Below are 72,089 nucleotides of genomic sequence, written 5' to 3' on the forward strand. Positions count from 1 at the left end.
TTCTATGAAGATGGGTCTTGTTGCATGTTTTTAGACTAGAATAGATATTTATTGAATGCGCTATTGGGATATTAAGTTATAACAAGAGCTTGTATAATTTGTTTTATCAGCCTTGATAAAGTCCTTCTCAGGGACGAAACACGTGTCGGCTGAATTTGCTTCGGAGTTTGCAATCAAGTTTTTGTATTGGATGACGGAACCTTCATTACCTCGAGTTAAACACATTGGAGAGTGCACACTCGTTCCATGGATCGATTGGACCTGTGTGCATGGACTCTGAGTTTCTGGAAATTAATTCTTTGTCATTTGATTTGATGATTTGTGTTGGATTTATGTTATTTATATATGTAATAATGTGTTAGTATTGTGATATACATGTTGTTTTGTTTGTAGTCACCTTATGTATACATTTATGTTATACTGTTATTTTTGGTTTTGCATTAAATTCGTGATTCCAATAATGTAATTAAAGCCATTACACACTCTTGACATTTAGTTGGATTATACTACATCCATTCTTAGAAGTTTTAGTAGCATCAAAGGATCCATGGACTTAGCTATCACATGTGATTAACTATTTTTCAGTGTGCTCCACTCTTATGTTTGCTATAGTTTGTTGACGCAAGTTTTCTTGCCCCATAATACATGTTTGACAACAGGCCTGTTTAGATTGTATTGAGCACCTTCATTACATTATATATTATAGGAAAGTGAGGCCTTTGTGGTAGGGTTTTCTGTTGTCACATATTTTGTATAATGAAATAGGTTTCATAAACCGGCCAGCACTTCCTAAATAGAGATTTAAGTACTAATTGATTGAGGTCTAACTTATATAAATAGCACTTTTTCTTGGACATGGATCAGTTCAATGATGATAGGGAACAGATTTTCTCTACAATGTTCTCAGGACAAATGGAACCAGTCTCGATTACAGAGATTAGGAACAAACAGTCAGAGGGAATGAAAAGGAAATATATGAGATTAGAAAAACTGTGCAAACAGGAATTATCCCGCTGGTGGGACGCCACAGTTTAAAAAAAATACATCAATGACAAAAAAGTCCCTTGAGGGCTTAGAATTGTAATCTTCCCTTCCTTCGATGATTTATCACCCCAACATCTACAGGAATGGGAACAATTGCTATTTGAAGCATCAAAGGGTATGGTGACCATACTGATTCAACATGCCGAACAGTAAAGAGAAAATTTACTGAAAGAAATACAGGATTTGGAAGTTGAGATATGCAATTTGAATCTTCCAGAAGTAAAGGAAAAAAATGATAAGATACTAAAAGAAGTTTTAGACAAACATCAAGCATACATCAAGGATAAAAAGATGACTAAAATAAGGAGAGATGAGAGAGACTATAAGGAAGGACGCATCTACACCTTTGCCAAAAGTTTCGATGGTATCTCGACTAAATCTATAGCGAATGAGACAAATGTGAACAGACAAATCTCAGAGAGTGAATCGGAGGTTTCAATAACATCTGTAGATCAGGAGAGGGAAATACAAAGTGATAGTTCCAGTCTAACCTCAGATACAAATTCTAGTGTCCCTTCTGGTTTTTTACGGGAGGCCAAGAGGTACAGACTAGGCAACAGGAGAAAATTTCCCCAAACTACACAATTAAATCTAAAAGAACACGGAGAGGCAAAAGAAAGAGGGGTGGTAGGGGCAAACAATTCAATGGGAGTTCAAACCAGAGCATCCAAGAGCAAATATCCGAAAACTTAGAATCAATACACTTGCATGATGAACGTGCTGAAGTTAACAATGCATATAATGATGATATTTAAATTGTTAATTTGTCTAACCATGTTCTATCTAGTGAGCAAATAAAAATATTGAGAAAAGGTTTGGGATTTTGTCCTGCAAGTCATTGCAACATGACCCAGGAACATATTGATTTGTACAAATTTTCAAGGCAATTAAAGTTGAAAAAATATTTTGCAGAAAAAGACAAGAATATATATCCAGGAGGATTAGAAATATCACCTAGTACATACACGATAAAAGACATTGAGGACATTCAGATTTTACTTTCACTTAACAATACGGATAATGAGATTGATGACACACAACAAGTTCTAAGTGATTTGAACATTACACAGAACTTGTCACTGAACAGTGGTTTTAAACCGAAATCCATCTTTACACCTGTGCTGTCCAGTGACAATGTTATAGATACCTTTCCAAGGTTAGTTGTAGAGGATCTGAATAAACTTGAAAAAAAGATTGATGAGGGTAAATCACATATCTCATTTAACATTAGCAAGAATGAAAGACAGGCCTTGAAAATTCTAAGTGACAATCGGGACATAGTGATAAAGGAAGCTGACAAGGGTAGAAATATAGTCATTCTCAACAGATTGGACTATATTAACGAAATCAACCGACAATTGACAGACAAAACCTCATATATAGAACTGAGGGAAAATCCCTTGTCTCGAATTGTGCATGACTTAGAGATATTACTACGCAATTGGTTAGAACAATGCTTAATTTCTGATGCGGAATACAAATATATTTTCAATGCCTATCCCAAGGCACCATGCATATATATACTTCCTAAAATCCATAAACATAAGACAGCACCACCTGGAAGACCGATCATATCAGGTCTAGACTCGCCTACTGAAACACTATCGAAATACATTGACAGCTTTTTACAACCGTTTGTCAAGAACCTTCCATCGTATCTACAAGATACACGTGATGTTCTGGCAAAATTAGAAGACATCACACAGTCGCCGAAAATGACCTGGGTAACTCTAGATGTTAGTTCCCTCTACACCTGTATACCGAAGAATAGGGGCCTGGAAGCCATCTGTCATTTTTTGGCAAATAGATAGGCCTCATAGTTGGAGCATACTAACATGATAGTAGACATGATTCGATTTATACTTGAGAACAACGTTTTTATCCATGAAGGAAAATGGTATAGACAGGCACAGGGAGTGGCGATGGGCTCGCGCTTCTCGCCCTCCTATGCAAATTTGTACATGGGACTATTCGAAAAAGAACATTTGTGGATGAATGGTCCTTCCGATTTGACGGAGCACATATTCTTTTGGGGAAGGTTTATCGATGATGTACTCATGATCTGGACTGGTGATGAATCACAGTTGGTTAGGTTCATTCATCATATCAACAACAATTACTTCAATATCAAAATGACATATGAACATAGTAAAGATCGGATCAACTTCCTAGATCTGGAAATATTTGTAGAGAATAATTGTGTACATTCTAATTTACATCGCAAATTGACTGCTTGCAATGCATTGTTACATGCCAACAGTTCTCATCCGACTGCACAAATCAATGCCATTCCCTTTGGGGAAACGGTTAGAATAAAGAGAAACTGCAGTGATGACAGGCTTTGTGAAGCAGAATTGGACAAACTAGAGAATAGGTTCATCCAGATAGACTATTCTAGACAAGTCTTGAAGAATGCAAGAAAAAAACTTAAAAAATTGTCAAGATCATCCCTTCTAATAAACAAGGGAAAAAAGAACATCACATCTAAAAGATCTATATCATTTCGCACTTCTTTTAGCCAAAACAGCCAGGATATTTATAAGATTTTGTTCAAACATTGAAATGTTTTACATACCGATAACACTTTAAAACACATATTATCCAATAAGCCACATATGGTACACAAGAAAGGTACCACCATCAGGGACTCAATATGTAAGAGCTTTTTACGACCTCTTAAGGAAAAATCATTAACCTGGTTACCTGAAAAACCAAAGGCTTTTTCAATTGTAGTAGATGCAACATATGCCATATGGCGTTACACAAGACTCTCACTTTCCATTTCAATGGCAGTAAAATATATAAGATCCAAGACATTATCAACTGCAATACAAAATATGTGGTTTATGTGTTGATATGTGAATGTACAAAGATCTATGTGGGTAGTACTATTCGACCTCTGAAGGAGAGGATCTAGGAACATGTACGAGCCTTGCGAAATAATGACACATTTTCTCCACTTGTACGGCATGTGATGAAGGAACACTCTACAATAGAGATCCCTTTGTTAAAATACATGGGCATCAGTCAGACAAAAGCACACCGAGAGGTGGTAATCGTGAATTAGAACTTAGAAGAAATGAGTCAAGATGGATACTTAGATTGAAGAGTATACAACTAGGCATGAATTTAGATCATGAAATGCATCATTTCTTATAATCACGTATGTTCATACAGAAAGTTATATTATTATGGAATGTTTATGCTCTTTAACAGTGCTTAATGATGTTATTATGACAATTATAAAGGGATAAGGAAGTAAATTACACAATCAAGCATGGCACAATTAAATCTTGCATGACACATGACCACATCTACAAATTAATATCTTTGCAATATGACCTGCTTGGAGACTAACATCACTTTATATTAATTTTTCTGGTGGGAATAGCCATATTCGCTAGATGGATAGAAGAAGTTTCTTGGGTTTTGGTGCTTCCCGTACTTTGGAGATAATTACACAATTTTTAAATGAATTACGAGTTTATTTAAGATGGCGCCCGTAATCGGACTGTGTCTGCGCGCATGCGTGGATGGGCGCAGGCGCTGTCTTTAGCATCAAACTATCTTTGCCAAAACAGCAGGCACCGAACGGCAGCATTGAGCGAGGTTTATGGTCCGCTGAGTGATGGTACAAATCAGTTACTGGGTCATGCTTAAATCTATCGCTCTTGTGTAATTGGCACTCGCATGAGGGTCAATACTCCATTCAAATATGGCGGGCATGTTAGTGCCATATTGAGTTAATGTTCAGGGTGAGACTATAAACTAGTGCTTTAACAACGAGTCCTACTTCTACTCTGACAAACTACATAAAGCTGTACTCGATGGGTAGTCGGTTTCGCGCTGTATACACGAGAGGACGTTTTTCCTGCGAGGAGGTCGCTACTTACTAGGTAGGAGTGGAAGTCCAAATAGTTGTAGGAATGGGGGTTTCCTTTTCTCTTTCATTATGGATGTGCACATTGCGTACTAGACACGCTGTATAATTGGCATTTTGGAGACATTGAACTCAGTGGGTTGTTTCATAATTTACTCAATTCTGTTGTATGGCAATGTTTTTACAACACTGCCGACAATGATTTTACACCTTTGCATTTTTGTATTTGTTTTAGATTATACAGTGTCTGAGTTGGGGGCAATTTCTGAGAGCTCTAGGACGCCTTGGTCATGCTTATTAAGCTCATTACAATCAGGATTTATCCTGTGGACTTAAACTAGCACAGGTTAGTTGAACCCTGGCAGACATTTTTATTTTTATTTTTATATTTATTTGTATTTCATATACTATGGGTGTTTTGGATATGGGACACTGTCTTTGCATTTTTACAGATGGATAATACCCCTGCACCCTAGTGGACGTACATAGTCTGAGCAGCACATATCAAATATATGAGGACAAGGTACAGAACTGTGGCACTGAAGTGCTAACTATGATAGTATCATAGACGACATTAGTCACTTAAAGATTATTCCTTTTCACTTTCTTCGGTGAGATGATCAGTACTAACCAGCATGGAAACAACATACCTGATGTTTAGCTGTAGGGTAACTAAAACGGCATAGTATATTTTTTAAATTCTAACATTAGTAATATAACTGGCAAAGATAAAGTGGACTGGTTCTTACACATTTGCAAGCTACATAGAATAAATTGTATGATTACGAGACTTTGATGTAATGGTCTTTTGTTCACAATGTCCATAGTTATAGGAACTTGACACGCATGCGGTGGTTTCTATGAAGATGGGTCTTGTTGCATGTTTTTAGACTGGAATAGATATTTATTGAATGAGCTATTGGGATATTAAGTTATAACAAGAGCTTGTATAATTTGTTTTAGCAGCCTTGATAAAGTCCTTCTCAGGGACGAAACACGTGTCGGCTGAATTTGCTTCGGAGTTTGCAATCAAGTTTTTGTATTGGATGACAGAACCTTCATTACCTCGAGTTAAACACATTGGAGAGAGCACACTCGTTCCATGGATCGATTGGACCTGTGTGCATGGACTCTGAGTTTCTGGAAATTAATTGTTTGTCATTTGATTTGATGATTTGTATTGGATTTATGTTATTTATATATGTAATGTGTTAGTATTGTGATATACATGTTGTTTTGTTTGTAGTCACCTTATGTATACATTTATGTTATACTGTTATTTTTGGTTTTGCCTTAAATTCGTGATTCCAATAATGTAATTAAAGCCATTACACACTATTGACATTTAGTTGGATTATACTACATCCGTTCTTAGAAGTTTTAGTAGCATCAAAGGATCCATGGACTTAGCTATCACATGTGATTAAGTATTTTTCAGTGTGCTCCAATCTTATGTTTGCTATAGTTTGTTGGCGCAAGTTTTCTTGCCCCATAATACATGCTTGACAACAGGCATGTTTAGATTGTATTGAGCACCTTCATTACATTATATATTATAGGAAAGTGAGGCCTTTGTGGTAGGGTTTTCTGTTGTCACATATTTTGTATAATGAAATAGGTTTCATAAACCGGCCAGCACTTCCTAAATAGAGATTTAAGTACTAATTGATTGAGGTCTAACTTATATAAATAGCACTTTTTCTTGGACATGGATCAGTTCAATGATGATAGGGAACAGATTTTCTCTACAATGTTCTCAGGACAAATGGAACCAGTCTCAAGTACAGAGATTAGGAACAAACAGTCAGAGGGAATGAAAAGGAAATATATGAGATTAGAAAAACTGCGCAAACAGGAATTATCCTGCTGGTGGGACGCCACAGTTTTAAAAAAATACATCAATGATAAAAAAGTCCCTCGAGGGCTTAGAATTGTAATCTTCCCTTCCTTCGATGATTTATCACCCCAACATCTACAGGAATGGGAAAAATTGCTGTTTGAAGCATCAAAGGGTATGATGACCATACTGATTCAACATGCCGAACAGAAAAGAGAAAATTTACTGAAAGAAATACAGGATTTGGAAGTTGAGATATGCAATTTGAATCTTCCAGAAGTAAAGGAAAAAAATGATAAGATACTAAAAGAAGTTTTAGACAAACATCAAGCATACATCAAGGATAAAAAGATGACTAAAATAAGGAGAGATGAGAGAGACTATAAGGAAGGACGCATCTACACCTTTGCCAAAAGGTTCGATGGTATCTCGACTAAATCTATAGCGAATGAGACAAATGTGAACAGACAAATCTCAGAGAGTGAATCAGAGGTTTCAATAACATCTGTAGATCAGGAGAGGGAAATACAAAGTGATAGTTCCAGTCTAACCTCAGATACAAATTCTAGTGTCCCTTCTGGTTTTTTACGGGAGGCCAAGAGGTACAGACTAGGCAACAGGAGAAAATTTCACCAAACTACACAATTAAATCTAAAAGAACACGGAGAGGCAAAAGAAAGAGGGGTGGTAGGGGCAAACAATTCAATGGGAGTGCAAACCAGAGCATCCAAGAGCAAATGTCTGAAAACTTAGAATCAATACACTTGCATGATGAACGTGCTGAAGTTAACAATGCATATAATGATGATATTTCTATTGTTAATTTGTCTAACCATGTTCTATCCAGTGAGCAAATAAAAATATTGAGAAAAGGTTTGGGATTTTGTCCTGCAAGTCATTGCAACATGACCCAGGTACATATTGATTTGTACAAATTTTCAAGGCAATTAAAGTTGAAAAAATATTTTGCAGAAAAAGACAAGAATATATATGCAGGAGGATTAGAAATATCACCTAGTACATACACGATAAAAGACATTGAGGACATTCAGATTTTACTTTCACTTAACAATATGGATAATGAGACTGATGACACACAACAAGTTCTAAGTGATTTGAACATTACACAGAACTTGTCACTGAACAGTGGTTTTAAACCGAAATCCATCTTTACACCTGTGCTGTCCCGTGACAATGTTATAGATACCTTTCAGAGGTTAGTTGTAGAGGATCTGAATAAACTTGAAAAAAAGATTGATGAGGGTAAATCACATATCTCATTTAACATTAGCAAGAATGAAAGACAGGCCTTGAAAATTCTAAGTGACAATCGGGACATAGTGATAAAGGAAGCTGACAAGGGTGGAAATATAGTCATTCTCAACAGATTGGACTATATTAACGAAATCAACCGACAATTGACAGACAAAACCTCATATATAGAACTGAGGGAAAATCCCTTGTCTCGAATTGTGCATGACTTAGAGATATTACTACGCAATTGGTTAGAACAATGCTTAATTTCTGATGCGGAATACAAATATATTTTCAATGCCTATCCCAAGGCACCATGCATATATATACTTCCTAAAATCTATAAACATAAGACAGGACCACCTGGAAGACCGATCATATCAGGTCTAGACTCGCCTACTGAAACACTATCGAAATACATTGACAGCTTTTTACAACCGTTTGTCAAGAACCTTCCATCGTATCTACAAGATACACGTGATGTTCTGGCAAAATTAGAAGACATCACACGGTCGCCGGAAATGACCTGGGTAACTCTAGATGTTAGTTCCCTCTACACCTGTATACCGAAGAATAGGGGCCTGGAAGCCATCTGTCATTTTTTGGCAAATAGATAGGCCTCATATTTGGAGCATACTAACATGATAGTAGACATGATTCGATTTATACTTGAGAACAACGTTTTCATCCATGAAGGAAAATGGTATAGACAGGCACAGGGAGTGGCGATGGGCTCGTGCTTCTCGCCCTCCTATGCAAATTTGTACATGAGACTATTCGAAAAAGTACATTTGTGAATGAATGGTCCTTCCGATTTGACGGAGCACATATTCTTTTGGGGAAGGTTTATCGATGATGTACTAATGATCTGGACTGGTGATGAATCACAGTTGGTTAGGTTCATTCATCACATCAACAACAATGACTTCAATATCAAAATGACATATGAACATAGTAAAGATCGGATCAACTTCCTAGATCTGGAAATATTTGTAGAGAATAATTGTGTACATTCTAATTTACATCGCAAATTGACTGCTTGCAATGCATTGTTACATGCCAACAGTTCTCATCCGACTGCACAAATCAATGCCGTTCCCTTTGGGGAAATGGTTAGAATAAAGAGAAATTGCAGTGATGACAGGCTTTGTGAAGCAGAATTGGACAAACTAGAGAATAGGTTCATCCAGAGAGACTATTCTAGACAAGTCTTGAAGAATGCAAGAAAAAAACTTAAAAAATTGTCAAGATCATCACTTCTAATAAACAAGGGAAAAAAGAACATCACATCTAAAAGATCTATATCATTTTGCACTTCTTTTAGCCAAAACAGCCAGGATATTTATAAGATTTTGTTAAAACATTGGAATGTTTTACATACCGATAACACTTTAAAACACATGTTATCCAATAAGCCACATATGGTACACAAGAAAGGTACCACCATCAGGGACTCAATATGTAAGAGCTTTTTACCACCTCTTAAGGAAAAATCATTAACCTGGTTACCTGAAAAACCAAAGGGTTTTTTCAATTGTAGTAGATGCAACATATGCCATATGGCGTTACACAAGACTCTCACTTTCCATTTCAATGGCAGTAAAATATATAAGATCCAAGACATTATCAACTGCAATACAAAATATGTGGTTTATGTGTTGATATGTGAATGTACAAAGATCTATGTGGGTAGCACTATTCGACCTCTGAAGGAGAGGATCCAGGAACATGTACGAGCCTTGCGAAATAATAACACATTTTCTCCACTTGTACGGCATGTGATGAAGGAACACTCTACAATAGAGATCCCTTTGTTAAAGTACATGGGCATCAGTCAGACAAAAGCACACCAAGAGGTGGTAATCGTGAATTAGAACTTAGAAGAAATGAGTCAAGATGGATACTTAGATTGAAGAGTATACAACTAGGCATGAATTTAGATCATTAAATGCATCATTTCTTATAACCACGTATGTTCATACAGAAAGTTATATTATTATGGAATGTTTATGCTCTTTAACAGTGCTTAATGATGTTATTATGACAATTATAAAGGGATAAGGAAGTAAATTACACAATCAAGCATGGCACAATTAAATCTTGCATGACACATGACCACATCTACAAATTAATATCTTTGCAATATGACCTGCTTGGAGACTAACATCACTTTATATTCATTTTTCTGGTGGGAATAGCCATATTCACTAGATGGATAGAAGTTTCTTGGGTTTTGGTGCTTCCCGTACTTTGGAGATAATTACACAATTTTTAAATGGATTACGAGTTTATTTAAGATGGCGCCCGTAATCGGACTGTGTCTGCGCGCATGTGTGGATGGGCGCAGGCGCTGTCTTTAGCCTAAAACTATCTTTGCCAAAACAGCAGGCACCGAATGGCAGCATTGAGCGAGGTTTATGGTCCGCTGAGTGATGGTACAAATCGGTGATTGGGTCATGCTTGAATCTATTGCTCTTGTGTAATTGGCACTCGCATGAGGGTCAATACTCCATTCAAAGATGGCGGGCATGTTAGTGCCATATTGAGTTAATGTTCAGGGTGAGACTATAAACTAGTGCTTTAACAACGAGTCCTACTTCTACTCCGACAAACTACATAAAGCTGTACTCGATGGGTAGTCGGTTTCGCGCTGTATACACGAGAGGACGTTTTTCCTGCGAGGAGATCGCTACTTACTAGGTAGGAGTGGAAGTCCAAATAGTTGTAGGAATGAGGGTTTCCTTTTCTCTTTCATTATGGATGTGCACATTGCGTACTAGACACGCTGTATAGTTGGCATTTTGGAGACATTGAACTCAGTGGGTTGTTTCATAATTTACTCAATTCTGTTGTATGGCAATGTTTTTACAACACTGCCGACAATGATTTTACACCTTTGCAGTTTTGTATTTGTTTTAGATTATACAGTGTCTGAGTTGGGGGCAATTTCTGAGAGCTCTAGGACGCCTTGGTCATGCTTATTAAGCTCATTACATTCGGGATTTATCCTGTGGACTTAAACTAGCACAGGTTAGTTGAACCCCTGGCAGACATTTTTATTTTTATTTTTATATTTATTTTTATTTCATATACTATGGGTGTTTTGGATATGGGACACTGTCTTTGCATTTTTACAGATGGATAATACCCCTGCACCCTAGTGGACGTACATAGTCTGAGCAGCACATATCAAATATATGAGGACAAGGTACAGAACTGTGGCACTGAAGTGCTAACTATGATAGTATCATAGACGACATTAGTCACTTAAAGATTATTCCTTTTCACTTTCTTCGGTGAGATGTTCAGTACAAACCAGCATGGAAACAACATACCTGATGTTTAACTGTAGGGTAACTAAAACGGCATAGTATATTTTTTAAATTCTAACATTAGCAATATAACTGGCCAAGATAAAGTGGACTGGTTCCTACACATTTGCAAGCTACATAGACTAAATTGTATGATTACGAGACTTTGATGTAATGGTCTTTTGTTCACAATGTCCATAGTTATAGGAACTTGACACGCATGCGGTGGTTTCTATGAAGATGGGTCTTGTTGCATGTTTTTAGACTGGAATAGATATTTATTGAATGAGCTATTGGGATATTAAGTTATAACAAGAGCTTGTATAATTTGTTTTAGCAGCCTTGATAAAGTCCTTCTCAGGGACGAAACACGTGTCGGCTGAATTCGCTTCAGAGTTTGCAATCAAGTTTTTGTATTGGATGACAGAACCTTCATTACCTCGAGTTAAACACATTGGAGAGTGCACACTCGTTCCATGGATCGATTGGACCTGTGTGCATGGACTCTGAGTTTCTGGAAATTAATTGTTTGTCATTTGATTTGATGATTTGTATTGGATTTATGTTATTTATATATGTAATGTGTTAGTATTGTGATATACATGTTGTTTTGTTTGTAGTCACCTTATGTATACATTTATGTTATACTGTTATTTTTGGTTTTGCATTAAATTCGTGATTCCAATAATGTAATTAAAGCCATTACACACTATTGACATTTAGTTGGATTATACTACATCCGTTCTTAGAAGTTTTAGTAGCATCAAAGGATCCATGGACTTAGCTATCACATGTGATTAACTATTTTTCAGTGTGCTCCACTCTTATGTTTGCTATCGATCATAACACCCCTGTTCTTATTCTTCCTTTTCCCCTGAGAATTTGTTCTTCTTGCTTAGAAGAAAAGGTTTTTGAAATGATGTAAGAATATATCAGGAATGGCCCATCATTTTAATTGGGTTGAACAAAAGAATGTTGTTTTTAAGTACATCTACATCTATACTGCCATTAAAGCCGAAAATTAGTTTGTGCATAATTTTTTTAACTTATATGTCCTTGGTGTGTCTTTTATAAAAGATTTGTTGGTATCATTTTTTCTTTTTCTTTTTTGTGTATGTACTTTCTGTTTTTTCACAATTGAAGTATTCCCTTATCTTTTCTTCATTCACAATAGGATATTGATTGAATTGTGTAGTGTTTTTTAGAAACATTTTTTTTTAAATATATGTAATCCTTGTATTTGTCTAACCGTATAGTGCTTTGTTGTTATGTATATTTGTATTTATATTTGTGGTTGTCCACACTATAAGGGAATTCTATTTATTGTATTACAGCCCTGAAGAAGTCCTCTTTTAAGGATGAAACGTGTCGGCTGTTTCTGCTATGAATGTGCACTGTTTTAAGAAAAAAGAATAAAGAGAAGATTTAAGTGGAATTATATTAAAGAATTAGAATTTTCAATGTTGTCGATTGTGGTGCACTGCCATTATTCAAATTGTATTTCATTTCCTATGCTGATGACAGTCAGTTACTGTTCTCCTGGGGAAGTGGTGCAGGGTTCCCTGGTGAAATGATGGGAGACTGCCTGACAGCCGTCTTCCAGTGGTTAACACACCATCAGTTCAAATGCAACATCGAAAAGACTGATTTGCTTTTCTTTGGCTTGAAGGCCCCTGGGACATGGCAGACTTTTTGCCCTACAGATGCCCTCCCCAGCCCCCAACGTATCCCCCCATACCCAGGTTATTAGCCTTATTCAGTAAAAAAATAGACGTCAAATTTGATTGCTGTCTCTCTTTTCAACCTCAGGTTAATATGGTGGTGGGGTCTTGCTTAATATGGTGGTGGGGTCTTGCTTTGGACTGTTGCGCATTTGAAGTCAGTTCCTACCCTTTCTTTCACAGCCAGGAAGCAGGTCACACAGGCCAAGGCTTGATTATGGTAATGCTTTGTATTTGGATCTCTGATTATCTTGCTGATAAATTGCAGGTGGTCCAAAACACAGCAGTTCATACACTTTTGGGCTTGCCTCTGTGAGCACGTGTCCCCGCATCAGCCGGCTTTGCACTGGCTCCCTACAAAAAAAAAACATTCTATTTAAGATCCTTGGACAAGATGTACAAAATTCCTAAATTGCGACTCGCAAGTATAGAAATCGCTATTTGTGAGTCACATTTACTGATGTACGTATTAAGCAATTTCTTATTTGCAATTTCTACAAGGAAGAAATCATAAATAAAAAATCGGTAAATAAGATATTGCAATTTAAGAAGTCTAGGTCCAAATGTACCTGGAAGCCCAGATGAAAGGGATTAACAGGGTGTAGTCACACCCTGAGGCCTGATTCAGCTACAGGAAGCAGGGAGAGGTCCAGACACACTGCTGCAGACACAGGGAAGGAGGAGAACACCACATCATGGTTGCAGAGGAGACCAGGGATGTTGGAGGCAGCAGGAAGCGGAAAATAACGTTTTTAGAGCGGGAGCTGGTGGTCCTCACTGAGGAATGTGTGGTCAACATCGACTGGCTTTTTGGAAAGTCCTTCTTTGCTGTTCCTGAGGCCCATAGGAGAGGCTGGCTAGCAGGTTGGCTAAGGGGCATGCGACAAGAGGGGCACCATACATCCCCTGCCCCCTCCGATTGCCATGGGGTGCCTCATTGAGGGCACACTAGAACCTGCCAGTGTTACTGGAGTTGGAGAGATTGACACCTCACTCCCAGCAGCCACCAGCCAGGGTAAGTGACATTCCTGTATGTTGTTTGTAGACTACACTGTTAAACAAACCACAGCAGAGAACACAAAGCTTGGACTACTCCAGTCAATTGTCTCAACCACTCATACATTGCATCTTGGGAGTTGTAGTGCACTCCATCCCCATGCTGTATTCTGTGCCAATGTCCACATGTAACAATCTGCCACAACTCCTGCAGCACAAACACACAAATCACAATGTTACAACATTGTTGTGTCCAAAACAGTATCATTTATTCATACTAAATGTGTGCTGTATGTGTGTCCAACATCTCCCAGCCTTGCTGTCACAGACACTGCAGCAGCTAGTGATGTACATCTGGAGCCGACAATAACACAGTCACCTGGCCCATCCATCCACCTCCACACCAACAGCATTGAGAAGCAGGACCACAGCACTGCCCAGCTTCCAGGACAGTGAGGGAGAGCACTCCTCCACAGCTGATCGTATGATAACTGACCCAAGTCCAGTCAGCAAGGCCACAGTGTCCACTCCTTCAGGTGATGCAAGTTCAGCCACATAAGGAGGTTTGGAGAGGGCAATCATTAGAACCCAGTGCCTGCAAAACAGAAAAATCAGTGGGGTGATCAGGGAGCTGATGTGCCCACAAAAGTAGCTGAGAAGGGGCATGAGCACTGGACAAGTGCCATGGAGAGGGAGCACAGGTAGCAGCGCCTGCATCATAGAAAATGAATGGCCTGATTTGATTCCCACACCCGTGCCATGAACCAGCTGGTCAATGCCACCTGCAACCTGGCCAGGTATACAATTAATATACAGACAGAAAAGTCAGGTTGTTGCCAGGGCCCTTGTGCAGGTGCCATCAGTTCTTGAGAGTATCCAGACTCACCTTTTTAGTCTGCCAGGCAACCCACCACCCCCTGGGAGCGAGGATGGGTCAAGCATGAGTGGGGTTGGAAATCTCTGCCACCAGACATGATCCCCATCAACCATCTGAAACTGATATATTCCGCAGGACCCGGGCACATTGTGCATGGAAAGAGGAGTCAGGAGGGGGATGCAAAAAATAGGCCGACATGGCACATTCGATGTGGAAAACGTTTTGCAGCCATGCAACATTTTTAGCTTCTACAGGTTCTTTTTGTTATGATGACAATGACCCCTGAATTAAAGTTGGTGATTACTTTGTGAACCAAGCACTAAACCAAGTGTGAGTTGTCTCATTGATCCCATGACATTTCATGCCTTACCTCAGTAGTAGTTGCTGTTGATACCTGTGTATCTAGCCCATCCCTCAGCTGCATGGCTGCCGCCCTTTTGTCCCTGTAGTGGCTATTGTTCATCATCAGAATCTTCGTCTGGTTTAGGTTCAATGGTGACATCCTGTTGTCCCCTCCACATTGCTATGTTGTGCAACATGGCACAGGTTGCTATGATCTTAGAACATGTTTGTGGCCTGTAGAGTAGTGCACCTCCTCTCTTCTGGATGATCCTGAAGTGGGATTTAAGTATGCCAAAACTCCTCTCAATGACTGTGCATGTTGTTTTGTGTACCTGGTTGTATTGTTGTTCTCTTGGTGTCCAGGCTGTTAGGCAAACCGTAAGGATCCATGGACGTAAGGCATAAGCACTGTCACCTTTGGGGCATGGTTGGGGAAACTGTTAGCCCAGTTGACATATACATTCCTGGCTAGTGTGTGCAATGAGTATGTGGTAAACTTACCGAAGTGGAATCCATCACCAAATTCCCCCTGTGCCGGTCAGTTGTAAAGTCCACTGTGGCTAGAACATACGCAACATGAGTGAATCATGTGCGCTGCCTGGGTACCTGGTCACAAGGTCTGTGATGACACACGAGGCATCACACACCACCTGCACATTCAGGGAGTGTATGCTCCTCCTCTTTCTATAAGTATATTCTGTTGCTGAAGGGGGGCCTATGGCAATATGTGATCCGTCCACGCACCCAATGACATTGGGGAACTGTGTCATTGTATAGAAATTCAATTTTGTCTGCTGCAATGTCTGTGGGGTATTTGGGAAGAAGGTGTATTGGCACAGCTTACCAACCATTACATTAAGGAATATGTGGAGGAACCTTGATAATGCGCTTTCTGACATCCCCCGCCACTGCTGTGACTGACTGTTTGCTCCCTGTTACAAGTAGATGTAGGCAACATAATACCTGCATGTGGGGTAATATGGGGTTGCTACACATTGTGGGGGCCTGTAACTGGGGCTGTGTACCAGCTGTCAGGTCAAGTATGACCTGGGTAGGCAGTTTACATCTGTCTATTTTCTCCTCCTCTGTCATATTAAAGAGGGTGACCCTCATCCTCAAAAATCCTCTCCCATCTCTTCCTCACTCGTCCCTCAGGGTCTGGATCCTCATCCACCTTGCTAGGATGTATAATGCCGCCATTCTGGATGAGCCGGATGCATTTTGGGGCACTTTTTCTAGTTTGCACATGGTCACCACCTGGTTCAGGTTGGCGGTAATTGCATTTCTTAAATGGCCTTTTTTTGCTCAGTCGCTAATTGCCATTTCTTTGTATATGTCTTAGCGATTCACAAATAGGAAATGGGTAATACCAATTTCCTATTTTAGTGATTTCTTAAATGCGATTCCTACGGTGTAGAAATCGCATTTAGCGACTGTTTTTTCAGCATTCGTACGTACCGAATGTGGATTTCGCATTTCCTAACGGCCCAAAATAGCAATTCAGTCTTGTCCTGGTGATTGGGCCCTCCATCACACTGGCACAGTGTACCTCAGGGCAAGGATTAGTTTCTATGCTCCTTCTAGGTGCCTTCGTTCAGCCACTGCTTTCTTGGCCAAAACTCCTAGGATCTGGCGTTCTAGGTCCAGAGGCAAGTCCTTCCTCTCCTTTTAACGGCCATAAGCATGGAACAAACAGCATCTTGATTTACAGGCCGTTACAGCCACCTCTCAGTTTAGAAAGAAACTGAAAACATGGTCATTTAATCAGGGTTAACTGTTTTGACTATATTGGGCAGTGACTGAAGCGGTGCAAAGTGCCACGGCACTCCTCGGAGTAACAGTGTGCTATATGAGTGCAGATTCATTCATTCATTCAAATGTTTCAGTTTTACTGCAAAAAAGGAATATGTCCCCCCACCCCACTTGGCTTGGGTAGTAAAGACGCCATTATTGTGGTGCAGTACCCCTCTCTCATTGCCTGGGGTTCGACTAACCTGCTACACAAATGATAGCCACGCCCCTGACCACTGTGATGAAGAGAGGAGCCTGAACTGGTGATGTCATGAGAAAAAACAAGGCCTAGACAGTGGTTGCCGGACCACCGACACTGCAGAGGTGGAAAATAAGGCAAAAACTCACATTGCACAAATATGAAAAACAAGTGAATCGGGACCAAAATAGACTTAATATGTTAATGTATAACATGTTATTTTTATTTCTAGTTAATATGTGCCCCTTTAATGCATGGAGCAGCTGTAGATTCTGCTGTCGAATCTTGAAGATGCAACTAGGGATCACATGCTATCCACAGTACTAAGAAGACAGTGAGGGGACAGTCAGATAGGCCCTGGGCTCTGTTTCTCTGCACTGAACAAGAAAGCCGCTGCAATGAATACAATTGCACAAGAGTAGGAGGGGACCCAAGAGGCCGTGATTGCCTTGGAGAGTGTTTAACCATAACTGTTTGCCATGTGCCACTCAACCACTGGGAATTTCACAAAGTGGTTATAGGGCTAAATTATTACATTCTGCTGATGTTTTAACTAGCACGATCGAAGATAAACCTTGGGCATCAGCAAAAGTTTCCTATCGACGGCCACTGTCTGTACCAACGGAGTACAGTGGAATTCCTCGATACAGGAATGTAGAAGAACTAGACGATATGCAGTTTATCAGGGAATATGCATTTCCAGGATATCATTTTAATCTCCTTTGATAACGAAATGGAAATATGATTTTAATAGATGTGCATATGTTTGTGTCTTATATGGCCCTTTCAGAACGCTTCCACTCAGTCTAATGTAAAAGCACATTTGGAACCCACGTACTAACTACGTATTAAAGTCGTCGTGCATTGTAGAGAGAAAAACAGCTCTCTTTACCCAGTCCTGCATGGCTAACAATCTCCAGTAATAGCCATCATAGAATTCACTTTGGCGATGTTTGTTTGGCATTTTCGATATATTGTGACGTCATACGAATGTCCAGATAGTACCTTTAAAGTATGTAACGCACCCTGGATCCCGGATCAAGTGCAGCAATGTTCCTTCGATCTAGAACTGCTCTCTTCAAAGAATCGCTTCTGTTCTAGATCTTCCTGGAAAGTGTACACAAACAGCGTTACTTCTTTTTGAAACGCTCAAAGATGTGTCGAAAAAATGCTGTAGAGTTTGAGAGTTTATGCACTGTCGATAAATATGTATTGTTTTGGATTGTGGACCATAGTTATAGTTTTATATCACGTTGCCTCGTATATAAAACGTCTATCCATGTTACTTTTGCCACCACCTTTGTGGGACACATATAAACCGATTCCCAAAAAGAAGTAAATAAACTGTATACATTAGAAATGTCTGCCGCAGACATGTTCCCTCATTGCCTATCATTTACCGGAAGCAGTACACTAGTACTTTCCTCCACTCTCTTCTGATAATGGAGACCAACCGTATCACGCAGCTGTGAAGCATTTGGTTGCCCAGAGCCAACACATGAGAGGGCTTTAAGTTGTTTTTCTTAGCTTAGTAAGAAATCCATAATTTGTGCTTGTCAAGGAACACTTTATTCACAAAACTACATCAGGGTCCTTCCCTAGACTGGTGAAAGGCGCTGCGATGCCATATTATGGCAGGTTGTGCGCTATACAAGTGCTAATTAACAATAACAAGTAATTTTTCTGCTTGCAGCAGATGTCTCTTTAACTGTTACAGCCCACACCTCCCCCCAAGCCTTTTTTATAAGCCCCATATCTGCCACATGCTCTTTCAACTATACACGTGCATTTTTTGATGTATGTATTTATTACGTGCCAATGTAATGTGTAGACTTTTTAATCACGCTTTTTAACCACAAAAAGTACGTTAAGATCGTTTTGTTAGCTAGGCAAATATGCACACACCAGATGTTCATGGAATACGTTCATTAACCTGTATTTTGCGTAGAGTGGATTAATTGAACTATTTTTATTGTATAAAGTTTTAAAGAATTTTGAATATAAATAATAGTCTGGTACCTGTGAAATGGTTCCCTGGGATGCAGATAGCACTTCACAAATCAGGAACCGTTTTTGTACATGGAAAAAATGCTCTTTAGATAATTAAGACAAGATATTGACATTACTATGTAGATATTATTTACAGGTGGTATAACATTGGGCCTTGACCTCTGGGATATACCATGGGTGCTGAGTCTCTAAAGAGCACTTACAATAACCATTTATTCTCGTTTATATACATGGAAGATCCTCTTCATGGTCTACAATGATATTTATACCCACTTCTTTCTTTTGAGTAGTGTGTTACATACGTATGTATGTGTGTATCTGTACAGCACAAATATAGATACAGAGCAATGGAGCTCTGAACAGAGGCTTGACCCTATGGGTACGTTTCGGGATAATTTACACTGAGGAATATTAAGCAATTTATTTATTTCGTTATTTTTAACGGGTAGCAAGTAATACTTATATCAAAAATGTACTTTAAGATACGTTTTCATTTCAGTACAAAGGACAGTAGATAGATTGAGAAGAAATACAAAACAAAGTGGTTTTGAATGGTATGTGTTAGAGAAGCCACTGTAAGATAGAAAAAATATCAAGGATAAGCAAAGCATCTGTAAACACCCATCCTGTTGGAACTCCATTGGCTCCCCTTGCCAGCCCACACCATCTTCAGAACCAGCTGCATCATTTACGAAGCCATGACAACCAGCATCCCTGCTTATCTTGCAGACAAGCTCACCATCTCTGGTGGTTCTCAGCGCACCCATAGCTAGGACACCATTAGACTGTGGACTAATTAGGGTAACAAAGAAAAAAACAAAAACATTTGCAATGTAATGGGTCTCGCATTTTCTTGAGTTAGAGCTATTGGCATTGTAAATTCATAACTGGACTTTACTTGCCAAAGTAATTGGTCAACCTTGCCTCAGAATTTCGTCTTTTCCTGCCATATAATTCCAGTGGCCCAGCATTTAACTAAAGCACTTCCATTTACCTTCTTCCTCTATCTTAAAATATAATCATATAAACCTTTATCAGAAATACATTTTTGGCACTAGAGTGTAATGCTCAAAACACCATAACAAAAATATCATTTGGGATGGATTGGAGGGTGAAAGGAAAGAGGGAGTCAGGAGTAAATATGGAGAGGACAAGTGGCGTAGTAACAGTCTCATGGGCCCTGGAGTAAGAAAGGAAAATGGTTGACTGCAATTTTGGTAGGAAAATGCAGTAGTAATTAGAGTTGAGTGAGGTCCATAGGTCTCTGGGCCCCAGTGCCACTGCACCTGTTGCTCCATCGATAACTAGGTCTCAGGAGAGAAAGCGGATGGGGCAGAAAAAAAGAAGCAAAAGGAATTCCACAGACAAAAGAAAGAAAGAGAAGGATTGAAAACAAATAAAAGAAGGGAAAGAAAGAACAAGAAAAAGAAAACACAACTAAGAGAAGAAATAGAGCAAACTTGTGAGACAAAAGAAAAAAGGGAAGGAAGCTAGCAAACGAAAGATAAAGAGGAAAAAATAATGAAAGAACCATGAAAAGAAAAAGAAAAATGAACATTAGAGAAAAGAAGGGAGATGGTGAGAGAAACAAGCAGTGAAAGGACCAGGGCATGTGTGTACTGATGCATTTCCCACAGACACAGAATGGGAAAATCACTTTGACCCTTCGGGTCCCGGCAAGTAACTTGTGGCTTCCACATACAGACGGGAAAAAGAGGGATTTATAGTAAAATGTGAATTGACAAATATAGATAAGAAAAACACCTGAGAAAGGAAGGAAGAAAGATCCAAAAAAAAGTGAAAGGACGCATACAGAGTCAAAGAAAAGAGCAAATAAAAAAGACAAAGAAAGAATGAAGGGAAGAGGAAAAATAGTGAAAGAATGAACGTCTGATGAAGAAAAAAGAGAGGAAAGAAACAATGAAAGAAATATCCAAGTTTTTGTGAGTTGGAAAGAGGAGGTAGCAAGAGGAAGAGGGAAATAAAAAAAAGGGAGACGAGTAGGAATAAACAGTTGAATGAAAGAGCAAAACTGTTAATGTGTGGATTTTAAGAGCTGGAAAAAGAAAAGTGGGGAGAAAGAAAACATTGAGAGCAAAAGGAGTAACGGAAAGAACGGAGTGAGATAGGTGAAACAGACCCTCCCAAATAAAGACGGCAGCTAGGAATAGATTTAATTGTCTCCACCACATACTGAAACAGAAGTCAGAATGTGGAACAGGAGAAGGCACTGCAGAACAGCAGGAGGTGCATTAGCAGAGTTGTATGTGAACCCCAATATAGTAATGTTGGGGCGTTTCACATCGTGATTGGGGGTATAGGCAGAGCTGTGTCCCGGCCCAGTGCTGGAGTAACAGAAAGGCAGTGGATGAGGAATGAGAAACGGAGTGCCGTGTAATTCCTGGTATTGGAATAATGGGGCGCTGCAGGTTAGGGTTGAGGTGCACTGACAGAGTTGTATGTGGGCTGCAGTACTGGAGTAGTAACCAGCACCCAAGGTCAGAACTGAGGTATGTTAATAGAGCTATGTGTGGAACCTAGTGTTGGTGTGACAGTGTTGGTGTACCAGTGTTGCCCAGTGTTAGCCTGGCAGTGCCTTGGTGAAGCTGCGAGTGGGGCCCAGTATGGGAGTAGCACTGCCTCTGAACCACAGAAGCGAGGAGTCCTGAAGGGCGTATGTGTGAGCCTTAGTACTGAGAAGAAATGTGCAGTGAATGTTAGAATTGATGGATCCTGGCGGAGCTCTGGTGGTTCCCATGAACAGTGGCGCTGGATGTTAGACTTGAGGTGCACTGGCTGAGCTGTATTTTACTCTTTTGGGTCCAGTATTGGCTTGGCAGTGGACTGGAAATTAGAACTGAACTTCTGTAATAGAATTGGATGTGAGCGGAGTCCCAGTATAGGAAAGGAAGTGATCTCGTAAGAGTAGAACTGAGGTGGCACTGAAGGAGCTGTGCCTGAGGTCCCAGTACTGGAACAGCAGAATGTACTGACTGTAAGAACTGAGGTGCTCTGGCAGACAGCGTGTGTGGGGTTCCTGGCGCTGGCACGGCTGAGGGCTTGGAGTGTGTGAACTGTGGTGCACTGCTAGAGCTCCACCCGAGGTCCCAGTACTTGGGCAGCAGAGTGTACTGACTTCAAGAACTGAGGTGCTCTGGCAAACAGCATGTGTGAGGTTCCTGCCACTGGCTTGGCTGAGGGCTTGGAATGTGTGAACTGCAGTGCATTGCTGGAGCTGCGCCAGAGGTCCCAGTACTGGAGCAGCAGAGTGTACTGAGTGCAAGAACTGAGGTGGTCCAGCAGACAGCATGTGTGGGATTCCTGGCATTGGCATGGCTGAGGCTTTGGGGTGTGTAAACTGCATTGCACCGATGGAGCTGTGCCCGAGGTCCCAGTACTGGAGCAACAGAGTGTTCTGCCTGCCAGAACTGAGGTGCTCTGGCAGACAGCGTGTGTGGGGTTCCTGGCACTGGCACGGCTGAGGGCTTAGAGTGTGTGAACTGCGGTGCACTAATGTAACTGCGCCTGAGGTCCCAGTACAGGAGCAGCAGAGTGCACTGACTGCCAGAACTGATCTGCTCTGGCAGACAGCATGTGTGGGGTTCCTGGCACTGGCACAGCTGAGGGCTTGGAGTGTATGAACTGCGGTGCATTGCTGGAGCTGCGCCCGAGGTCCCAGTACTGGAGCAGCAGAGCTTACTGACTGCAAGAACTGAGGTGGTCCGGCAGACAGCATGTGTGGGGTTCCTGGTACTGGTACGGCTGAGGGCATGGAGTATGTAAACTGAGGTGCACCGATGGAGCTACGCCCGAGGTCCCAGTACTGGAGCAGCAGAGTGTACTGACTGCAAGAACTGAGGTGGTCTGGCAGACAGCGTGTGTGGGTTCCTGGCACTGGAATGGTTGAGGGCTTGGAGTGTGTGAACTGGGGTGCACTGATGGAGCTGTGCCTGAGGTCCCAGTACTAGAGCAGCAGAATGCACTGACTGCCAGAACTGAGGTGCTCTGGCAGACAGCATGTGTGGTGTTCCTGGAACTGGCATGGGTGAGGGCTTGGAGTGTGTGAAATGAGGTGCACTGATGGAGCTACAAGTAGGGTCCCAGTATGGAGCAGAAGTGGGCACTCTCTCTAAGGATTGTGGCGCCCCAGTAGAACTGGGTGCCTAGGCAATAAGTAATTACAAGCAATTCTCTGCCCTTGCTCTCAGCACACAGGCAGACACACTTGGTAAAGAAAATCCAAGAGAGAGAAGGAGGAGAGCCAGGCAGCTGAGAGAGGGTGCAGAGAGCCCACAAAGACCAAATGTGACCAAGATAACAGCCTGATTTATAGCCTTGTTTACAACAAAGCTCAGAGGAAGAATGCTCAGCAAATGAAAAGGGAAGCTTCCCTGGACAGGAGCAGGAAACAAAGTAAAAGCAAAAGTCCCCTACAGAACAGATAAACAGGACTAAGCGTAATTATACAGTAGCTGACCTTTGCTCCCACACAGAAGAAGGAGGGACAAAGAGGCATGGCTGACCACTAGAAAGCAAGACTTTTTAAATGACACTGGAACTTACAAATGAAATAGCTGGAAGCCCACAGAAGAAGTATACTTAAAAGTATACAAGTGATTGTACGCTTACAAGCCCTCAGTTGTGCACCTTGGGTATGGAATAACATCTTGGTATTCATAAGGACCAGTGCAGCGCTGTTCCAATTTAGGAAAGAGTTGGCGACTGACTGTTAAGAATAGTGCATCACCAAACAATAACAATCCAATAACCAGCTATCTCTCCTATCATTCATTGGCTGTACAGAGGCATTTGACCTCCCCATTGTACCGCTGCCTTTCTCACTTTAAAATACCACATACATATGCACCACTTCAAGGTGTTCTCCCTAGATGGTTATGTGTCAGATAAAATCCTGCCTCACTCTGGCAAAAATGCATAAAGCATTAAAGAAAAATCTTTGTTTTCCCAGGTGACCCCTCTTCACATCTGAGCCTGCGTCACTCAACTCGCTCTACTGGGAAACACTCCCATATTTTTACTTGCTCCAAAGAGTAAGCTGGATCTTTAGGTCCCATTTCTCCTAGTGTTCCCTCATTCTGAAACCTTTTCCAATATTCTGGAACGAAAAATGTTCTAGCTTCTATGAAAGATGTCCTAAAGTCCCCTGCCCACATCAGACCAGGAGGTGAACAGTTAGATACATAACCCTCCTTTTAATCTTCTACATCATAAAGTATTAGACCTTTATCTACTTACTCATGTCCTCCGTGGATACCATGTACTGTTCTTTAAGCTCTTTTGTATGACTGAAACAAAGCTTAATTTACAGCTACTCTGCTTCAGTGAGAAATTCTCCCTCTTGACAATGTCTGCAACAAATGCAGCAAATTCCTAATCCACACAGAAATTACAAAATACCAATAGACTAGAATAAAAGTAAAGAGCTTTGCCTAGCTCCTAACCAGCTGACCTTAAATATTTCTCAGGATGTCTTATCAACAACAATAAAAACCCTCTTCAAGCTGCCACACTATCTACTTCACTTCTCTAGTGACCCTTCTCTTCTGCACCATTTGTGCCCCTTACGGCGCTTATCTAAACGCTGTTCATAAAAGGCCCTGGTCACTATACACTGGTGTCTGTATGTTTACACACTCTCTAGTTTGGCCCTGCCCGTTCCACCATTGTGTGCAGAACACTCTCAGAATGTGTGATTTTAGATACCTGTGTTGTTGTTCTGACAAAGCATGCGAGACAAAGTCCCCTGTTATTTAAGTGTCTGAATGTTGGGCCAGGGATTAGGAAGATAATTCTCACAAGGATGCTGAACCTGCACATAAACTTGTCAGTTTCAAACTCCCAAAATATTATTTGTTGGTGAAATTATAGATTGAGCTCGTCAGCAAACCTGAAGATGTTGATGTGCCTGAAGTTAAAAGGCGGGGATAGACTGGGAGGGAAAAGGCAATATTTTAGTGACTAGGCCTGCATTTAAGAAAAATACCACTGTGGAGCTAGGAAATCCGACCAATACATGCAAAAGCTATATAATCATTTATCAACACTGCGACGTGGCATTATCAATAGGACTTCTTAAAGGGATATATCAGAAAATTGTAGCAAGGCAAAGCATCCCAGGAGATAAGCAGATAATTTCTCATAGCCCTTATCAGACATTATTTGCGGATGTCCTGGGGTGCTTTGCCTTCTATAATTTTCTGTCTGTTGTCGGTCTCTTTCCCCATAGCAAAGAAACGTTTAATATATTGTGTTTCATGTAGAAGTCTTGTATGGGCCCAGTGCAGCGGCTCATACCGGCGTAACAGCATGCAAGCTCCCGCTGGCTGCGTGATCCCAGAAACATGTTTATCTAATAAGCATTCAATACACACAAGGTTGTTTCAAGGCAAAGGCTGCAAAGTCTCTTGTAGCTCCATTTGCTGGACAAGCCACTCAAGACCATACTGACCAGACTGTAGGTACATAACGGCCAAAGAAACAAGCATTGGCAAAGCCAATAGGTCTCGCCTATGCAAGAGTTATTGGCTTTGTCAATGTGTTTTAGCCATGTTGTACACCAGAGTGGCTGCTGTTCAACATGGCTAAAAGTTAGTGGCATAGAGGAGAGTCCAGTGAGGTATGAGGTTGTGGAGTGGAATGGTGAAAAGCAGAGTAGTGTTGTAGTGTGGAATGGCAGAGAGCGTTGTGTATTGGAGTGACATAGTGTTGAGTCGCGTAGAGTGGCCTACGCTGGAGTGGCATAGAGTAGAGTGGACTGGTGTAGAGTGCAGTGGCCTAAAGTACTGCAGAGTATAGTGTCACAGAGTGCACTGGCATTTAATTCAGCAGCATACAATTCAGTGTCATAGAATGCAGTGGCATAGATTACAGTGGTGCATAGTAGAGTGCAGTGGCGCAGAGTAGAGTGGTGCACAGTGAAGTGGCACAGAGTAGACTGGCGCAGAGTGGAGTGGCTCAGAGCAGAGTGGGGTAGAGCTGAGTGATGCAGAGGGCACTGGCACAGAGTAGAGTCAAGTGGCATAGAATGCAGGGTACTGTTGAGTGTCATAGAGTGCAGAGGCATAGAGTGGTGCAGAGTAGAGTGGCATAGAACAGTGCATAGTAGAGTATAGTGCCGCAGAGTGCAGTGGCATAGAATGGAGGAGCAGAGCAGTGCAGAGTAGAGTGGCATAGATTCCAGTGGTGGAGAATACAGTTTTGCAGAGTGAGTGTTAGAGTGCAGTGGAGTAGAGTCATCAATCAATCGGGATTTATAAAGCTCAGCAAATCACCCATGAAGGTCTCAAGGTGCTGCTATTGCTAGCTGCTTCATGGTGCTCTGTTCATTCGAACAGCCATGTCTTGAGTCCCTTTCTGAATTCCCAGAGTGATGAGGCATCCTGAGGTGCAGGGAAAGGTTGTTCCGGGCTTTGGCAACCAGGTGAGAGAAGGTGCAACCTCTGCTGTTGGATAAGCAGATCTCGGGCGGGGGCAGGGGTGGGGGGGAGGGTTGTCTGTGAGGAAGTGGGGGAAGATCGCAGGTGTCTGGATGGTTTGTGGAAGGTCATTAGTTTGTTGATGTATGCTGGTCCTTTGTTGTGCAGGACTTTGAATGCGTGGGTCAGCATCTTGAACTGGCATCTCTTCTGGTTCGAGAGCCAGTAGAGCTTCTTGAGATGCAGGGTGATGTGAGTCCGTCTGGGGAGGTTAAGGATGAGTCTTGCCACTGAGTTTTGTATTGTCTGTAGTCTCTTCAGAAGTCCTGCAGTGATTCCTTTGTAAAGAGTGTTAATGTAATCCAGCCTGCTGGTGATGATGGCTTTAGTGACGGTCCTTCTGGTGTCTATTGGAAGCCACCTAAAGATCTTACAGAACATGCAAAACTGCGTTTACCTGTTTCTGTATAGGTAATTTGCTGTCCAAGATGATGCCATGGTTGCAGACGTGGTCTGTTGGGGTGGGTGAAGGGCCGTGTTCAGCCACCAAGTGGCGTTCCATGACGAGGTGTTGTTCCCAAAGACGAGGACTTCCGTTTTGTCCATGTTGAGCTTGAGGCAGTTGTGCTTCATCCAGTCAGCAACATTCATTTTATATTTCTGGAAGTTGGTTCTGGTGATGGAGGGGTCATCTGACAGTGAGAGGATGAGCTGGGCGTAGGAGATGATGTTGAATCCATGTGATCTGACGGTGTTGACAGGGGGGTCATGTACATGGTAAAGATGGTGTGGCTGAGGGACGATCCTTGTGGGAGGCTGCAGATGATCTCCTTGAGTTCCGAGAAGAATGGTGGGAGACAGAGTCTCTGCGTTCTTCCAGTGAGGTATGAGGTAATCCATTTTAGGGCGTCTCCCTGAGTTCTGATTTGGTGGAGTCTGTTGCTCAAGATGTGGTGGGAGTGTGTCAAAGGCAGCTGACAGGTTCAGAAACATGAGGGCTGCTGTTTCGCCGTGGTCTAGGAGGGCCCTGGTGTCATCAGTGGCTGCAATCAGGGCTGTCTCAGTGCTGTGGTTGGCTTGGAATCCAGATTGAGAGGGGTCTAGGAGGTTGTAGTATTCCAAGTGTTTGGTGAGTTGCTCGCTGATTGCGTTTTTGAGAACCTTCGCTGGAAAGAGTTGCAGGGAGTTGGGCTGGTAGTTCTTCGGCTCTGCTGGATCAGTGCGCTCATCAGTGGATGGGCCTTCAGTAAGGGCCTCAATTCAGTGCATTTTCAGTCTTCAATAAAGGAGGCTCTGGGGATGAGGCATTCAGGCTTTTCTTGAGCTCGTCTTGTTACTGAGATTGAAGATGTGGTGAGACATGGATCTGTGGGTGCTCCTGAGTGTACAAGTTCATGATGGAGATTGTGGCTTGAGTTGTGAGAGGGTCTCAATGGGTGAGCAGGTGTTTGAGCTTTGTGTTTGTGGGTGTGAGTAGGCTGATGCTGATGGCAGGGGAGGGTTGTGGGGTTGAGGTTTGAAGTTCTCGTAAATGGCTGAGATCTTGTTAGGAAAGATGTCCGCCAAGGTGTCAAACAGTTCTTGGGAAGATGTGATGTTGTTCCCACTGGCTGTGGGTTGGAGAACTCCTTCACGATGGTGAAGAGCTCCTTGCTATGGTTTGTGCTGACTTCTATGCAGTCTACTAGAGTGGTCTTCTATGTTTTTCTCACTCCGGAGTTGGTGGTACTGGTTAATTGCTGTTTTAAGGAGGTGGTGTGGTCTTCTGTCTTTACGCTAGTGTGTTACTTCCTTTCTAGTTGCCGACAGTTGCGTTTGGAGGATTTCAGCTCTGCGGTGAACCAGCTGGCTCTCCTGGCTTAGTACTTTGGGTTTGGCTGGCTTGCCAAAGACAATTGTTTTGAAATACTCCATGATTCAGTGGGAGAAATAATTCACAGCCTGTTCTGGGTCGGGTGATGTGTCTGAGATGTGGGAGTTGAGAGCGTTGTTTCACTGGTCTTCTGATACCTTTTTCCAGTTTCTACGTGCTGGAGGCATGGTGCAACTGTTGGTAGATCCTGAGATGGTGAAGTTGGACGCTGTAGTGGTTGGTCCAGTTGAGCTATGAGATGTGGTTGTTCATGACTCTATTACTGGATGTAAAAATGAGGTTAAGCGGGTGTCCTGCGATGTGAGTGGGGTTGGTGATAAGTTGTTGGAGGGTGATGTTGCTCAGGCTTTCAGGAGGTCGGTTGTGTTTGTGTCATCGTGGTCATTGAGGTGGAGGTTGAGGTCTCCTAGCAAGATGTAGTGCTCGGAATCAATGGCAGTCAGGGCGGTGAGGTCAGGGTTGGTGTTGCAGAAACTAGGGCATGGTCCCGGTAGTCTGTATGCAAGGATGCCTCGGGTGGTGCTTTTTCCATCTGTGTGAAGTAGGAAATTGAGATTCTTCTGAGGATTTTGTGCAACAGATGGTGTCCTTGTAGATGATGGCAATTCCACCTCCGTGTTTGTTGATTCAGTCCCGTTGTGTTATCTTGTAGCCTTCGAATATGGCAATGGTGATGTCTGGTGCAGAGGCGGGGTTCAGCCACGTCTCTGTGAGGAAGATAATGTCCACTGTAAGGGATGAGATTGCATCCAAGATCTCCATGGTGTGTTTGCCGGGAGATCATGCATTGAGTAGAATGCACTGGAGTTTGATGTTGCGGTCTCAGTCAGCATGGTGGGTGAAGTTGTGTTTGTGCTGTCTCCGGCGTTGTTGGTTGCTTTGGTGATGCATGTGAAGTGGCAGTGCTGGCAGAAGAATGGTCCTTTGGTGGTGTGTAGGGATGCACTGCAGCAGTTGTTTTTGTCGATGGTCCCAGGGTCCAGGGCTCAGAGGTCTACTGAGTAGTAGCTGTGCGGGGTGGAACAACCAGGGTTCCTGGTGCTGGGTGGTGTCCAGGTGCAGAGTGGTGCAGATGGACTTGCCTTTGGCGGTGTGCCCGCTGAGCAAGTTTGCTGTGCAGCTGCAATGTGGCCTCAATTAAGTAGGGTCTGGGAGGAGGGAGGGGCATTGCGAGGCGGTGGGCAGGGCTAGATGGGAGGGGCGAAAACAGACAGTAGGCGTAAGTGGTAAATGAGGAAAAAACAAGAAGCACTAAAAAACAAGGGAAAAGCAGGAGAAAGCACTCGGAAAACGGGAAAAGGAAAGAGAAAGCAGTAAATAATGAGGGGAAAGCAGGAAATGTACTCAGAAAATGGGAGAAAGGAAAGGGACAGCCGTAAAAAAGAGGGAAAAGCAGGAGAAAGAACTCACAAAGCAGGGGAAGGAAAGAGAAAGCACTAAAGCAGCAAGGGAAAAGCAGGAGAAAGCACTTAGAAAATGGGGGAAGGAAAGCAAAGCAGTAAAAAAAATGAGGGAAGAGCAGGAGAAGGTACTCATAAAATGGGGGAAAAAGAAAGAGAAAGCATCAAAGAAAAAAGGGAACAGCAGGAGAAGGCACTCAGAAAACGGGGGAAGGAAAGAGAAAGCAGTGAAGAAACAAGGGAAAAGCAGGAGAAAGCACTCAGAAAATGAAGGAAAGAAAAGAGAAACCAGTACAAAAAACAAGGGACAAGCACGAAAAACCATTAAGAAGATGGGGAAGAAGCAAGAGCAATGCAGCAGCACGGGGAGAGCTAGCCTGGGACCTGAGTAACATGGGGAGCAGTGGCTCAAAGTGATGTAGAGTATAGTGGAGCAGAGTGCAGTGGTTAAAAGTAGAGTGGCACAGAGTGCAATGGCATTGAGTTGTGTGCCACAGAGTGGAGTTGAGGGGCATAGAGTGCAGTGGCGGAGGGTAGATTGTTTCAGAGTAGAGTGAAGTGGCATAGACTGGAGTGGTGCAAGGTAGGGTGCAGCTAAGTAGGGTGTCAAGGAGTGTAATGGTGTAGAGTAAAGTGGTGCAGAGTCCAATGGTGCAGAGTACATTGGAGTGGCACACAGTGGATTGGCGTAGAGTGCAGGGTCATAGCCATAGCAGGTGTAGTTTTGCAGAGTGGCGTAGAGTGGAGTTGTGCAGAGCAGATTGGTGTGGCCTACACTGGAGTGGTGTAGAGGGCAGTGGTGTAGAGTAGAGTGGCGAAGAATGAATTGGCATAGAGTGGTACAGGGTAGAGTAGAGAAGCATAGTGTGAAGTGCCATAGAGTGCAGTGGTGTAGAATGTAGTGGTGCAGAGTGCAGTGGTGTGCAGTGTTGTAAGGTGAAGTGGTGCAGAGTAGAGTGCAATGGTTTCAAGTGGAGTGCTGCAGAGTAGAGTGCAGTTGCATAAAGAGAAATATGCATGGTATGGTACCTTACTGTCCTTACAAACAACACATTTTCAATTGAAATCACATTACAATTGCATAGACATACAGTTCTACTAGTAAAACTACACAGTGCACAAACACAAAAGTTGTGTGGAAATTGCATCACCTAGTGTAATTATTTGTTTTGATCATATTAAAGTATTTGTACCAAAACACTTAAAAAATAACACAAATGTGCTTCATTTGTGTTATTAATTCTGATATATTCTGAAATACTTACGCAGTTGAGTTAAATGCTGTCATGTGCTACAGAAAACCTCTTTCCTACCCCTAGTATCGGGCAAGATTGTCACATAAATCCTTTCACTTAGAAGTCAGAGAAAGAAAAGTAAACAAGCGCCCTCAGAAGACAGCACCTGAGATTTGACCTCGGCCTTTGAATACAGAGCAAATGTGACAAAATAAGAAAAAGATTTGAAGTCCCGTTTTCTGAAAGGGAGTTCGTGGAAGGATACAGTAAGCATGGTTTAGGCAATCGGAGGGACGAACTGAACCTGGAGAGCCTAAATCAAATAAAGCCAGCAAACAGAAAGCCAGAACACCTGAGTTACAAAACACAAAGCCAATGGTAATCAACGGGTTTAGTGCAATCCTAGGTCAACTTTCTGAAAGTCCCCAAGATGTCTTTAGCAAACCAGACAGCTGTGCTATCTGGTAATCTGTGACCTAAAAAGCAGGTAAATGAGAGGGGCATATAAGTGCACTTCTACCTGAGCTCCATCATAACTAGACTCTGCTCTACACCTCTTAAAGAGTTTACGAGTAGATAGCTAAGGTTACTACCTTTCCAACTTTTTATTATTTTAAGAGTCTGAAAAGGCCTACGCATGATATTATATAGGACTTTAACCCCTTGTGTGCCATGGACGTAATGGCTATGTTAAGTGGTAGAGCACTGCTGTGCCATGGACGTAATCATTACGTCCTGGCACTGACCCACAGGGGGAGCACAAGCACTCCCCCATGGGCCACCCACCCCCCTGGGCAGGGATGGCAGCAGAAGTGTTTCCACTGCCACCACCAGCCTCCCCCCCCCACCAGCTGAGGTCATCTGAGGTTGCCCTGAAGCGCTGGAAGCAAAACTTCCAGCAGAAACTGATTAGTTTCTCCTCTGGAAGGGGGAAGGGAGAGGCCAGAAAGGCTTTTCCCTTCCTCCGATGCCTCTTTGAGCATTCAGAATGCCCACTAGACACCAGGGATTTTTTTTTATTGTTTGATTATTTGGGGACAGACCTCTTGGTGAAGGTTTTCCCACTTGGGGAGCATTACGGTGGCCGTTTCTGCCCACCCTTGAGGGCAGATTGGCCATTTTTTACACGGATCTGCCGGAAATCCACTAGACACCAGGGATGTAGTTGTAAAATTATTTTGGTGATTGGAGGGCGGCCCATTGGGCAAGGGTCACGCTCCCTTGGGGCCAATTGGTTAGGCTGTTTCTGCGCCCCCCCCCCCTTGGGGGCAGATCAGCAATATTTTTAGTCTGATCTGCCCCCAAGAGGGGCGGAAACCCAATAGACACCAGGGATTTTTTGTTTTTGTTTGTTTACTTTACATAAGGGCAGATTAGCCTATTTGTATTAGGCCCATATGCCCACAAGAGGGGCAGAAATCACTTAGGCACCAGAGATTGTTGTGTGTGTGTTTTGTTTGGGGGGGGCGGCCCCTTAGGCAAGGATTGCACCCCTTAGGGGGCCCATTTCTGTTGGCCATTTCAGCCTCCCTTGGTGGTTCTGGGTGACAAAATCTGGTGAGAGCCCCACAAGTCACCCCATCCTGGATTCCCCTAGGTGCCTAGTTTTAAAAAATATATGGGAAAAATATATGGGTTTGGTAGGTTTCCGTAGGTGCTGGCTGAGCTAGAGGCCAAAATCAACAGCTAGGCACTTTGCAAAAAGCACGTCCGTTTTAATTGGGAAAATGTGATGTGTCCACATTGAGTTTTGGGGTGTTTCCTGTCGCGGGGACTAGGCCTACCCAGACAAGTGAGGTACCATTCTTATTGGGAGACTTGGGAGAATGCTGAGTGGAAGGAAGTTTATGGCTCCCCTCAGATTGCAGAACTTTGCATTGTTTAAATGTGAGGAAAATTTGTTTTTTAGACAAAGTTTGAGGTTTGCAAAGGATTCTCGGTGACAGAACCCGGTAAGAGCCCCACAAGTCACCCCATTCTGGATTCCCCTAGGTGTCTAGTTTTCATAAATGTATAGGTTTGCTAGGTTTCCCTAGGTGCCGATTGAGCTAGAGGCCAAATCCACAGCTAGGCACTTTGCAAAAAACACATCAATGGAAAAAATGTGGTGTGTTCATGTTGTGTTTTGATGCTTTTCCTGTCACAGGCACTAGGCCTACCCACACAAGTGAGGTACCATTTTTATCAGGAGACTTGGGGGAATGCAGAATAGAAGAACAAGTGTTATTGCCAAATGTCTTTCTGTAACTTTCTGCCCTTCAAATGTAAGATAGTGTGTAAGAAAGAAGTCATTTTGAGAAATGCCCTGTAATTCACATGCTAGTATGTGGACCCCAAATTCACAGATGTGCAAATAACCACTGCTTCTAAACCCCTTATCTTGTGCCCGTTTTGGAAATACTTAAGTTTCCTTGATACCTATTCTTCACTCTTTATAGTTTATCAAATAAATTGCGGTATACCCGGTATACAATGAAAACCCATTGCAAGGTGCAGCTCATTTATTGGCTCTCAGTACTTTGGGATCTTGATGAACCTAAAAGCCCTATATATACCCGCAACCAGAATGGTCCAGCAGACGTAACAGTATATTGCTTACAAAAATCTGCTATAGTGGGAACAAGTGACAGAAGAAAACATAGAGAGAAATTGCAGTTTTTTTCAACTCAATTTCAGTATTTTTTTTATTTCAACTATTACTTTCTCTAGGAAAACTTTGAAGGATCTATACAAATTACCACTTGCTAAAATCTGAATTTTGTCTTCTGTTTTAGAAATGTTTAGTTGTCCTGGATCTACTATTGGTTTCACACCCATTTCTGTCACTAACTGGGAGGAGGATGAAAGCACCTAAAATAGTAAAAATGAGGTATGTCCCAGTAAAATGATAAAACTGTGTTGAAAAATGTGGTTTTCTGATTCAAGACTGCCTGTTCATGAAAGCTGGGAAGATGGTGATTTTAGCCCCACAAACCCTTTGCTGATGCCATTTGCAGGGGAAAAACAATTCTGCAGCACTTTTTTCCCATTTTTCCCAAAACCCCCACATTTTAGCTGTATTTTGGCTAATTTCTTGGTCTCCTCCAAGGGAACCCGCAAGCTCTGGGTACCTTTAGAATCCCTGGAATTTTGGAAAAAAATGACTCAAATTTGGCTTGGATAGTTTCTGTGGACAAAAAGTTACAATGGCCTAAGAGCGAACAACCCCAAATAGCTAAAGAAAAGGCTTGGCACAGGAGGGTAAAAGGCCTGGGAGCGAAAGGGTTAAACAAAATTGTTTATACTTATTTATAACATCACTTTTCTTTCGTCGTTTCCATTAAATATTAATCATGGATCATTAACACAGCTCTAAAATACATTTAAAATTCCTTTTTATTTATATTTGCTGTTTGAAGTATGAACAGCCAAAGAGCAAAATAGCAGTTTTTATTACAGTCTGAACATTAAAATACCAGTGGTGCCCATAGAAAAGTGGCCAAGTGGCAACCCATAGGTAGCACACTCCTAATAAATGCATGCTGTAAAATTTGATAATCCAAAGGTAGCTTGGACTGCACAAAGATGGCACCCTGTGAATATGTAAAGCAGAGGCACAGAAGAAACATTGTCTTAATTACATTATAATGACAATACATTTGTCAACCTGACATTATTTTCCTGAATTTCTGAATAATACAATAAAGATCTGAGATGCAAGAGTATAGAACACAAACAGAGTGTTTGTGTATAAGTCATGCAATCAAGCTGGTGAAGAACTTGAACCTAGGCTTCTAAGAAGAGTAGTAAGAAGATGAACAAGAAGCAACCAAAGACTGATACAGCTCCTTGGACTTTAGTAATACAATGTAATTATTAAGGGGGTTGTCTGCATTATCTTCTCATCTCATTCGGTAAACATTCTGAGCTGGGTAATGACAAGAGCCTCACAGTAATGGGAGGTGCAGAAGAGTCATTTTACAAAATCGATGATAAAACTCACTCCAGGCCGTCTATTACTAAGTAGTCGGCTCCTGTCAATCACCTAAGTAACTTGGCTTGGAGACAGATGAGCCATAGGCCTACATGTGTTGCAAAGACAACTCACAGAAAATAAAATCATCTTAAGTAATAACAAGTATCATCATCATCATCATCGAAAAAATGATCTTTCAGTGAATGATTGAGTCAGTGCCCTGTACAAAGATGCAAACCCAATTCTGAGGCACAGCTATCAGTTAAAGGACGCTGGAGAAACTGCAAAATGGAGACAGGTCATGAATTCTAAAGCTGTTTACGTCCACACTGTTCAGATTACAAGGGTGACAGCATGGAAGTCCTCTTCACAGTTTTGTAAAGAAAGTTATGTTGCCCTCACTATTTGTTTTCACCTTTCATAAGTGTTTACCTAGTAGACTCAGCAGTCCACAAGACCACTGGAGGAGCTTCTCCTTTCAACAAGATATGTTTCCTAGATTAGGATAGGCTTTGTGACACACCTCCCTGTACAGTTGGTTTATTTTACACCTAAAGTTTGCTCATACCCATAGTATGGGTGAATACTAGGTTATGAGGTTACTGATGGTGGTGGATGCCAAAAATCATCAGTTACAGGCCTTTTTCTCTGCACCACTGGTGAGAAAGCAAGCTACTAGCACTCCCAAGTAGAGGTTTCATACAGTTACCTATATCAAGAGTATTTGTTTATCACCTTGTGTGGGATATGTGTGTGGGCAGAGAAGAGTAAGAGTGTGTGTGTGTGTGGGCTTGTGCACATACTTGACTGTGCGATCTCAGTGAACGCTGTCCACTAGGAACACCATGAACATAGGTGCAATTGATGGTGGCACTCCCAACAGGCTTTAAGTAGTGGATATGGCATTCTACGATACTGGGGGTTAACTACTGAATGTGGGGAGGACTCCCCATATCTTTCATTATGTATCACTTTTCCACAGTACTACTGAACCCTCTACTTCTCACACATCCCTGTGTTTCTGGCTCCATGACAAACCAGTTCTAGGTTAACACCATAAACTGTGCTTGAACACTCACATCTGCCCAGACCTGATATTATCTGCAGGAAAGCCAACCAACTCGAAAGACAGAGGACCAAGATTCACTCATCCAGGCCTATATGAAGAATACAAACTTTGAAAAAAAGATTTGGTAAGGTCAGGCTTCCTGTCTGTGCACATAATGTGGAATAAACACGTACTCCCTCATGTCAGTAACTCATACTAGTTGAACCTCTAGGGCACTCTGAAAGCCAATAGTGAAAGGTGGTTAACTGCTCATCCATTCCCGAAGCACTATGAACCAAATCCTGTGCTATGGAGTATTTTCTGATTTGAATAGTAAACTCAAGCTGTCTACAAATGCTTGTTTGAAGGACCAAGCTTGCCAGAAGCCATATCTTTACTGCCCAGTTGTTCACGAAGCAAAGGCAAAAAGTATTGCCAAGGATCAAGACACCGCACCACCACTTTTTTGTTGGAATAGCTGCAGTGAGTCTTCATCATCCCTGAACAAACCATATCCTAAGGGTGCCTGTATCTGCCCCTTCCCAGGCCCAAATGGCAATAGGGAGCTTAATTGTTCACCTCCAACTTTGGGATTGTGTTCCATTGCCTGCAGCTACTCATCTAGATTTCTGTTTGAAGGTGTTTGGGGCAGAATATCGAAAATAAATATTGTGATACAAAAATACTTTGACAGGAATATTGGCATGCCAAAAATATTGTGGACATAAATATTAAAGGTAAGTATATTCTTTTCATACTAAAATGTTGTATATAATGTCAATTTTTACCATATTTTTGTTAAATAGTTGTGCTACTTTGATTTTGCATATTGAATTCTAAATTAGTTAATGTTACATATATATATATATATATATATATATATATTTTAAAAAGCAGTTGTATTTATTGACTTTTTTTAAACTGAAAATATACAGTAAATGTTTAGTAATAGGATGTTGAGAGATGGGAAAAGGGTGGGGAGATTTGTAAAGTATGTTTGTGTATATGTGTATATATATATGTATTTATACATGTACATACATACATATATATATATATATATATATATATATATATATAAATTTAAATATTAATATTGTATTAGTTATTTTACATTTTGTAAATCTTACCTTTTATTAGAGCTGCCAATTTGTAAGGGTTAAAATTGTTTTTGTTGTTTTTGATAATGTTTACATTTTTTTTAATATATTGCATTTAAGCTATACATTTATGTTTTGACAACAAAAAAAATCTTATTCATTTAATATTATGTTTTGTTGTTATTTTTACATATTTTGTGTTGATATTTAAAAAAGTAAACATTTTAAAAATGTATCTTTATATTATTGTAATATTTAAGGTTTATTTTAAAATATAAATTAATTCAAAGTTATTTAGCTTTTTGGACTATTATATGTGCTAATGTTAATTTGATTTGTTAACTTTAAATATGTATTTATTACATATTAAAGTTTAAACTTGTTTTTAATTGTTTTATTAAAAAATTATGAATTATATTTTTATTAGCTGGATGTTAGGTTTGAAAGAGGAATAGGATGGGGAAAGGTTGGAAGTATTTGTTATATTTATATTTATCTAATGTTTCACATTTTAAGTATTGCATTTGTAATTTTTTATTTTAAAATGTTACATTTTCAAATTTAAGATTTAATACTAAAACTTTTTTTAAATATGATTGCTACATTCTTAAATATAATTAAAAAATGTTATTACTTTTTTAATATTCAAATTAGTTTTAAATTGTGTAATGTATATAAAATATATTTTACTTTTGTGTTTATGCATACTTATTCAGGGTCCGATACCTTCCCCAAGAGGGTGGCTAACACCTTTCCCAAACTGTTTTAAATTGGCGTGGAAATAAGAAAATCGTTCCCTTTTAATGTTGAACACCTTCGCCTAAATGGATTTTAGTTTGTATTTGTGTATAGTATGTAGTTTTTTACACTAATTACCAATACTTGTGAAGGTTTTACATTTCTTTTTATGTATTTTAATTAGCAGACATTTGTAATTTTTATTTTTGATACATACATTTTTTGCAAAGAAAAGAGAATACTTAATTTTCACTTGTCACAGTGGTACAACATAGCTATATGCTTTTTTGGTATAGTGTGACATACTGTTTTTTTTTAACACACTTTTAAGACGTATATTTTTAAACATTTACATATAATTTGTATAGAAGTAGTTTTCAACCATGTATTTTTTATGCATACAACATTGTAGGGCTGATTACGAGTTTTGGTGGATGGAAACATCCATCTGCCAACGACCAATGAGGAGGTCTCGCAGTGCTGGAAACCTTCCCGCCTGACCCAATACAACTTTCCCACTGGGCTGACTGGCGGTCAGCTCAATGGGAAAGGTGTGGCAGCATTGCCGCCGGCTGATAATACAAAAATAGCTGTACTATCAGTGAATTTTTCTGGTGACAAACCACCTGGCAGGATCTTTGAATGACAGGGCACATGTGCTCAGCCATAAATGCCTAGCTGATCACAAGTGACAGTTACACCGAGAGAGGGTGCAAGGTCTCTTCCACGAGCAGGGAGACCCTTGCATAGATCTGTTTGCCACTCCTGAGAATGCACAATGTCAGCAATTATAATATCGCAATAAAATAATTCTGTGCATTGGAGTTTCCAAGGCTTCCCCCGCTCTGCGACACATTCCACCTCGAGAGGAACTCTGAAGTCCTGTATGTCTTTCTGCTGATACCACTCCTGCACTGAGTTCCCAAGAACATTAGAACCAACGAAGCTCAAGTCATCCTAGTGGCTCCAGGTTGGGCACAGAGATTATGGTATCCAAAACTCTTGGGCTTCAGCACCTTCCTCCAATCAGGCTCCCCCCATTAGAGGACATGCTGTCACAGCAACAAGGCAGGGTTCTGCACCCAGACCTTAGCAATCTCCATCTTTATGCTTGGAGCCTGAAGGGCAACAGCTGACTTCCTTTGATCTTACTGTGGAGGTGGTTGATGTAATTTTGGAAGCCAGGCGTCCCCCAACAAAAACTGTATATGCCTGTGGTTGGAACAAATTTGTGGTTTGGTGTGTCACACACATAAATTATCCCCTCTGGGCTAGGGTATCTGAAATTCTATTGATTGTTTTGTCTCTTGCCCGGCAAGGCTTTACTTTTCCAGATCATTACGCAACCACTTGCTGTATTATGACAATTCATTCGGAATAGAGGTGTTGCGCTTTAAGAACAGACTACTTCAAGGAAGCTGGTCTTCTATCTACCAAGTTAATTGAGAGACAACACCCATGTGAACTACAATCCAATTAGCAATGCCATTAGCAAAATCATTAATAGAAATTGTCACATTATACAGGATGAAGTCAACATCAATCCTATGTTTGCCTAGAAAAAGATCTAAAAGCAGAAGAGATCATGTAGTGTGAGCACATAGGAAACCTCATAAACTGGAGAATATAACTGATGGATGGGAATTACTATCCATTATAGGTCACTTTAGATACAGGAATTTCCAACCATGCAGGTTCCCATCTGATACGAAAACAATTGAAATAGATGAGGTGAAAATCAAATTGAGTGGTCGTTCAAATTGCAATAGTAAAAATGTGATATGCATTATTTGTCCATGTGATCGTATATATGTTAGACAAACAACCCCAATGGTTAAGCATAGGATCGGCCAACATCAAAGCAGGATAAGGTGTTGCACTGAGGGAGCACCACTGGTCAAACATTTAATCGAGCTACAGCACATGGAGGACATGCTGAGGTGGTGCATCCTGGAAGTGGTCAAACTTGACTCCAGTATAGGAAATCTGAACAAACTGTCAAACCTCTGGGAATGTAGATGGATGGACCTCCTCAAAAGTATGGTGTATGGATTAAATGATGTTTGCGAATTGAGATCGGTGGCTGCTAGTAGAATGTAAAACGTATGCTGTTAATTTCATAAGTAAACACTGAGGTACACCTACTTTGCCGACCTAGTGTAATGGTTAAGGATTATAATAGTGAAGATTGCCATAATGGAGTTATTCTGAGTTGGGGAATGAACCCAATACCGCCTTGTCTTGACTTTGGACATGTTTTATACAAAACAATCAATATATGCAAGAATTGAATACTAGAGAGTATGTAGGGATGATTATTCTCCCTGGTTCTTAGTGTGCTGAATGCCATGAAACTGTATTATAGTGTGGAGCTGGTATGACGACTTTGTAGCCGTCTACAATAATGAAATGTTCTAACACAATTGGTTGGGATGACACATGGAAAACTATATGGTTCATATTTTGTAGTCTAATAAAATGGGTTATATAATATGAGAAATTATGGCTTCTAACAAAGCATTTTTAGGAGACCCAAGATGGCCGCTGGGCGTCAGAGGTCTAGTTGTCCTTATGTAATGAGGGGATATGGCTTGTTATGTTGGTATTGTCAAGTAATACACCCAATCATGTGGGCACCTTCGATTTGTAGAAATGTGGTGGCACATAATATCTCACGGAATATACATTTTGCATAGAACTTTCCATGATGTCTACTATTGATAAAATATGTAAATACTTGTACAGAATCCACGGATGACCTAAGATGGCCATATTGGTGGGCATGCCTTTCTAATGCATCCAGTAAATAGGTAGTGAGCCGACATTAGCATGTCTTCCAACTCGGACGCTTCGAACGAGCGGGCGCTTAATGGTTCGATTTTCAAACCAATTGAGTTGGTGCTGGCGGCAAGGTTGCTTCTACCCTTTGGAAGATGAGCAATTTGTTTGCAAGTATATTTGTGCATTTATGTGGTGTATTTTTGAAGTACACTGCAGCACGTACCTATCCTATTTGTCAGGTGCTTATGATGAGGTTTTCTCTCCCTCCCTTGTCAGCTTTGATAATTGTACACAGTGTGATATCCCCGTTGAGGCAGATGCATATCACTTATGGGCTCCAACGTGGGTGGTATCCCCCATATAGCAAAATAAACATGGATGTATAATGTAATGTATTTGCTTTCCAGACTATTTGGAGGGAGGTACATTAGTTGATGAAGCAGCTTAGATACTCCTTCAATGTAGTGGTTTATTTTCTGACTAGTAGCATTAGGGGATAAGGATCACTAATCCAGCAGGAACATTCCTAGCACTATAAGTGTGGTAGAAGAGATTCAAAATGCAGTGGAATACTGCATATTTTTCTGATGGACATTAGGAGAGATGGACTGATTAATGTAATACATATAGGAGATGTTGAAGAGTAACATTACATATATGTGTTATAGGTTATTGACCAATTCCTTTGTAAGTGTAGTTTCCTACAGCGACACAATGTGATTCACAAATTCTTATTTATTATTGAAGATTTTTTTTTTTAAATTGGTTGAGACCTCTACACATGCAAGGTATATACAGTTGAGAGGTATGTGTTTAATTAGCTAGATGTAAGTCTGATATAAATAATAGGCCAATGAGGTTCTTACAATTAATTTTCCTAGGTGCTTGGTCAGATGAATGTTTTGGCCAGAGGAGACCCACCATAAATAATTTATTGGTCAAAATCCATGACATTTAGAGATCATTTAATATGAAATAATTCTGTATTCCAGATAAGTGATTGTGCTGGACTGATCATTTTGATTTATGGATACTCACAATGCACATATGTATCATATTTTAATTATTTCACTATTGCACCTATAAGCACTGTGCCATCTGCACGTTTTTGATTACATTTTCCAAGCAACTTGTGTAAAGAACAATAACATTGTGATCTGTGTATATGATCAAGATTTATATGTACTTTAACCTTATGGGTTAGAGTGAGTCCCACAGAACCCCTTGTCTTAAGTTTCAGTTTACCTCAGTTCCTTCGGTTGGGCAAACTGAGTTTTGTCCTGTGCTTTTTCGTAGCTTTTACATAGATCATACCAAACACCACTGGGTGAACAATTAGCTTTTTGTGGGGTTCTCTGGAGTGAAAAAAGGCAAGGCTGTGCAGAAGAGAACCTTTTTCCTCTGGATCTTGCTCTGCATTAAGATCTGCTGCACATTAGCTAAAATGGGACCTAAGGACTGCGTGCATATTCTGTCAGGGCCAAACCTGCTACCAGTGTGTTGGCACATGGAGTCCCTGTCCTAGACATATGCCAGGTAGCTATGTAGGTGTCCCTCCATACATTCAAGAAGCACTATTGTCTGGACAGACAGGTTTGCTGAGAGCAGCACTTTGCCTATGTGGTCCTGGCAGATTTTCTGAGTTGAGTCCATTCACAGACTTGCCTCTAATAGGTACTTTTTGGTATCTATTCAAAAGGTGAGGAATCTGCGACTAGAGGTCTCTATCAGATGAACAAGTTACTTAACTTCGGAAATGTGCTTTTTCTGGTAGAGACCCTTTCCAGCCGCAGATTACTCACTGACCCTATCATCCTTTTTTCTGTACTCTCTACTCATTAATACGATTCAAAGTCTAGGAATCTGCACACTGCTGATGACCAATTTGCTTTTGGGTCTCTGCATCTGGGAGCACAGACCGATTTGCATGTCATTTCTGGAACAGAATGACTCATTGTGGTGCCCCAAAGTTTTCAGATCTATTCTGATGCCTGGGAAATGTTTAAAAGGTGAGGAATCTGCAGCTAGATAGAATGTCTAACTGAAAGAGCATTCCTAAAGGTACATAAATTGTTATTTGAGGTGGATGTTGTTTGCGTCAGTCATGGTTCTCTGTTGCTTTTCAACAGACCAGTTGAGAGATTTTTAAAGATTGTTTTGCTTTTTGTTTTTTTGCAAATGGGATTATGTGGGTAGTTAGTGTGAGTTATGGTTAGTTTTATTTGGTAAGATTGTTTAGTGATACTGATAGTTTGTATTTCATTGTTAAGTAGAGTAATGCTTAGGTCTAACTATACTTTGGTAGTAGTAGAATGTTATTGTAAATATACTCATGTCTTGTACTATGTTTGTAGAGTTGTAATGTTATGTTTGTATTGCATTTGGAATGTATGTATTGCGAGGTCAGGCATGTGATGTTTTTCTATAGGTTAGGAAGTTGGAGTAATGTTTGCACCTATTTGGAATGTTTTTTTTTAAAGAAACAATTTGGTTGAATTTAAACCAACATTTTTTTTATTTCATTAGATCTTTCAGATTTCCTGGCGTGGTTTTATTTTGAAGTTTTTCTATTTCATATGGTTTTCCATGACTGTGGAATAGTTAAGTGGATTTAATTTGGACATTTAATTTTTGCATTTGTCTTTATGTTTTTTAGTTTGCTTTGTATATTTTTTAAATAACATTTTTGGTTTTCCTTTGAGTATCTTTAAATAAAAATTAAAATAGATTATTTTTATTTATCAGTCGTATTTTGTACTTTATTAATATATTTTTATTATGGACTGATTTATTTAAAACATTTTTTTTTTATTGCTTATGCTATAGCGTTGTTGTTTTTTTTCTGTTTTAGTTGTGAGCATGTTGGTAGGTAGGTGGTTTATAATAGTGATTTAGCTGTCTTTTTTAGGTAGTCTACTCCTTTGTTATTCACAAAGAGTTTGACTCTGCAAATTATATTACCATTTCATACATTTCCCTGGTTTGTTTAAATATTTAGGTTTGATTTGGTTTACTCACCGTTCTATCCTTAGTTGTTGGTAGCTTTCTTCTTTTTGGAGAGTTTTTATGATTTGTGTTGGTTGGGTTCTATCTACTTTGGGTGTAAAGGCATTTTACCATCCTTCCACTGTGTTGTTTGCTGTGGCTTATTTAGCCATGGTGGTGTCTTAGACATTTCATCATGTTATTTGGAATTTGGTTGGTGTCTGTGTATGTGTACAGAGCTATGTTGTAAAAGGTACATAAGCCAAAGCGATTACATTTTTAATTTAAAAATAAACTGGCTGTTGCACACTTTGATAGTCTTTTGGGAAGACCGCCGCGGTGGCAACCGACAAAACACCACCATGTTGGCGATAATCCGACTGCCGTATTAAGAGTCACACAAGTCCGCCAAAAAAACAGCTAAAATTCAGAAACCGCCAGGACACTGGAGGATGGAAAAGAGGCGTTTCCACCATCAGCACCGCCAGCCCGACAAAAATCCTCCCATCAGATTACGATCCACAGAGCACGACAGCGGTTCTTCCATGGTGGAAAACCATTGGCGGTGCAAACCGCAATAGTCTGAACTCACATCACACTGAACACAACACCACATTGGATAGTTTGATTATCCCACACCTGACACACATCCACACACTCGACACACCTACACACTCCACTATATAACACACCCCTGTACAACCCACAATCCTTTGCAAACAGAACACCATTCACAGCCACAGAGGAGGAATAACTATCACAGATTTATGGATAAAAACATTTGGCACCTACACACATTTCACCACGCATACATCCCACACCTGCACAACGTACACAACACACAATTTACTATCAGACACAATACACAGCAGCTGTCTCCCACTCACATCACAGCACCTACACCTCATTACTAAAAAAAATTCAACCCTTTTTTTTTAAACACTGCCTCATCGTCTTTAACACCATTACCATGTCACCACAAAAACACCCACTTTCACTGATGATAAGTTGAGGGACATGGTGGACGAAATTGTCAGGGTAGAGCCACACCTGTTCGGAGCACAGGCCCAGTAAACATCAATAGCCAGGAAAATTGAGTTGCGGCAAAGAATAGTGGACAAGGTGAATTCTGTAGGCATCTTTCCACGAACAAGAGAGGACATCAGGAAAAGGTGGAAAGACCACAGGGGAAAGGTACGTTCCATGTCATCCAGGCACCAGCTGGCGGTACTCAAAATTGGCAGTGGCCCACCACTTCCTCCCCCTACTTTCACATCTTGGGAGGAGAAGGTCTTAGACATACTGCTTCCTGAGGTCCTGTGAGGAGTACCTGGGGGAATGGAGTCAGGTAAGTCCTTACAACATTCATGTCACAAAATGTTTTGTCTTGCATGCTCCCTCGCCACCTTACCCCCTCAATTACCAACCCACCCACCACCCCTCTGTGCCCTCTTTGGCATGCCACATGTCCACTAAACTCACCTGGGTCCACAGCCCTCGGGAATGGCATGTTATGTTCTGGGAACTGATGGCACTACAACTCCCAAAAGGCAATATATCACCATAAAGAAAACCAGAACAGTGCACCAAATGTGAGATGTCAGGCATGTGAAACTAACAACCAACGTATCTCATCATGAATGTTCTACTGTGAAACAGTTTATGGCAATGACAGCAGTGCAATGTCCCACTCCCACTACCATTATAAGAAAAACATAGCTACAGCTGAGTGCCCACTCAAACTGCCCTTGGAAAAAAAGATGTCTAAAATTGAAAATTAGTCACCTGGTGGGGAAATCTAAATGCCAAAGCGGATGCACATGTAGTACATCCAGACAGAGGTCAATGTCAATTGCTTACTCTCATACTGTGTCCCTACTCTGACTCTATTGTGCATTATTCAGCTTTTTGTGCCATGTATCATGCCATATGCTTCACTAGGCAAAATAGTTTATCACCCATGTCAATAGTCAGACAATATAATAGGGTATCAGCAGTCAAATAACTACCAACATAGTTAAACATCTTTGAGCATGGTGTATGGTATTGAAATATCAAAGTCTAATTTTTTATTAAGTAAGATTTGGTAGCATCTGTCATTGTCATTTCTGGGGATCATGTTAAGGCAGTGTGTTCATCTCACACAACATCACTAATACTCAAACTTAAACATAACTTGTTGTGTGTTCCACTTCTCCCCCAGGTAACCTTGACATTGTCACCATTGAGAGGATACCAGAGACTGCCACACACCCTCTGGATGAAGGCTCCAGTGAGGACAACACCCCTGGATGTTTGGACACTGGTGACAAAGCTAGACCATCAGGGACACCTGGACAGTCAACACATTGACTCCCCCCAGTTCTGTTGCATCTACATCACATGCAACCATTCACCCCCAAATTTGTGTCCCATGGACTGTTTTATCCATTATGTGCCCCCAGTACAGGTACCCGAGTCTCCTCTTGTCACCTCTGGCAATGATGGACCTGCCACCACTGGGAGTAGGCACGCTGTGCCAGGGGCACAGGCATGTGAAAGTAGGGTGTGTGGGACAGATGGTGTGGGCCAGAGGATAAGGGCTCAAAGGGACAATACTGACCAGGAAACCATCCCCAAGTCTTTGGAGCCTACCAAAATTCCCAAGGCATGATGGGCCAGATACTCATCATGATGGGAGAAATCTAACAGCTTTAGAGGGGTAACTACCAGGAAGCAATGCAGCAGTGGCAGGCACAAAATGCCACCCTGGCTTCCATTGCTGGGGTGCTGAGTGACATCAACACACGCCTGAGTAGGTCTGCCACACAATATCAGGCCTCTTCCATGAGTAATGAGTCTTCAGGCCCTTTAATATCTGCGGCAGCTAGTGGAATGGAGACCCTGCCAGGGGAAGGACATGTCTTTGACACTCACCCTCTGTGGAAGAGGAACCTCCCCCACAAACATGGGCATCTACCCAGACAACCAGGACGAGCAGATGCCAAGACCAAACCCACAGCCAGGAAGTGAACCTCTGCTGATTGGTTCCTCTTGTGTGCCACAGATACAACCTCTTGACTGTTCAGAAACCTAACTCCATTTTCCTGTGGTGCAAGGACACTGGGCTTGTGTCTCCAAATGGTGTAGCAGCTTGTTTACTTTCAGTTATTTCTGTATCAACTCACGCATACTGTTTTGCAGTCCCCAATAAACACCACTTAAACACAGATCCTGTGTAAGTGTCATGTATCAACCATGTACAACTGTCATGTATGACAACTCTTGTTCCAATATGTCCCTCTGTATTGTACAACCTTAGTTATGGACATCATATGTTTACTGTATCACAAGGGGACTCATTACATTGGGATCATAACATAGACATAAGCCAAAACAGCTATATTGTACATCTCCAAACCTTTATGTGTTGATGTGCAACCAACAGATAGAGTAGTACTGCTGGTGACTTCAGAATATCAGCTTAGGTGTCATACACTACTAACTCACAGGATGATGAAGTTAGGGACATGTCAGACTTCCTACAAGCCAGGAGGCATTCAGATTTTTCCTTTGCATCAACAGGTAAAGCCTTATCATATGCCCATACCTCAGCTTCCTAATAATCATACCCCAAGATACAGATAGAGATCAGTACTGATGTCTCCAGCCCTGAAACCTTTCACTTACCAAGATCAAGTACCTATAGGTTTGCCACTCTCCTATGTCAGTCCTCAGAGACGTGCACATTGGTCTGCAAAGTAGAAACACACTGACATCTATGTACAAGGTAGATCACATACAACATAAACCAATATGATGGTAGAGGCTCTTGTTCAACATTTTCACATGTACCAGACACATATGAACACACACATGCACCATTTGACCACCCACAGTACCAAACAAGTATTCTTGGTAGGAAAACACACTTTTATCCCCGTGTCCTGACAGTCTGGCCATATAAGTGACACTCCACATATGCATGCTGATCAGTACCTGGTTTCATCCATGTCCACTTCTCATGTCTGCCTGCAAATCCCATCTGCTTCTGACACTGTTTGTGACTTGCCAATGAGTAAGACCCAAACAGAAACTCAGCAAATCTGTGATTGTCAAAGATAAGCGATAGGACATAATTGTAAACAAACATCAATGCTAACAAGTCATTTGTACACGGGTGACTTTGCTTGTGCAGTAATAAATCATTACACCGCATACCACACTGTTCAGTACACAATACCAACTAACAATCTACATGCATACCTGACACATTGGAGCTACCGAAGACCTCACAGATGATGGTAAATAGAAGGGGATGACATGCCAGCCATCAATTGGAGATTACAAAATGTACTCTCACTATTAAGAACACATCACATGCCTTTAGTCAATTGAAGTACTGATTGATGAGATCTTCCCTGATGTCTCTAGCTTCATCTTCATTTGGCTAATCCTCCCTAGGCAAATCTGCATTTCCATCCACAGGTTCTAGCTCTCCCTCATCTGGTACGAATGACATCTGTCTTCCCAGGGCAAGGTTATAGAGCATGCAGTGGGCAACAATTATTTGACATACTTTGCTAGGTCAGTAGAGGAAGGCTCCTTCCGATTTGTCCAGACTGTGAAATCTTGCCTTCAGGAGTGCAAAGGTCAGCTCCACAACATGCTGTGTCCTTCACCTGGCGTGGTTGGCTACTTCACTGGTGTCAATAACCAAGGACGGTTTGCAGTTACATGTATGGAATAGGTATAACAACAGAAACATATATCTTGGATATGCACATTTGTGACAGCAGGAGAAAAACGTTGCTGACATAAATGTCACATCTGACTTACCAACCAGCCAGGCCCTCTATGTGTAGAGTCATGTCATCAGCAGTAGGATATTGCTGTTCCGCATGATGAAGGAATCATGGACTGATCCAGGATACTTTGCACATACTTGTGAAATGTACTGGTCTGCCAAACTCACCACTTGGACGCTGATGTAGTGTTAGTTTTTCCTGTACCTGTTCATTAGCACTGGGGTAGAACCAAAGCTACATGGGTGCCATCTATGGCTTCAACCACATGTGGCATGTGTCCCAAAGCATAATACTCTACCTTCACATAGGCCAAATCTGCACGTTGGGAACACCTGATGTAGCTGTGCAGGGGTTTCAACAATGCAGACAGTACAGCCTTCAAAACCCGAATGAGCATGGGCTGAGACATCCTTGCAGTTAGGGCCACTGTATTCTGAAAGGAACCAGTGGCCAGGACGTGTAGCACTGACATGACTTGAACGATGGGAGGTATGCTATTGGGATTGGGAATAGTAGACATCAGATCTGGCTCCAACTGATCACAGAGATCCATGATTGTATACGTATTGAGGCGATATATCTGTATAATAATGTGTCTCTCCTCCATGGTGTGCAGGTCTACTAGTGGGCGGTACTCTGGAGGTTGTCTTCCTCTCCTCATGCCAGGATAGCTCTGTGGGACAAAAATAGATTGTAGGTCAAATTTAAAATGTACCCATAATGAATATGTTCATATACAAGTCACACATATCTCCATTTGATATCAGATGCAACATATGACATTTGATGTACAGCATATTGCTATGCATCCTATGACAGTCCCCTTGATTCAGATTCCCTAAACCCTCTGATGTACTTTACATGCATATTTATCTGCGACTGCTAGTGTTTGATAGTCCTACCTAGTTTACATGTGAAACATATTTGTTGCACCTATACTCCATTGACGTTGCACATAGGATGTTGAGAATAACTTATCATTTCCATTAACAACCATACCTCTGTTACACAGCTTTTACTGCTCACATGCACAATGAGACTACTAAACAAGAAGGCAGCACTTAAAAATAGTTTGCACAGTATAGGTAATCGTAAATGACGCACCTTCCATTACTTTCCCGTACATATAACTGCCTCAAAATGGTAGCTGCTTGACCTACTGTACTAGACATGAGGAAGTGACCTAATGCCGCAGCCGGATGTCATCATGGTGGTAGGCGGTCACAACTGTGGTGCACATTTCCATTGGAACATATTGCTGCTTTATGGCGACGTCCGCAGGTCGTGACGGTCATATACGTGGCAGACGTGACCGCCATCTTCTGCAATATTGCTCACTTGACTCCAGACACTGCTGCCAGCAAGACCTCCACTACCTGAGCTGCTGTGTACTGCCTCCGGGGGCTATCATGCCACGTCCTGCAGGTGATGGGGCCCCAGTATTCACCCCAGAAGAGCTGGACAAGCTTGTGGATGAGGTCCTACCCCTTTATGAACAGCTGTATGTTACACTAGAGGAGCAGGAGGTGAGTCCAATGGTATACCAATGTGTGAAAGGTGGATGTATTATGGTGTACATGAAATGTGAAGTAGTGGAGGATTGGGCAATCATGTCTGGGTGTATGGAAATGTGTACATGTGCACAGGCAGACATACAGTAGTGATACATGGTAGATGGTGTGTAATCTAACTTCCTTTATACACAAAATAGATCGCAGCATGTACAACAATAATGGTGTGAGAAATGTTTATAGAGACATACCATGTTATAGACAATCATGTGGGCTGACCATGTGTGTCTTGTCAATACCAGGTACTTATCATGCATGTTGTATAGGAGACTCCACTTTACACATGGGTTAGCTGCAGATGGTAAATTGGGAAGGAGTCTGAACTGAAAGGAAGGGAATGTTTGGCTACTTGCTGTGACTGAAGTGTTCTGACCACTTGTGTTGGTATGGTACATCTGGACATAACTTTCTCCCTTTGTCTATGTCATCTATGCTGGTCAGCACCCATCAGAAAAAGGGAATCTGGCATGTCATCACCTAGCAAGTGCGGATCCTGTAGGAAGGCGGTGGGAGGACCTGAGATGCTGGGCCTGGAAGACCGCAGAGGCCGAGCTGGGGATGTCCTCCCAACGAGGGAGCGGTGCCCGTCGGACCTTGACCCCTCCTAATGGTCTGCATGTTGGCAGTGGCCTACCCTGAGTTGGATGGGCATTTGAGGGCAGCACAGCAGTGCTGACTACATACATGTAAATCCCTCTGCCAGTCCAGTGTCTGATGTGTAAGCCTCTAAACTGTGACAATGTGGTAAGTGCTAAAGGTAAAGAGTCTCCTAGGAACACATAGATATACAGTTGCTACCATTAATACACAGTTGCGGACATTGTATTCTGTATAGGAAAATATAACTCACCTAAGTTAACCCTTTTGTATAACAGCATGTGGTGATGCATATGTGAATGTGTCATATGTGTACATCTACAATGCTATACATAGGTGTAACCTGCTGTGTCATCCTTCCCACCTACTGATCCATAGTCCAGATATCCTGTTGGTAAGTTGTCCAGCTCTTTGGTCTCTGTTCATTCCTAGTCCACTAGATGTAACTCTATGTGCAACATAGGGTCTGACAGGTGAGAAACAGGCCAAATAATCCTGAGTTGTGAAATAAATGTAAATTTCAAATGGGAGTGTTATCTCATTCTGAAATTTCACATGCCATACTTGCTACACTTACTCAGAGGTGTGAGGAGGTGTCCCCATTGTTAGGTGTGGACTGTACATTGGCAAATATGATATTTAATCAGGGTGGACATCCTACATGATGAAAAGCATAGTGGTAATAATACATTCCTAGTGCAAAAATTATCATTGACATGTGAGTTCTGACTACCCTTACCATGCTTACATGGTCTTGAGAGGTAAGTGGCTAGCCTCTTATTCATTTAGCCAATGCATTTTGCCCATGCAACGTAGGGCTGGACATCTCCTATTGCCAACATCATGTGTATATTGGTACTTCCTGCCATTTTAAAGATTTAAGATTCAAGTTTGGCATACTTACATTTGCTATTCTGAATCTGTTTTGAAGGATTTTAGTATGGATAAGCTAATTTTACCCTGACTTCATTGTATTGCAGGTGTTTTATTTGACAGTTACATGTTGGTGCAATGGTATATGTTGTCAGTCAATGTGCTGGACTCTAGGTGTATGTGTCAATCATGGTTATCTTAGAAGTGGTTTATGTCAGTATAACGTTACTCCAACAATGTAAGGTTACTCATGTCTGAAGTATTGATAATGATCTTGATATTTTTATCTTGTTATTTTAAGGTTGCTACTCAGCATGATTCTTGAAATTGTTTGTGGCCTTCATGCACATGACAGGTATCCATTTTTCCGAAGGTGTTGTTATGCTCCCTGTGATTGTGAGTGTATCCTGTGTGCTAAGTAGGCCCCCTATTGCTGTACATGACTTTGTTTTCTATGTGAGAATGACTAAGATTTGTAGGTCCAGAAAGTCTGTATAAGACTTTGCATAAACACAGTTGGTACATGTGTTGCTGAAATGGATTAGGAGTCTACTATACTCCAAATTTGGATATGCCAAATGGAGTAGGTGTATCCAAGTGTTTTGCCATTGTAAATGTTATAGACACAGTTTCATGTTAGAGATATGATTGCTAAGCAACATGCTGTGTTGTAATTGGAATGTGGTGAGGTAACTTTCATAGAACATGACATCTGCCAATGGACTGAGAAAGTGTAGATTTGGAGTATGTATGAATTTGAAATCAAAGTTAACACTAAATCTCAATGATGGTTTGTTGGTTCACAGTGATGCTCTGTATAGGGACAAACCTTTTATGTTGACGAATCATCTTGTGCAGGAATAGTTTGTGTTGTAGATGTACTGATAGGATGGTGATGTAGTGGTCAGATAGTCGGCTTATGTTGAGTGTGACATTGTTGTCATATAGGGTTGTGGAAAGTATGTTGTTGTGACATGATGTTGGCTCAAAATGGTTTCTACTCGGGGTGCTTTTCACATAGATGTGATGTTACTGTAGTGTATGGTGTAATGTATGTGTATGTGTATGTAAAGAATGTGATGACCTTATCTCTGTCTCTGTTTCTCAGCATCAGCATCGGCAGGCGAAGGAGAAGGAGAACAGCTGAGTGGGGAAGCTGCTGATCACAGGGCCTGAAGTCATGACACCACCGACACCGAAGGACCCAGTGGCCCAGAGGGTGATTGGAGCGCCACAGGGGAGACAGGATCCTTCTTCATCTTCAGAATCCTCCTCCAGCAGACACTCCCTGGTGGTGGCGGACCCATCTGGGACCAGCCCAACATCATCTAAGTCCACCACCCCTCTTACTACCACTGCCCTCCCTGTAGCTCCCCAACCAATTGTCTGTGCCCGCTCACCCAAGAGGGTGGGCATCACCTTTGCCGCAGGCCCCTTTGCCCCTGCCCTTGTCAGTCCTGCTACCCTGAGTGAAGAGGCTATTGACCTCCTGAGGTCCATCTCTGTGGATCAGTCAACTGTTGTGAATGCCATCCAGTGACTTGCAACTCAGATCCAACAGAGTAATGCATACCTGGAGGGCCTTCATGGTGCACTGGCTGGCCTACAGAGATCCTTTCAGGCTCTGGCCTCGATACTGATGGCAGCCAGTCACCCTTTGTCTCCCATCCCCCCTCCACCTTCCTCTTCCCAATCCGAAACACCTCTTTCCCCAACCCAACCAAAGCACACAGACAGACAGGCACGCATCCACCTCAACATACAAGGGTAGCTGATACAAACACAAGCACCACAAGAGACAACACCGGCATGCACACAAGCAACATTCAGATGCACACACAGCAACAGTCACAACCTGCCCTGACACACCCACCATCCCCACATCACTGACAGCACACCTGACAGATCCATCCACTACACCAAACCTGCCCACAGACAGCACGGCAGCAGACCCTCGGACATTCAACCCAGTCCCCACACCCGCAGACACCACAATCACTGACACACCTACATGCAGCATATCCACCATACCTGCAGTCACCACCTCAACAGACCAACCCACCATGGCATCCCACAACACCTCCACCCCCCTCATCCCAAGACACAAACGCCTTCACTCACCCACCCAACAGACACCCACCACCCACAAACATGCACCAAAGACATCCACACCAAAACCTCAGACAACCACCTCCTCTCCCTCCACACCCAAACGTTTTTGCTATGACCATCCTGGTATGTGTAAAAAAGCTTTCCTTTCGGAGTTTGCCCTTTTCCGTACTCCTCTCCCACTCCGGGATACCCCTAGAAGTTCTGTGTCCCCCCCCCCAAGTCCGGTCCTTCCAACTCTAAGACCTCCTCTGCCCCCCTGCAAGTAGCCTTGCCTCTCCCCCTGCCAAGCAGTCTACCCCTCCCAAAAAAAACCAACCCTCCCCTAAAACTAAGATAAAGCCAAGACCCCCCCAAACCAGATCCGAAAGGCCCCCTTCCAAAACCTAAACCCAAACCCCCCCTTCCATCACCACCCCCAGATATTCCCTGAGGTGCATGCCCCATAGATGCCAATACCTGTGGAGGTTACATGGCAGTCAGGAGTCAAGTTTGGGGCACACATGTGCACTGTGTGCATTCAGACTGTTGTCAAAGGACTGGCCTATGGCCTTTGTTTTTCTAAATTTGGTAATCGAATAATAATTTAAACTAACCTGTTGTTGGTTTCTTGGTTACATCTTTGTCATGCATTTCTTTCCCTAGTATGGAGTTGTTCCTGGCTGACATTAGTTGTGCGTCTATAACTGTGTGTATGTGTGGTGCTTGTGCTACCTGTGTTGTTTATCCAGTATGAGAGGTTGTGTGCAGTGCTTTTGTCTGACAGTGGTAGGGTGTGTGTTGTGTGATGGACATTTGTGTGTTCAACACATTTTGTTGTGTTGGTAGTGAGTGGTGTTTGTGTTGAAATGTGTTTCTTGGTGTGTTGTGTGGTTTTAGGTACTTTGACTGTGTGCGTGTGCATTATTTTGCATGGTATGTTAGATACGATGTGTAAATGTGTGTGTTTATTCCCTGTTGGTGTTACGTTGTGATGTATGTGTCCCTGGGTGGTGTCCACTTTGGGTCCCTGACAATAGATTGAAGATGGTATTGTTGTGTTGTGGTTGTGATGTGTTGTGGTGTTGCGTTGTACTGTGTGAGGGAGGGCCTGTACAGTGTTTCCATGCGTACCTGTGTGTGTTTGTGACATGTATGTGTGTGGGGGTGCGTGTAGTGGCCGTAGTGTGGATAGTGTGTATGTGTGCATGTGCGTGTGGCTATATGTGAGTGTGCGTGTCAGTAATCTGTTACGTCTCAGTGTCACCCTCTCACCCCCTTCTCGAATGTAAGTCGTGTAAGCGTACACAACTTGACAGTATACAACAATAACAGGTGAGTATGTATACTTACGGTTGCTGTCATCGTCGCAGATTCCGAAGTCTTTGGGCAAGCAGGAGCAGCGGGAAGATGTCTAGTTCTGATTCCATGGCACTCCGGACGAGTATGGCTTCCTGAAAGTGGGTGTCTCCTTTTATGTAGTTCTTTTTCGCCTAGTTTTCCGTGGTGATGCAACCGTGGCAGAAACCTTGGCGATGTGCAACCTCGTAATCTGTCCAGCAGAAACATGGTCTCCGTCGGCCTGCAGGTGGCTACCATTGTCCACGGCAGCCAGACCGCAGTGGCGGTGCCGGCGGTGCTTTGGCTGTATTCTGTTCTGAATACTGCCAATGTCATAATTTGGCAATCTTCTCTGCCAGCCTGTTGGTGGTACCACTGCCAACATGGCAGTCCTGAGACCGCCAAACTAAGGGCCTCATTACGAGTCTAGCAGTCACTCAACCGCCAGACTCGCAGTAGTGGTCCAGACCGCTGCAGCTTTGACGATCTGACCATCAAATTAAGTTTGGCAGTTGGACCGCCAAAAGACCGACGGATGACAGTGGTCATGGTTGTAATCAGCCACAGCGGCACTGACTACAGCACCACCATGCTGATTACAACCTTATTCTCTGCCATCCTTTTCATGGCTGTCTGACTGCCATGAAAAGGCTGGCGAATAACGAGTGCAGGGGGCCACAGAAGGGCGCCTGCACTTCCCATGCCTATGGCATGAGCACTGCAGGGGTCCCCCTGCCCAGCACCCTTGAAGTGTATTTCAAGGGTGCTGGTGCACCATGTGTGCAGCTGCATTGCCGCCGGCTCAGGTATGAGCCGGGAACTATGCTGTCACACCTTTCCCACTGGGCTGACCGGTGGAAACCTTGGTTTCCACCGGTCAGCCCAGTAGGAAAGTTGTAATGGGGCCAGTGAGGAGAGTGCCAGCACCATCCGATGTTTCCATCCGCGAAGCTCCTACTGGCCCCCTTAGTGCAAATATTTGCAGGTTTTTCCAAATGATTTGGTTAAAGTGGTAGTAGCAGCCTTTTATTGCTATGTGTGGGTATAGTTAAATATTGTTTGCACCAATGCCTGTTCAAAGTATATTACAATTTTATATGGAGATTAGTTGTTAGTTTTTATTTTGATTGGTTTAAAGGTCATTTTAAGTCACACTTTGTTAGGCTGCAGTGCATAAATGAGGATATGTGAGTGTTATAATTGTCACCATGTATAGATCTATCTGAATTGAATTGGAGGTTGGCACATTGTAAAAGTTCCATCCATCGTCCATGTTTCACATTGGTGTATTCTTAAGAAGTTGTTTTCGGTTGCAAATATGACTATTATTCTAATTTTCATGCAGGAGGAAGGGTTAACCTCTGTAATCTGTATTTCTTGGTATTGTCTAGGGTCAGAAGGGGTTTGTCTAGCGGCTTTTTTAGTAAATGATATTAGTTTTTTTTAAGTAGAAATTGCTGGTAGCTGACCTGTAATGTACCCAGGTAGTTTAGGGTGTATGTCTTTTAAAATGTAAGTAGTGGGCTATTGGGAACTAGTGCTCTTTTAAATTCAGAAGTACGTGCCTTACTTCTGTCTTTGTTACATTTGGGGGGGGGTTATGTTCTCTGACTTTAATTACAATACTGTCTTTCTTTGTAGCTCTCCCATAAAAGGCATTTGCATAATATATAGTACATTTCCAATTTGCATTCTCGACGCTTGAGCTTTCCTGGCTTTTTATGTACCCCATGTGCAAAGACAATTGTTTGTAAAATTAATTGTCTTGTCCAAAATGTATATTATATTTGCTAATATCATTTAAACATAGTCTCAAGCATTTTACATTTTATACTTATGTATGTGCTGTTGCTTTAAGTTGCTCTTGATTTTCTTTTGTTTCTCTATTGTTGAGATTTGGGTTAGTTGGTCATTACTTTCTGTTGGTGAGAAAATGTTTGTTTTAGTTATATGATAAAAAATATAGACTTGGTTAATGTTGGATGGGTGTGGTGGGGTTTTAAGTTTAATATAAAAGGGTTGTTTTATTTTTAAAACTTTTTAATTACGTTGAAAGTGCCTTTATCCAGGTTTATAAATGTGAAGTTGGGTTTTCAGCGTGCAGTAATTCATTTGTGCTCAAATGTTTATTCAGTATTTAAGGTTTAAAATACATTGTAAAAGAGAGAGTTTAGCAATTTATTTATATATTTGCATTTTTAAATTATGTTAGGTTGCATTGTAGTTAATTTAATTTTTAAACCTACTTGTGAAGGTGCCTTGTTATTGTGTTCAGGTCTCCCTCCTGGCTTTTGTTTGTGCAGTCCGACAGTGTTGTTTACTTTCATATGTTAAGTCTTTTCTGTGAAAAATCATGAGGTTTTGTGTTCTTTTTTAGTATTCGTTTAATCGTGTTTATAAGTTTATTGACTAATTTGTTATACAGTACATTTTATTGACTACTTTGTAAGTGGTTTGAATTGTTTTCTAATATTACCTTTGTTGGTGGAAGCTCATCTGTGTTACTTTTTAATTTAAGTATATATGTTTGTTAAGTTTTTTTTCTTCACAATATATTTTGTGTTAAATTTATTTTATTTATCTTTAATGTGTGTCGTCAATATATATTTTTCTTTTGATCATCTGTGGCTTTTTCAAATGGGTTTATTTTTATTAGTAAATGTATTGTGAATAGATATGGTAATATATGTGAATACATTTATGTATGTTGCTTTAATATATCATTTCTGTGTAGTTTATATATTGTTATTGTTTATATTCATTTATATTTTAAAAAGTAGTTTATGATTTAAAATATTATTTTTCTTTCTTTCTCACAATATTATTGTAGTCAATATTGTGTTTTTCAATATTTTTATTGCCTTTATATTTAAATAGTAAGCAATATTTGGTGTTTCGATATGTGTGTGTTCGATATTGTTAAATTCAAATATTTGTCTCTTTGGTTAAATATAGGATGCTGATATTTTTGTAATTGATATTATTTTGTTGATATTTTGGTGAGTTGATGTTGTTTCCCACAATATTCTGTCATAGAACCCGGTTTGAACTATTCTTGTAGTGCTTTAAGTTCAATATATAGTAAGGTCACAGTTGATCCATAACACTAAAGACCAATCTCCAGAGCAAGTGGTGAAGCCCTAGTTGAGTGGTTGTCCCCACCACTCATACCTTTTGACCACAATACTCTGTATGAGGTATAAGCCCCTTAATTTTGGTACTAATGGAGGATATCATAGTGGGAGATAACCTCCTACTACATTTTCTCAGTTACAAAATACTTCAGCAGCTGTGTGATCAGTTGGGTCCTTAACTGGTGTCAATGGAACTGTCTTCGAGCTGACTACAGACTATTGGTTTCTCTGTGTAATTGATGGAGAAAACCTCCATAGACAGCAGAGTGCTCACAGACACTGCCACATGGGAAAACATTGAACAAAGGGCTAAATAATATGTAGGATCCTGGGGTCTAGATAAAATGTTTGGGGTTTTACATTGCCTCTGTAGATGAGAGCACCTTCTATGTTTTTTGAAAAAATATCAATTTCAATTGCTCTATATAGAAGTTTTAGCCCTGGCTGGACATTGAGTTTATTATGTGTGTTTCTATCCTTTAACACATGCTAGAGTAAACCTTGACTGCCCAACCTTAGCTCAAGAGCCAAGTGCCTGGGTTGAATAACTTGGTTACCCATTCAGAGTACAATAGTATAGGCAGCCAAGGGATACCAGAGCAGGGACCCTACAGACTTTTGCCCAACCAGTGTGTGCCCGAGGACCACATGAAATTACCCCACAAGGGAATCCATCAGAACCTGAGGAATAGAAGGATTGTCACAATATACTTACAGGTACTGCAGAATTAAGGATAAGCTACCTGCTCTAAAAATACAATTATAGCAAATGACAGGCTGGCTGACCAAACGTTAAGAGCAGATGGAAGTCCCACAGTACTGGCAATGTTTGGTTGAATCTCGAAACCTAGTGCTGCTGCATATGGAGGTCCTCAAGCATGGACTGAAAAACAGGCCCGAAGTTGAAATGACTCTCCCCGAAAAAGTGAAACCCTGAGTGAGTTTCCAAAAATGAAACAATGCCTTCCAGCCTCCGGCGACAGGCAGTCTTCTACAAGAAAGAAAGCATAATGAGGAAATAAATGTATTATGAACATAGGCATTTAGCTTTTATGCCATTCAGAAATATGGATGATACAGTGAAAGAAAGATCCAGTATAGGAATGCTGCTGAATCTAAGACCTAAGTCAATAGAATGGGTTTTTAGGAAAAACATAAAATGTCGCTATTTTAACACAATGGAACCAGGTTCACATTGTAGTTCAATTCCTTTTAGCTCCAGGAATCCGGAGTTTGGGTGAAATTGCGATTTATAAATACATAACATTTTTTAGCAAACATATTGGTGCACAGACACGGTAGCAGGAAAACAGGGCGATATAAAGGACCAGCCAGGTCATGTCCAACGTGGACTATTAGCACCTACCTACACATTTTGGGTACAAGAAAAAAAATAACATCACATGTACCTAGCTAAATGATGAGAAGCATATTGCAACACAGTTTACATGAGGTAAGCTGCCTGAGTGATGAAAAGGAATGGAGGCTTTCACCGGTTACTGGCCCCAGTCATAGGCGAAGGGCAGGTGAGTTGGAAGCAACCAGAACAGTATAGCTCCTCTGAGATACTAGTAAAGCTGAACCTAAAAATAATGACAGAAAGCTAATGCCTTACCCACACAAATATGTGCCTGTCGGTGAATGGCATTGGCATTGTTTCAATATGTTAAGCTCAGCTTTGCTGGAGTCTACAACGCTCGTTAAAGTGGGAATTCTTTGCACTGAGATGCCCACGGCCCAGTGATCTCATCTATAAAGCTTGTCGCTCGGAATGACAATTGTGTTGAATATTTCAGTCTTCGCCTTCACCTTGTTTATTCCGTGTATCAGGTCTAAGGAACATTACTTCTACTCGGGTACTACGGAAGAAAACAATCACATACTCTATAAGGAAATTAATTCTACCATTTTAGATAGTTCATATCTCCTCTGGCGGCTGTAATTAAGATTAAAAACGATTTTAGCCATGTGTTACTTTAGAAGCCCCTCTTAATGCCTTCTTTGGAAACTACATCAGCGACTAGTTTACGACTTTATATAGAGTTTACCAGACAGAGCATTCAGCCACATAGCACCACCAATAAGATAGAGAGTACTGTCCATCAAACTGTCAGTCTGCCCGCTCTATTATGAGTCAGGTGAATAGTTGTGGAGTCCTCTAGTCTCTTCCCTATGTAGCACTTCAGATTCAGTCCCCGCCCATTGATCAATGGTTGTGTTCCATCTGGAGATCTGAACCGGAGAAGGGGATTTCAGGTTCATAGTTATGGACCTTCTAGCCAACACCAGTGCAAGATTTATAGACCTGTTGGACGCCTTGCCTCAATGTGGGCATATAAATAAACTCTGGAAACAACTTTCTGTGGTATACCGGTCTCAGCTGCCACTTACTGACATCAAAATGTGGCAGTTTTCAGTTCAATAGGCGGAAATTATGGGGCAGGGCCAAATCATGTGAATTAAATCTGTATCAGAGGAAGGGCACTGTGGACAGTTCGCCATAACCACATCATAAAGTTTATGTAGTCATGTTGGGATCAGGCACGCCCTGTGAAGTACATAGAACCGAATGCATTGAAACTGAGCATTTTATGAGATTGCATTTTGAGTGAGGGGGCGACCGAGATCGGTATCCCATTTGGACCGGAATTTCGACAATGAGACTGTTGTATGATATGAAATCCCTATGACTAGCCATGAAATACATTTCGTACCAGATCGAATGGTGAGTAATGTGTATGTTAATAAGTGTGTCAGCGATTCTTTGTCACAGACTTCGTTGCATCCCTACCCTAGACTCTAAGGACTGCATCTTCCTCAGCAGTCTGAATTTCTACATCAGTGACCCCAATGACAATAACATCGCACACCTCCTCAACAGCGTGAGAAACTTTGGACTGATTTAGATCATCTACGACACCACACACACTGCAGGGCACACGCTTCACCTCCAGCAACCACATCAAATACAGACATTTCACAGAGCTCACATGAACTGACCACTCCAGCATCAACTTCAGCATCTTCAGCTCCTACACCGCTGCCCCCAAGATGACTAGCACACCCCACCACAACTGGATATTTTAGAGACCAGCTGGACAGACGCACTCAACACCTCCAACCCAGCTGCCACCACCAACCTTGGGACAGGGAATTAAGAACTTCAACGCCTGGATCACCGACTGTGCCGACAGCATCACCCCATCAAGAGCAACAAATCTGAAAAGATCCTCCAAAATGGCCAGCTGCTACATCCAAGAACTCAGAACAGTGAAAAGTGACAGCAAACAGATGGAAAGAAAATGGTGCGCCAGCAAGGACACCTCCAACAGGGCAGCCTTGAAGACCTCCCTCAACCTCTACCACCACTTGCTGAGGGCAACAAAGGAAGACATCTCTAGATGCATGCATCGAAACCAGCCCCATCCTCTGCAAGGAACTTTTCAACATTGTTAAGGAATTCTCCAACCCAGCTGCCAGCAAAAAAAACATCACACCTTCACAAGAGCTGTGCGACAACCTCACCGGCTTTTTTCATAACAAGATCGAAACTTCTAACCCCAACCTACACCTACTGACAGACATGCAACCACCGCAAGCAGCTTGAACCACAGACCATCTGGAACCACCAATGACATTCAAGCCCTCCTTGACCAAGGAGGAACAGCAGCTCTGATCATCCTCGACCTCTCAGTAGCCTTCAACACCGTATCCTACCACGCGCTGATCAAAAGACTCCACCACATCGGCATCCAAGGGGACGTACTTAGGTGGATCACCTCCTTCAACACCAGAAGACCAGAGGGTCTGCCTACCACCTTTCACCTCCAAACCCAAGAATATTGCCGGCAGTGTCCCCCAGGGCTCCTCCCTCAGCACCACTCTCTTCAATGCATATATGACCCCACTGGCTAACATCGCCAGATCTCACGGTCTCAACCTAATATCCTATGCAGACAACACCCAACTCATCTTCTCACTCCCCCACAACCCTACAACCACCAGGACCAACTTCCACAGATGCATGACAGGCATCTCCGACGGCTTGAAGCTGAACACAGACAAGCCAGAAGTACTGATCTTCTGCAACAACAGTAACCTACAGAATGACTCGTGTTAGCCATTGGACCTAGGACCCACATCCTCCAGCCAAACCAGAAACCTCAGAATCATTGACAAAAAGCTCACCAGGAAATCACAGATCAAAGCGTCTCCTCCAACTGCTTCCTCACTCTGCGCATATTATTTAACATTTTCAAGTAGCTACCCTTGCACACTAGGTGCACTGTGATGCAGGCTCTCATCACCAGCTGACTAGACTACCGCAACGCGGACTAAATAGGAATCTCTGCACACCTCCTACAGAGACTTCAAACCATTCAAAACGCCACATCCAGACTTATCCTCGACCTCCCCCAACAAACACACATCACACCCCACCTCAGGAAAGTCACTCCCTGTACAGAACAGATGCCAATTCAAGCTTCTGACCCACTCACATAAGGCTCTACACAACAAAGGGCCTGCCTACATTAACCGCTGCCCAAACTTCCACCAACTATCAAGAAGACTATGCTCCGCCTCCCTATCACTTGCCTCCACTACCCGCATCTACAGAAGCAAGTGGAGGGCACTCCTTCTCCTACATCATAGGAAAGACCTGGAACAGCCTTTCGATGCAGCTCTGGACAATCACCTCACTTCCTGAATTTCAAAAGGGCCCTCAAGACCTGGCTGTTCGAATGAGCCTCTGGGACCTGCAAGCACCTGGATACCCTATCAGTGCTTTATAAATCCTGATTGATTGATTCATGTTTTTGAGTGATGTCCAGTGCTAGTCTATCGGCTGTCATCACTAGAAATGATCATTATTGGAGCTCTACTTCGACTATTAAACAGGTAGCAATTACATTAGATAAGACTGATGCCTGACACTGTACATTGTGTACAACTATACTGAAATCTCAGATTAAAAAACCTTCCAATACTGAATTCCTTCTGCATCAATAAGCAGAAACAATGATTCAAAACATGAATCAGGATGCAAAATAGGTTATGTCCTTTCAGATGGATAGAGAGCATGATACATTCTTTGCATTTTAAAATCTTCATGAAAAATTCAGTTTCAGTAGCAAAACTGTGGTACATAAAACTAAAATGATTCTGTCATTGATTTTTATTTCTGTGAATCCTTATTGGGTAACCTATTAAATGCTGCTAAACCATTAGAAATAAACATATTTAGAAAAACTCTTAAGCAGGTGGGGGTGACCCCTTACTCACTTATCTTTTAATTGACATGCTTCGTTGACTCTTAATTACACATTATCATGTTGGTAAAGATGCTTTGTTAAGGGTGAGATACAATGGCCTCTCTTGGCACAAAGGAGGATGCTAATGCTGGGCACATTCCTGTACATCGTAGAAGTGCAATGCAATAAGACTGTGCTAATAACCTTTATACAATATAAATAGCACAAGGTCCTGCAAACTTTTATCAGTTCTTTCACGCCCATATGATTTGTAGAAGAGCATCTGCAAGGTTTAGCCCGAAAGGAACTCCAGTTTGATGCATTCTTAATTTTATCTAAAATCAGAAGGCAAACAGGATATAATGTGTATTGTACTAGAATATTGTGTTCATTGTATTCAGTTGTGCTGTTAGATAATACAGTGAAATGTTTTTAAGTCAAAAACAAAAAAAGTTAAAAGCTGAGTCAGTTCTGTGGGAAGAGCTGAGTAGGCTTTAGTGTGGAAGGTAAAGGGGAATAGGACAGGAGAACACATGGACTGACATGGATTCAGTTAGTAGGGCTATGAACTAAGCCTGTGATGAAAGTCATGGGTATTCTGGCGATGGCTCACTTTCTGTGCCATGCCAAAGAGTGCAAATACAAGAAGACATTTTTATTGATGTTTATTTATTTGTAATTGCATTACAAAGTTGTGACCTTCAGATTATTTGACTATTGAAATTTGCCTGTTTGTCATTGGTGCTGCTTGGGTCTCTGTAAATATGTGTAATAGACGGAAGACTTAGGTCCTGATTTAGATCTTGCCGGAGGGGTTACTCTGTTACAACATTGACAGATATCCCATCTACCAAAATCTAAATCCCATTATGTCCTCTGGGATTTAGATTTCGGCGGACAGGATTTTCATCACTGTTGTAACGGAGTAACCCATCCGTCAATATCTAAATCAGGCCCTCAATCATCACTTCTAAATGTAACCTGTTTTTCCATCCTTGTCAATGATGTTTTAGATGTCTTTTTCTGGGACACTGTAATATTTAGGCCATAGGCAGGAATATGTGATTCTTCTAGTTTCCCACTGATCCCACTTCCTGCTGAGTGAGAGCCTTACTCTATTGTATGTTCTGAAGTGGAGAATAGTCACGTTTTCATCCTCCTCCTTTGTTCTAGGTAATTTACTGTAACACATATCTTTGCTGGGAGTGAATTCCATTTTTTGTTGTGTAATTGTAAAGCACACAATCACCCACTGAGCTGATGTGTGTGTGTCTAGCCCTGCCTGTGGTAGGTTGGTTAATTGAAAAGCAAGGTCTTCAGCTTCTTGCAGATTTCAAGAAGAGCAGAGGGGACCCTGACGTGGAGTGGGGCACCATTCCATGCTTTAGGAGTGATGGGAGAGAATACCCGTCCTCCTGATCTGGTTCTGTGTAAGCATGGGATGTGTACAAGTACTGGGAATTGGAGGTGTCTAGGTGGTTGGTGGAAGGAAAGGCGCCTATTTAGGTAGGTCCTGACTTTTGTAGTGCCTTGAATGTGTGTGTGAGGAGTTTGAAGTGAGCGTGCTTGTGTATCAAGACCTAGTGTACTTCCCTGAGTTGTGGTGTGATGTGAGTTCTGTGTGGGATGTTTAGGATGAGTCTGGCTGCCGAGTTCTGAAGGGTTTGTAGTCTTCTAGTGAGTTGCTTATGATCATTGCATGGAGGGTGTTCCCATAGTCCAACTTGCTGATGAGTAAGGTGTGGATGAGAGTTTTTCTAGTGTTGCTTTGGAGCCATTTGTTTATGTTCCTCCGCATCTTCAGGGTCTTGATGCAGGATGCAGGAAGCAGGAAGCAGGATGCAGTGGCGTCTTTGACTTGTGTAGCCATGTCCAGTTTCTGTTGATGATTATTCAAAAGTATCTGGCATTGTTTCTGGATGTGGGTCTGAGCTGGCCACGGTTTGGAATCCCATTGTGAGGTGTTCTTGCTGAATATCACTACTTCTGTCTTGCCCGTGTTGAGCTTGAGACAGTTGACTTTCATCCAGTTAGCAACTTCGGCAGGTGTTGAAGTTGTTTATTGTTTTAGGGGTCTTGTCTGCGAATGAGAGTAAGAGTTGTGTATCGTCTACATAGGAGAGAAGATTGAAGTTGTGTGCTCGGATGATGTTGACAAGAGGGATCAAGTGTGCATCGAAAAGGGTGGGACTGAGCAGTGAGCCTTGAGGCATACCGTGGATGAGTTTGCGGGCTTCTGACGAGTAAGGTGCCAGGCTGACAGCTGGGGCAGGGAAAGGTGTGCCATTGATACTTTTTTCTTATTTAGTGGAAAGATTAGTTGTGGAACCAATCTCTTTTTCTAGGAGCATTTCCTGAGTTTCATTTTTGCAAATATTGGTCCCTTTCTGTATATTGCCTTCTTCAGTATGCACAGTAGTTAGAAGGTAGAGCTTCTTGCAGCAGGCTGCCAGTGTAGAGCCATAGGACTTTAGAACTTGTACGAGGTGATTGCAAATCTTAAGGTACGTAGGTTAGCCTTGGCTGCCTCTTGTTGGATGAGGACTTGTGCCTCTGCCAATTCCGAAACCACCACAAGACATGCAGAATCACCCGTCCATCTCCTCCAACGTCCTGCTAATTTCTTCAACTCATAAATGCCATTTGTTCTAGAAACTCCATGTAACCATCAACAAGAACTGCCTTCTAAATTCAGATCTTAATGCCAACTACACAGAAAATCCAGTGACCCAGAAACATAAAGGCCCTGGCTCTTCGACCAGTAACACCAGCTCCCCCCCCAGCGCCTTGAAACCCTCACGGGTACGTAGTGCGCTTTATAAATCCAATGATTGATTGATTGATTGATTGATTAAAGTCCAATAATCTATCACATGACTCTAAAACCCATAATTCGATGATAATACATGCAAAAACAATCAGCTAATGATTCAGCAACTACCTGCAAAAGCATCCATTCATGTACACCAACTACCTGCTAAAACTGCCAGTTGCATACTAGCAGGCCAAAACACAAACTGACGGACAGAAATAATCTATGCAGAAATCATCTATTCTACTTCCACCATTTCCATCCCAAATCCCTAAGAGAGAACCTGCCCTATGGCCAATTCCTGCAGTTGTGCAGGAATTGTTCAGAGATTACTGATTTTGAAAAGGGACGGACAAACTGAGTATGAAGCCCCAGGGGCTGCACTATCTGGAACAAGTAGACAGCAGGGCAAAAAAAAGAGCAAGAAATAATAATAGGGAATCCCCGTTGGAAACAAATGAGAGACCCACAACAGACAGAAGCATATGTGTTTCTAGATTTAGCACAGCTTCTAATTTTGAAAAAAGAGGATTGTCACCAAAAATTGACAGATTTTGAACTCCAACGCCGTGGGTTTACAAACACTGATGCTTTAATTCAGGAAAAGTGCAAATATCAAGAACTTACTAGTTCATACTGGACCGCAGGCTCATAGACCATTAGTGGAACATAAGTTATGGGATCTTCTCCCTGAAATAGGACCTAGCACCTGTGGTTTGTGCAAGGCCTGCTCTTTGTCTAGTAATATAAAGACCATTGTCCCTGGGTACTGACAAGACATATCATGTGCAATTCTGAAAATGTTATATATCTGATTAGATGCCCCTGAAATTTATTGTATGTTGGTAAGACCATGAGGAGGGTTAAGATCGGGATAATGGAGCATATGAGCAATGTAAGGTGTAGAAAAATGATAACAAAACTGAATACCATTACTTAGAGATAAACCACTCGGTGGCGGACTTAAGATGCTTAGTGATTGACAGACCCCATAATCCAAACACAGTGAGGGATGTAAAGAATTTTCTATTCAAACGTGAATAGAGATGAGTACACAGACTAAACAGTAATTAAAAGGGAATGAATGATGAGATCCCACGGTACCAATTAAATTACTTATATGAAATGAATGAGGACACGAAGGGAGAGGGTGTTTGCACTTAAAAGGAATCGAACGGCCCCTTAAGATGTATGCTTACCACTAGAGGCTTCCCTGATGAGATAAGGGGATGGAAACAGCCACGGGGACAATTTATTTTGTGCAGTGAATATACATGGTTGTATGTAATCCACCTAAAATAAAACTACCAGCTCATATTCAAGAAGCGTACACCCTGGGTCTGGGACTGGATCAAGAAACATGCAATAGATACATCTACTCAATAAACTAGAGGGGTTATGGATTATTATTATTTGTCTTGAGTTCGTAGTTATGTCGTGGGCTGAATCCACTTATGTAGTTAAAAAGTGGATTGGTGTTGGAATTAGGACATACTTAGTAGCGGCATCTGAAAATGACTATACAGTGAGTGGAGTTTACACCAAAGTCAGGAGCTAAATTACAGCATTAGCAATACCACTTGCAAAATATAGATAATATGTGATGGTCATGTGGCTGTATTCATAAGAGAACAATATAGGGAGGTGAATATAAGATGGAGGTGAGAATGAGCCAAAAACCTGGGCACGTGGTCCACCCCACACCGCAGAATCAGGTGGAGGATCAAAAAATTTCTAGCTTACGCGAAAAGAATTTTCAAATCTATTAAGGACACAGAGGTGAGGATTATGCTATCTCTTTCTTTACTGTCAAATACAGCAGGGAATAAAAACTTAAACTACATTTCCCATGAGACCACAGCCTCGGTATCACCCCCAATCAGGGTCTACCCCTTCATATATATATCATAGTCCACCAAAGTCCTTTCTCTTTCTTTGCTCTTAAGAGAGTAACTTCAACAAAATAACTCCAACCATATCTTCTTCAGACTGGAGGAACAGCACAACCGGTGCAGAACGTCCCAATTTCAAAGTCCATTCCCTGGAACACGTTCCGGAAGTCTTCTCATCTGTAAACAGAAACGTAGCGCCATAATCTCTTGGTTGAGGAAATACAATATACTAGTTTATAACAAATCAGGAGGGATACTCAACAATCAATACATTATATCACAATTAATTTCTTAATTATTCATATCATGGGTGGGATAATCCTCACCTCCGTGTACTTAATAGAATTTAAAATTCATGTTGCATAAGCTAGACATTTTTTGATTCTATGTCAGGACTGGAGGCTTCTGATTATGTTAGTTTAACGCTGATCTACAACTACAGAAGCAACATCCACAATAGGTTTATGATAAAAAAAAGCTTAAAAGTGGAATCTGAAGACCAATCTGCGGCCCGCATAATATCCTCCAACCTGGAACCCACATTAAACGCCTTCGAAGCCATAGCCCCTCTGACAGAATGGGCTCCAAATATTGAAGTATCAATGCCCGCTTCCTGAAGCAACCATCTAACCCATCTGGCCAATGTTGCAGAAGATACAGGCCCAAAGGGCTTCTGAAGAGAAATCAATAGCTCTCCACTCGAATCCCTTCTAAATTCACGAGTGACATCTTCATACACTTTTAGACATTTGACCGCACACAATTTAGCATTATCTCTAAAACTTGGATAAGAAATACATGTAGAATTTGATTTAGTGTGTTTAGTGATTCTAAAAGCGACACCCGAAGGAGTAAATACTCTCCCTGCAATATCCAGAGCTTTAACATCTGATACCCTCCTGCAGGAAATAAGACAAAGCAACATAGCTAATTTTGCCGACAATTGTTTCCTGGTTAAACCCTCATTTGCTGGCCAAGCCACTAAAAACTTCAATATAATATTAACATCCCATAAAGTGGAATATTTAGGTTGAGGAGGAAGCACCAATCTAATGCCACGTAAAGGTTTACAAATCAATAGGTGTTCACCAATCGGTTTACCATCAACTCTGGGATGCTTTGCTGAAATGGCAGACCTGTAATTATTAATTGTTCTATAGGCTAAACCTTGCGCAGCCAATTGTGACAAAAAAATCTGCTATCATATGCACAGAGGCCCCCACGGGATCCACGTTCCTTTGACCGCACCAATCCAACCATCGCTTCCAGGCTGAAGCGTATCTTTTATGTGTGCTAGGTGTCGAGGATTGGGAGAGAAAGAACTTAGGCCCTCATTATGAACACGGCTGTCTGTTCCGCGCCGCCGGTGGTGGCGGTAAAAAACGCCAACAGAGGAGTGGAACGAAAGACTGGCATCCCGAAAACCACCCACTGCCAGCAGAGGAGTGCCGACGATGACGGCAGAGTCCGCCCACAGGCTGACGGAAAGGCCCAACCCGCCCATCAAATAATGACCCACCAGTCCGCCGCCAGTTCTGGGGTGGGAACCACCGCCACGCAAAGCCAGGCGGAAATGAACCAAATATAAGGAAACACTCACCGGAGGCCCACACAACGCCCCCAAAGCAGACATGGATAGAGAGCTGCAGATTATGCCAGCCCTGCTCCTTGCCATATAAATCCACAACTGAGACCGCCGACGAAGACGACGACGGTAAGTACTGCAACCTACGAAACAAGGGGGGAAAGGGCATAGTCACATACCCACCCACTCCACCCACCCTGCAACACCCCCCGACCCTTCACAGCAGCACAAGTCATACACCCCACAGCAAGAGGTACTTACCCAACACAAGGCAAATCCATCTTGACCATAGTACATACAAATGCCCCACACCCATAAACAATTAAACGAAAGACCAGGGTTGAACATTGTGCTGCCAAAACACAGGCCACACAGAAATCTTTAATGAAAGCCCACAGAGCCAAATAGTCCAAACAGGGTCAATGGCCAGTCCGTACAGCTACAATTGTCATGGGCCACAACGGACCCAACCTGACTTCCACAAGTGCACGGTACTCCACCTAATGGGGCAACAAAGGGGCATCCAGAAAACCTCACTGAACTGGGGCAGGGGGTGGAGGGGGTGGGGATTTGCAACAGGGGTGGGTCTTGGACTTTCATTTGGAAGGTGGAGGGGGTGGGCTTGTCCTTTGAAGGGGGGGGTGTTTTGAGCTGGTGGAGCCAGATGGATTAGGCTCAGCCCAGGCCTTTTTTTTCTCTGGGGAAGGGGCACAGGAATGTGAAGGGGGGACAGGGTTGGGCTGTGAAGTGGAAGGAGTGGAAAGTGCAAGGAAGTGAGCATGCTTGGGGACAAGATGGGGTGGGCTTGTGGGTTGGAAGATGTCAGCACGGGAGAGGAAAAGTTTCTTCGGGGAAATTGGGGTGGTCCTGGATGAGGGCGTGGGAGTGAAGGCAGAGGCAGTGGATGTATGTGGTTTTAGGGGTGTGTGTAGTGGGTGCAGGTGACTGGACAGTATGCTGTGGTGTGGTGGATGTGTGATGGGTGGGTGTCTTGGTGTATTTGTGTGTTTTTGGAGGGGGTGGACACAGTGGGAGAAGTCAGGCAGCTAGTGTGGATGTATGTTGTGTGGGTGTCTGCAAGTCTGGTGAGTGTGCTGCATGTGGCAACTACAGTAGTTGTGGTGAGCGCAGGTGTGGTGCATGGGGTGCATGTCTGGATGTCTGCTATTGTGGTGAGTACAGTAAGAGGAGCAGCAACAGCGACTGAAGGTGCAGTGCATGAGGGTGTGGATGTAGAGGGGACAGACAGGGAGGCAGAAGAGGTGGGCACACTGGGGGCTGTGGATGTTGTTGTGTGAGCATGTGTCTGTTGGTTGTGTGAATGCTTGTGGTGGGAGGTGTGGTGCTTGTGTTTAGAAGTGTGCTTCTTGTGTGTTGATGTGCTTGACTGCATGTCTGAATGTGTGCCTTGGACGTGTGAAGGGAGAGGGGTGCTGGAAGGGGTAGAGGAGGTTGGAGGGGGGACGGAATGGCCAGGGAAACTGGCTGCCGTCCAAGAGGAGGCCAGAGCCTGAAAAGATCTCTGTAGGGCAGACATGGCACAGTGAATGCCATCCAGATAGGCATTTGTCTGCTGCACCTCTGATGCTAGCCCCTGGATGGCATTGACAATAGTTGTCTGCCCTACAGAGATGGTTCTCAGGAGGTCAATAGCCTTCTCTGCAAGGGCAGCACGGCTGACTGGGGCAGGGGAGGAGGTGCCTGGGGCGAAGGAGATGCCCACCTTTCTGGGTGAGCGGGCACGGGCAACTCGGTGGGGAGCAGAAGGGAGGGCGGTGATGGAATGGGGGGTCCGCCACCGCCAAGGAGCCCCCATCGGAGGAGGTCTCGGAGTCACTACCTCCTGTGGTACTTGCCTCCCCCGTGGAACTCCCCCCGCCCTCCCACCCACTGGTCCCCTGGGCGTCGGATGTCTCTGCCTCCGAGGATCCGTGGGCTGCTGCTTCCCCACTTGACGGTGCCTCAGCTCCCTCGCCAGATGATGCTGCTGTACCAAACCAACACAAGAGAACAGGGATAGGGAGACAAAACAGGAGAGACAATTGTAAATAGCTGAATGTAGGTACATAATGGCCAGACATACACCCACCCAGAAGACACACCCAACAGGCAGCACCGTTCACTATGCCCATGGCCATGCCCCTGACTACTGACCAGAATACTGCTCTACACCCATCCCCTGGACTACCGAAGGAGGAGACGTGTGGGAGACCTGACAAAGACACCCCTGCCCCCTTTGGGGACCATAAAGTAGATGGACACCAGCATGAACCCTAATGCACACACAGACATCCTTCCAGACTGAAGTTTGTAAAATGAGTACTCACCCCCTTGTGACTGCTGT

The sequence above is a fragment of the Pleurodeles waltl genome, chromosome 6 (genome assembly GCF_031143425.1).
Source record: "Pleurodeles waltl isolate 20211129_DDA chromosome 6, aPleWal1.hap1.20221129, whole genome shotgun sequence".
Taxonomy (NCBI): Eukaryota; Metazoa; Chordata; class Amphibia; order Caudata; family Salamandridae; genus Pleurodeles; species Pleurodeles waltl.